This window comes from Eubalaena glacialis, chromosome 1 (assembly GCF_028564815.1).
Source record: "Eubalaena glacialis isolate mEubGla1 chromosome 1, mEubGla1.1.hap2.+ XY, whole genome shotgun sequence".
NCBI lineage: Eukaryota > Metazoa > Chordata > Mammalia > Artiodactyla > Balaenidae > Eubalaena > Eubalaena glacialis.
This window is the reverse complement of record NC_083716.1, coordinates 114376777-114448865: the sequence shown is the minus strand read 5'-3', so window position 1 is coordinate 114448865 and position 72089 is coordinate 114376777.

Genomic DNA, 72089 nt, shown 5'->3' with positions numbered 1-72089 from the left:
ATATATATAAAACATTACATAAGTTATAAATCTGCAAAACGGTTTCCCAAAGTTAGTGATTGTACCATTTTACTAACCACTAGGAATATACGAGAGTTCCAGTTGCTCTATAGAGTTGCCAACATCTACTATTACAAAACTTTTCAGTTTTAGCTATTCTAGAATGTGTGTAGTGGTATCCTATCATGGTTTTAATTTACATCTCCCTGATGACTAATCATGGTGGCAAAACTTTTATGTGCATATTAGCCACTCATACATCAAGTCTTCTGATGACTTTTATTTCAGTTGGTTTGTGTCATTATTTAATTGTAAAGGGCTTTATGTATTCTGTATACAAATCTTTTTTCAGATATATGCATTGAGAATATTTCCTCCCATTCTGGGCCATGTCTTATTATTTTCTTAATTTTATCTTTAGAAGAGGATTTTTTTTTTATTTACTGACTTTATGTTTCATTGATCTCTGTGTTTATCCCTCTCCCAATACCACACTTTGTCGAATGCTATAAACCACAATATTGGGGAGAGTAATTGCTCCCACTTTAATTTTCTTCGTCATATTGTTTTATCTGTTCTAAAGCCTGTGCATTTCCATATAAATATTAGAATAAACACGTCTGTGTCTATTAACAATAACTTGTTAGGATTTTGATAGAACTAGTCTTAAACATATAGCTCAATCTAGAGAGAATTGATAGCTTTACTAGATTGAGTATTCCAACCCATGAATGTGGTATATTCTTTATGTACATATGTCTCCTTTCATTTCTTTTATCACTATTTTGTAGTTTTCAAAATAAAGATCCCATACATTTTTCTTAATGAATACCTAAGTATTTTCTTTTCTTTGGAGGAAATATAAATGGTATTCTGTTGATGATTTCAGTTTCCACATTTTTGTATTAGAAATATGATTGATTTGTACATGTTGACCTTGTATCCTGTGACCTTGCTGAATTCAATTATTACTACTATTGTTGGTTTGGTTTTTAATTTTTTTTTTAATTTCTTAGGATTTTTTTTTTTTTACAAAGACAGTGATATCTGCAAATAGAAATCTTTTTTTTTTCTGTTTAATTTGTACCTTTTATTCCTGTTTCTTGCCTTTTTGCAGTGAGGAGAACTTCTGATACCATGTTGAAATAGTGTGTGAGAGTAGACATCCTCAGTGTATCTCTGATCTGAAGGAGAAAGCATTGAGTCTTTTGCCATTAAGTATGATTTTAATTTTTTTGTAGATTCTCTTTATTGTTGAAAATTCTATTCTTCCACCTCTATGGCTTTCCTGTTTTCAATGTTATTGATTTCTGCTCTTTTTGTTATTATTTCCTTCCTTCTGCTTGCTTTGGATTTATTTTTCTCTATGCTTTCTAGCACCAGGAGGCAGGAAATTAAGTTATTTATTAAATAATTTCCTATATTCTAATATAAGCATTTAGTGCAATAAATTTTCCCTCAGTGCTTGTTTATCTACACCCCACAAAATTTGATAAATTTTGTTTCCATTTTCATTCAGTACTATTTTTTTATTCCTTTGAGACTTCTTCTTTGACTCATAGATTATTTAGAAGTTTTAATTAATAATGGTTGTTTTATGATATGATCTATCTTGGTGAATGTTCCATGGAAACTTGAGAAAACCGTACATTCTGGTGTGATGGGTGCAGTGTTACATATATGTAAATTAGGTCCTGCGAGTTGATTGTGTTGTTGAGTTCTTTTATATTCTTGCTGATTGTCTGTCTTGTACTTATATTAGTTGTTGGTGCAAGGGGCAGGGGCAATAGGGAGGGAAGGTAGAGGGTTGAAGTTCCCAACTGTAATTGTGGATTTGCCTGTCTTCTTTCAGCTCGACCAGTTTTTGTTTCACGTATTTTGAGACCCTGTTGCTTCGTGTGTACATAGTTAGAATTGTTATATCTTTCCGGGAGATTAATCCTTTCATCATTATATAATGTCCCTCTTTATCTTGAGTAATTTTCTTTGCTCTGAAGTACACATTATCAATATTAATATAGCCACTTGTGCTTTTTTTGATTAATGTTTGCATGATATATCTTTGTCCACTCTTTTACACTCAACTTACCTTTGTCCACTATTTTACACTCAACCTATTGAATTTGAAGTTAGATTATTGCAAACAACATATAATTGGGTTATATTGAAAAGCAGATGGTTTTTATTTTGATGAAGTCCAATTTATTGATTATTTTATAAACCATAAATTTAGTGCCCCTTTCTAAAGAAATATTTGACTTGTCCAAGTTTTCAAAGACTTTCTTGTATGATTTCTTTAGAGTGTTTACAGTTTTAGCTTTTACATCTAGATCTATAACCCACTTTGAGTTAATTATTACAGATTTTATGAGAAAAAGGTCAAACTTCATTTTTCTTTAGTTTTTTGCATATGGATATTAATTGTTCTACCACCATTTTTTAAAAAGTCTATTATCTCTTATTGAATTATGTTGGCAATTTTTTATAAGAACTATTGACCCTATATATGTGTGGATATATATCTCTGTACTGTCAATATTTGTTCCATTTATCCATGCTTATTCTTATGCCAATCCCACACCACTGTCTTAATTATTATAGATTTATAATAAATCTTGAAATCTGACAAGATTATATTCTAAAGTTCTTCTTTCAAAATTGTTTGGCTACTGTAGGTCTTTTGAATTTTCATGTGTATTTTAGAATCAATTTATTAATTATTGCAAAACAGTCTAGCTGAATTTTGATTAGGATTGTGTTGAAACTATAGATCAATTTGGGAAAAAAACTGACAACAGTGAATCTTTCAAACCATGAACATGATGTAGCTATCCATGTACTTAGGTTTTCTGTAATTTTTCTTGGAATTTTCTTCAGTGTTTGACTTTATTTTTCATATTTGTCCTTCATATTTTACATGTCTTATGGTCTTATAAATTATTTTGATTTTGCTAACTGCATTTCTAATTTTTTGCTGCTAGTATACAGAAATACTACTAGTTTTAGTAGCTTTTTATAGATTTAATAAGATTTTTACATTAACAATATGTTGTTTTCTAATAAAAATCATTTAACTTCCTTAATATGTATGGCTTTGTTTCTTTTTCATCCCTAATTTCTCTTTCTAGGGCCTCCAGAAAATGTGGAATGGCAGTGATTAGAGTTGGTATTGTTTCTTTGTTCTTGATCTTAGGGAGGAAAAATTTAGTCTTTTACAGTCAGGTATATTAATACTGTAGTTGGATTTGGGAGGGGGGGTACATTCCCTTTATCAGATTGAAGACGTTTCCTAAGCTTATTTTCAGAGAGGTTTCTTTTAAAAAACAAAACAAAACAAACAAACAAACATTGAGTAGTTAATTGTGTCAGATGATTCTGATACAGCTATTAAGAAGATAACACTGATTTTTGCCATTATTCTGCTAATGAAGTGGATTGTAATGATTAACTTTTTAATATTAAACCAACCTTGAATCATTAGTTTAAACACTTACATATGATTATGATCCATTGTGCTTTTTATGTTTTCAAGTTCTGTTTGCTAATAATGTGTGCTATAGGTTGAATTGTGTCTCTGAAAAAGACGTGCTGAAGTCCTAGCCTCCAGTGTCTATAAATTTGAACTTATTTGGAAATAGGTTCTTTACAGATGATCAAGCTAATCTGAGGTCATTTGGGTAGGTCTTAAGCCAATATAATTGGCATCCTTATAAAATGGGAAAATTGGGACACAAACACTGACATGCACAGAGGGAAGGTGATGTGAAAATGACTATGTGACAATGGAGGCAGAGACTGGCTTGCAGCTGCAAGCCAAGGACCACTAAGGTTTGCCGGCCACCATGAGATGCTAGAAAGAAGCAAGACAGGATTCTACACAGATTATCAGAGAAAACATGGACCTCCCAACACCTTGATCTCAGACTTCCAGCCTTCAGAACTGTGTAAGAATTAATTTGTGCTGTTTTAAGCAACACAATCTGTGATCCTTTGTTATGACAACCCTAAGGAACTAATAAAATGTGTAAGAATTTTTGTGTCTTTTTAGAAATCACTTGTCAATTTTCACCAAAAAAAAAAATGAGCCTACTTAGATTTTGACTTGTATTCTGTTGAATATATAGTTCAATTTGACAAGAACTGATATCTTAACAGTATATACCTTCCCAGTCTAAGAATATGACATATTTTTCTACACAGTAACTCTTCCATAACTTATCTTCTACTGTCTTTGAATGTCTTTGTCTGGTTTCAGCATCAAAATAATATTGGCCTATGTAATGCCTTTGTGAGTTTTCTTCTCATCTCTGTAGTATTCATGTCATTTCTTTTTGACATGTCTAACAAACTTGACCAGTGAAACCAGATGAGCATAAATACTCTTTGTGTAAAGACATTCATTTATAATTCAATTTCTTTAGCAGAAATTGTGTTGTTTCTATTTCTTCTTGAGTTGGTTTTGGTAATTTTGTCTTTCAAGAAATTTTTCCATTAAATTAAGTCATAGTATTTGATTGCATTAAATTGCTCATAAATTCCCTTATTTGCATCATTAAAAGTGATGATTCCTCTTTTATTCCTGATGTCAATAAAAACGTGTCTCTCTTTTTTCCTCATTAGTCTCGCTTACAGTTTATCATTTTCATTGATTTTGTTTTTTTCAAAACGGACTTTTGGTGTTGAAATCCTTTATACTTTGCCATTTTCTATTGCACTGATTTCCTCTTTTATCTTTAGTATCTCATTACTTCTATTCACTTTTGGCTTAATTTTCTTTTAAAATTTATTTTGGAGTAAAGTTTTACTCACTGATTTCAAATTTACCATTTTTAAATACAATCATTTAAAGCTATACATTTCTAAGTACTACTTTACCAGCATCCTACAAATTTGTACATGCTTTGTTTTTATTTTCATTCAGTTCATAATATTTTTGAATTCCCTATGTGATTTCTTCTTTCACCCTTGAATTATTTAAGATTGTATTGTTTAATGTCCACTTATTTGGGAATTTTCTAGATGTATTTCCATTTTTCATTTCTCAATTTTTCTGTAATCATAAAATATTTTGTATAATATCAATCATTTTAAATTTGTTTACACTTCTTTTGTTCAACAGTATACTACCTATCTCGGTGAATTTCCCAATATTCACTTGAAAAGTCTTTTCTGTGGTCTTGTGTTGTAGTGTTCTATAAATGTCAGTTAGATCAGGTTGGTCAATAGTGTTATTGAAGTCTTCTAATTTCTTATAATATTTTTGTCATTTGTTCTATCAGTTTCTGAGAAAGAGATGATGAAGCATCCAAATATAATTGTGGAGTTGCCCATTACTTTTTAATTTTGAAACATTTTGCTTGATGTATTTTGAAGCTTTGTAGTTAGCAGCATAGTATCTAGAATTTTTGTTCCTTTCTGTGAATTGACCCTTTTGTGATGATGAATTATTTCTTTTAACTCTGATACTTCTTTTTTTCTCAAGTCTTATACTAATATAACCCTTCCAGTCTTCTTATGCTTATAATTTTTATATTACCTCTTCTCAATCATGTACTTTTACTTATCTCTGTCTTTATATTTAAAATGCTATTGTGTAGACAGCATAGAACTGGGCCTATTTTATCCAGTCTGACAATCTCTGCCTTTTAGTTGGACTGAACAAATCATTTACATTTAATATAAGTATCATTTTGGATGAGTATAATCTGTCTTGCTGCTATTTATTTTTCTTTTTTACATCTTTTTTTTTTAACAATTTTGCTCATTTTTATATTCTTTTGATTTTTTTAGTATTTTTTTCTGATTCTATTTAACTCTACTTTGGCTTATTAGCTATAATTTCTTTCTTTTTCCCTGTGTTTAATTGTAACTTTCTTCTTTTCTCCCTTCTTTTCTTCCTTCCTTAAATATTTTCTTCCTTCTTAGTTCATAATTAAAATATACAAGTTGAACTTCTCAGAGTCTACCTTCAAACAATGTTATACAACTTCAGGTGTAGCATAAATCATTTGTTGTGCTTTTTCTGACATACAATTTATTACAACATTATAAACACTGAAAAAGCAGTGCTATTATTTTTACTTTAAACAACCAATTGTGTTTTTTTTTTTTAAAGTAAATATTCCACTTTCAGTGTTTTTCACTCCTGTGTAAATATTCAAGATTCCACCAGGTGTAATTTTTCTTCCACGCAAAGTGGTTCCTTTAACATTTCTTCCATTATAGTTTTGCTGGTGATGAGTTGTCTTACTTTGAAAACTTTAAAAACATTTTATATTTGCTTTCATTTTTGAACAATAATTTCACTTCAGTGAAATTCTAAGTGATAGGTGTTCTTTTTTTTCCAGAACTTTAAAGATATTCTTTCATTGTGCTCTGGCTTGTGAAATTTCTGAGAAATCTGTGGTTATGATTGCTTTGGTTCCTCTGAACTAATACGTTTTTTTCTGGATGAATGTAAGAGTTTCTCTTTATCATGGGTTTTGGGTAATTTGATTATGATGTGTCTTGATGTGATTTACTTTTGGTTGATGTTTATCAAACTTCATAGCTTTTTGAGTTTGTCATTTTCATCAAATTTAGACAATTTTTCAATCATTATGTCTTCATATTTTTTTTTCTTTTTCCCCATATCCTCTTCCCAGATTTCAGTTACACATGTAAAACAGGGCTTGATATTATCCAATGGTTGTAGAAGCTTTTTTTTTTTTAATTTCTCTACTTTATGCTATATTTTGTATAAAATGCATTGTTACATCTTAAAATTCACAAATATTTGTATTTTCAACATATAATGTACTCTTTATCTAATCATTTATACTTTGAATTTCAGCAAAACTTTTTTCTAGCTATCTTCTATTTCTCTACACATTATGTTCATGTTTGTTTTAAACTTGTAAGTAGCCAGTTCGGCATGTAAGAAACTTGGAAGTTGCCACATCACCATAGCAAGAAAAAGCTGAACTAACTGAAAGATCAACAATTCTTGTTGGATCTGTAGATGAGGGGAGTACACAGGGCAAAAGTGCTGTCCGCAAGATTGGAGAGACAAACAGTTGAATATGAGTTACAGTTTAGTGGAGCAGAGACTCAGGAGTGGAATCTGCCATGGACACCAGTGCTGGGATAGGAAAACAACTACAATCGACAAATTGCTGGAGGCTCAGTGTGGACAAGACTGATAGTTAAAAACTCCAGGGGGACCCACAGAAATTGTGAGATTTACCTCCAGGAGCTCTACCAGGTACCCACATAAAATATTGGAGAAAAATCACTTTGTGCTTCTAAGCAAGGGCAGGGGAAAAGGAAAGCCAGAGAACTCTGTTCTTCTTAATAAGTCTGGCACTCAGGGGAAACTAATTAACCAGAGCCTGAGGTATTATCAGAGCCTAACTGACCTGGGAAAGGAAAATACCCAACTCCAGCCCACTCTTGCCATCCTGTACCACCTAAAGAAGGAAAAAAAATAAACAACTCCTATGAAGCTCACAGTCCAGAAGCTATCTTTAAGCTCACTAAAAGACTGAGACCTAATCAGGGACTTACCTGGTGGTCTAGTGGATAAGACTCCACACTCCCAAGGCAGGGGCCCCTGGGTTCCACCCCTGGTCCGGGAGCTAGATCCTGCATGCATGCCATAACTAAGAGTTCACATGCTGCAACTAAGAAGTCCACATGCCACAACTAAAAGATCCCATGTGCCACAATGAAAATCCTGTGTACCACAACTAAGACCCAGTGAAGCCAAAATAAATAAATAAATAAAGACTGAGACCTAATCAAAGAACACTTCCCTCCCCTGACACCTCACCACTACATTACTAAAGGCCTATTTATAGCAGTTTCTTTTACCTAGTACATCATGCCTAGCTATCAAGAAAACAAAAATTGCAAGCCCTACCAAAATGCAAAACATACAATTTGAAGAGACAGAACAAATATCAGAAAAGGACATGTCAAGGATGTTGAAATTATCAGACCAGGCATTTAAAACAATTATGATTAATATGCTAAATGTTCTAATGGATGAAGCAGAGAGCATGCCAAAATACATGGGCAGTGTAAGCAGAGACGTGGACAGCCTAAGAAAGAACCAAAGAGAAATGCTAGAGATCAAAAACACTGTAACAGAAATGAAGAATGCCTTCAATGAGTTTATTAGTAGACTGAGTACAGCTGAGTACAGAATATCTGAGCTTAAGGATATATCAATAGGAATCAAAAAGCAAAGAGAACAGAAAAAAAAACAAAAAACAAAAAACAGAACAGAATATCCAAGGACTGTGGGATGACTACAAAAAGTATAACATACTTTTGTGAATACCAAAACGCATAATGGGAATACCAGAAAGAGAATAAAGAGAGAAAGCAACAGAAGAAATGTTTAAAACAATAATGACTGATAATTTACCCAAATTTATGTCAGACACCAAACTACAAGTCAAGGAAATTCAGAGAACACCAAGTAGGATAAATGTTCAAAAACTACACCTAGGCATACCACTTTCATTCTAGAAAATCAAAGATTTTTTTTTAATCCTGAGAGAAACCAGATTAAAAAAACAAAACAAAACAAAACAAACAAAAACAAAAAAAACTTACCTATGGAGGAATAAAGATAAGAATTACATCTGATTTCTCCTTAGAAACCATGCAAGAAGAGAATGGGATGAAATAATTAAAGTATTGAAAAAAAAAAAAAAAAACCCCACCAACCTAGAATTCTGTATGACACCAAATTATCCTTCAAAAGTGAAGGAGAGGGGCTTCCCTGGTGGCGCAGTGGTTGAGAATCTGCCTGCCAATGCGGGGGACACGGGTTCAAGCCCTGGTCTGGGAAGATCCCACATGCCACGGAGCAACTAAGCCCGTGAGCCACAACTACTGAGCCTGCGCATCTGGAGCCTGTGCTCCGCAACAAGAGAGGCCGCGATAGTGAGAGGCCCGCGCACCGCGATGAAGAGTGGCCCCCACTCGCCGCAGCTAGAGAAAGCCCTCGCACAGAAACGAAGACCCAACACAGCCAAAATTAAATTAATTAATTAATTAATTTTTTTAAAAAAAAGTGAAGGAGAGAGTAAAGTCACTAAGATGACAGAGTAGGAGACCCCAGCCTCTATTACCCACAAGGAACAATAATTAAGCAACTATCAGTGAATGAAAATAGCTCAGGGAGTGCTCAGAAGTCCATTTAAGAAGCTTCAGCAACACAGTGGAGCAAAACACCTCAGAATAACAGTAGATAAAGGGTAAGAAGAATAGCTCCATTTTGCCTGCATCATCCCATCTTCCAGGCTAGCTCTGCTTAGAGCCAAGAGGGAACTTCCTGGCCTGAGAGAGTTCCCCTCACTGGGAATAGGAGAGCAGGATGAGTGACCAGCTTCTCCAGCTTTGGGGCGGGGGACACTGCATGAAGGACCTGCTTTGCTTTCACCCCACCCAGAGCCTGGCATCTGAGACGTCTAGGGACAGATAAGAACAAGGAAGAAGGGCAGGGACTATCAGAATCAGCCTTCTGGTGGGAACAACCATGGTTCTCAGCAGCCGGTTCTGTAGAAGATCCCAGCAGTCTTCACTGAGAACCTCGACAGCTTTTTCAGATGTTGCAGAGCCCTGCATCACTGAGGACCCCACCACAGACCCCAGTAGATTGCTCTGCAGAGAACCCCAGCAGCTTTTGCCACTGAGGGAACCAACAACCAGCACTGCTGCCACAAACTCTCTGCAGATTTCATCACTGAGGGCCCCACAAATTGTCTCAATCTCAGACTCCTGCTGCCTGAGTAGCTCCTGGTCCCTGGCCCCCACCCTGAATTCACCCCAGCCACTAGCACTTCTGCAGATTCCTTGAGCCCCAGGATCCACACTGGCAGCCTGTCCTTACCTCTATAACTGTACATGTGCATAATGACAGCACAGGACCCTGTGGCTGACGCTCCCCCCACAACTACCATGGTCCTGAAGCCACACAAGTGTACACCAACAGCCCAGGCACCCACATCTGCTCAGGCCTCAGAGCAGCCTCAACTGCCATCACTATCCAGTGTTCTGGAAATTCACAGTTAACCCTTGCTATGATGCACCTACATATCAGCAGCCCTGACTCCTGTCACTGGCCTGTAATACTGTGTGCATGCTTACAGCTACACCCTGCAGCCACACAAGTGCACACCAACGACCAAAGCCCCACAGCTCCTTGTGGGCCCAGATCCAGGCCAACTCCTGCCACTGACCTACACCCATGTACGCACACATAGCTAGCCACTGCAACCATGCACATGCATGCTGCCTGCCTTGACTTCTATCACTGGCTTCCACTGGCACACATTCACAGTTAGCTTCTACAGCCACATGCGTGCACACTGATGGCTAGGGCCACCACGACTGCTCATACCTTGGGGGTCGGTCCTGGCCCTTGCCACATTCCTACACTGCTGTGCACACTTAGAGCTAACCTCTGAAGCGGCACACTGCTAGCCCCATTTCTTATCACAGGCCCCCAATGCCACACTTGCGCCTGCAGGCAGATCATGCAGCTGCACAAGTGCATGCTGACAGCACAGGCCCCCGTAGCTGCTGGAGTTCCAGTTTGGCCCTGACTCCCATCACCACACCCCACTGCCATGCATATGCCTGTGGCCAGTTCCTACAGCCACATAAGGGAATGTTGACAGCCCAGGTTCACACAGCTGCTCATGCACCCACAGCCCCAAGCCCTGCCACTAACCCAGGCCCTTGTCACTCTTGGTAGGCCTGCAGCCAGCTCCTGCCAACATGCAGGCATCTGCAACCATAACCACAGGTAAGCATATGTACACTACGGTCTCCAGACACCATTACCACCTACCCTGCTCCCACTCTGCTGGACCTGGAGGTGCAAATGAGGACCCCAACAGCCCTTGAAACTACTGCAGACCCTCTACAGCTATTGCCATCAAAGATTATGCATTTGTTCAAGTCATGGACCCTAACTGCCTAAGTCAACAAGACACCACACCCCCACTGGACCAGAAGATACCACACCCTACACTTGTTACCCAATACCTCTGGACCTAGGGTCAAAACACTCTCCCCCATGTCTCCACTGAAGGTAAAGATCTTTTCTAACTAAAGAAAGTGCAAAAAATCTGGAAAAGGTGACTGTATCTTCAAATGTGCAGTCACCTAGACAAGGCAACAGAGATCTTGAAGAATCAGAAAAACATAACAGGGGCTTCCCTGGTGGCGCAGTGGTTGAGAGTCTGCCTGCCAATGCAGGGGGCGCGAGTTCGAGCCCTGGTCTGGGAAGATCCCACATCCCACAAGCCGCAGAGCAAATGGGCCCGTGAGCCACAATTGCTGAGCCTGCGCATCTGGAGCCTGTGCTCTGCAACAGGAGAGGCCGTGATAGTAAGAGGCCCGCGCACCGCGATGAAGAGTGGCCCCCACTCGCCGCAACTGGAGAAAGCCCTTGTACAGAAAGGAAAGACCCAACACAGCCAAAAATTAATTAATTAATTAATTAATTTTTTAAAAAAAGAAAGTACTCTTCTAAAAAAAAAATAAATAAATAACACTCCCAAATAAACACAATACACTTCTAAAAACTGACTCCAAAGTAGTGAAGATCCATGAATTTCCTGATAAAAAATTCAAAATATTTGTTCTAAAGAAGCTCAGAGAGCTACAGGAAAACAGAGTTATCAGTTTAATGAAATCATGAAAACAATACAAGAACAAAATGAGAAGTTCCATGAAGAGTCAGAAAAAAAGAATAGAAATTGTGGAGCTAAGAATACAGGGACTGAACTAAAAAATGCAATAGGGAGTTTCAACAGCAGACTCAATCAAGCAGAAAAATAATCAGTGAACTCATAAACAAGTCACTTGAAATTATCCAACCAAAGGAGAAAAAAAGAAAATTAAAAGGAATGAAGCTTTCTTTCCTACAAGACTTTTGGGACACCATCAAACAAAACAATACACATTTTATAGGAATCCCAGAAGAGAGAAAAAGAACAGAAAGTTTATTTTGAGAAATAATGGCTGAAAACTTCCTAAATATTAGGAAAGAGATGAACATTCAGGTACACGAAGTCCAAAGTCCCCAATCAAGATCATCCTAAAGCAAACTCCATCAAGACACATTATAATAAAGCTGTCAAAAGTCAAAAACAAAGAGGTAATCTTTAAACCAGCAAGAGAAAAGAACCTCATCACATACAAGACTATAAGCACATTTCTCAGCAGAAAACTTGCAGGCCAGGAGAAAGTGGAATGATACACTCAAAATGCTGAAAGAAGAAAACCTACCAACAAAAAACACTTTACTTGGCAAAACTATCCTTCAGAATTGAAGGAGAGAAAAAGACATTCCCAGACAAACAAAAGCTGAAGGAGTTCAACACAAATAGAATCGCCTTATAAGAAACGCTAAAGGGAATAATTTAAGCCCAAAAGAAAGAATGTTAACTAGTAACAAGAAATCTTATGAAAAGTATAAAGCTCACTGGTAAAGGTAAATACATAGTCAAAATCAGAATATTCTAATATTGTAATGGTGGTGTGTAAATCACTTATAGCACTAGTATAAAGATTAAAAGACAAAAGATTAAAAATAGCTAGAGGTACATTAATTTGTTAATGAATATACAATATAAAATATGCAAAGTGCCACATCAGAAACATAAAGTTTATGTAGGGGAGAGTAAAACAGTTGCGCTTTTGTATGCAAACAAAGGTAAGGTGTTATCAGCTTAAAACAGACTGTTATAGATACAAGAAATTTTATTTAGCATGCATATGTCACAGTAACCACAAAGCAAAAATCCATAGTAGATACACAAAAGATAAATAGAAAAAACTGAAAGCATATCAATATAGAAAATCATCAAATCACAAAGGAAGACAGGAAAAGAGGAAGAAAGGAACAAAAGATCTGTGAAATACTCAGAAAATAGTAAGCAAAGTGACTACCGTTAAGTCGTTACCTATCAATAATTACTTTAAATGTAAATGGATTAAATTACCCAATCAAAAGACATTTAGGGGCTCAATGAAAAAAATAGGCCCAACTATATACTGCCTATAAAACATTCACTTCAGCTTTCAGACAGACATAGACCAAAAGTTAAGAGATGGAAAAAGATATCTCATACAAATGGAAAATGAAGGAGAACAAGAGTAGTTACACTTATATAAGACAAGATAGACTTTAAATCAGCTGAAATAAGACACAATGAAGCTTACTATAGAATGATAAAGAGACAAATTTAGCAAGAGGAAATAACAATAGTAAATGTATATGCACCCAACATTGGAGCACCTAAATATATTAATATAGGCAGATCTGAAGAGGAAAAATGATAGCAATACAAAAACAGTAGAGGATTTCAATACCCCACTTTCAACAATGGATATATAATCCAGACAGAAAGTCAATAAGGAAACATTAGACCTGAACTACATTTTAGAACAAATGGACCTAACACATATACAGAAAGTCCATCCAATAGCAACAAAATACAAAATTTGTCAATCACACACAGAAGGCTCTCTGAGAGATTATATATTAGGCCACAAGATAAGTCAACAAATTTTAAAATAATGAAATTATATCAAATATCTCTTCCAAATATTGAAATAGAAATCAATAACAGGAGAAAACCTGGAATATTCACAGATAAGTGGAGATAACTAAGGTTTTTTTCTTTTTTTTTTTTAAGATAGACAAAATTGACAAAACTAGACTAACAAGGAGAAAATGAGAGAAGACTCAAATAAATAAAATCAGAAATGTAAGAGGAGATATTACAGTTGATACCACATAAATACAAAGGACCAGAAGAGAGAATTATAAATAAATATATGCCAACAAATTCAATAACCTAGAAGAAATGGATAAATTCCTATAAACATACAACATGCTATTACTGTTTGATCAAGCAATCAGTCTCCATGGTATTTACCCAAAGGAGGTGAACACTTATGTCCACACAAAACAATGCACATGAATGTTTAGAGCAGCTTTGTTCATAATCGCTAAAACTTAAAAATAAGAAGTCCTTCAGTAGGTAAATAGGTAAACAAATAATGGTACATCCAGATAATGGAATATTATTCAGTTGTAAAAAGAAATGAGCTATCAAACCATGGAAAGACATGGAGGAATCTTAACTGCATATTGCTAAGTGAAAGCAGCCAATGTGAAAAGGCTGAATACTGTATAGTCTCAACCATAGGACATTCTGCAAAAGGCAAAACTGTAGAGTCAGTAAAAAGATCAGTGGTTTGGGGGGAGGAGAATCATGAGTAAGTGGTGCACAGAGGATTTTCAGGGCAGTGAAATACACTGTATGATACCATAATGATGAATACATTATAAATTTGTGCAAACCCATAGAATGTACAACAGCACAACTTGACCATCATGTAAACCTCAGACTGAGTGATTATGATGTGTCAGTGTAGGTTTATCAATTGTAAAAATTGTACCACTCTGTGGGGGATATTGATAATGGAGAAAGCTGTACATGTGTGGGGGCAGGAAGTATAAAATCTCTGTACCTTCCTTTCACCTTTGTTATGAGCCTTAAACTTTAAAAAAAAAAAAAAAAAAAAAAAGTCTTACAAAATCTATAAACATATTAAAATACTTATAATAAATTTTTTAAGTTCTTCATCTGCTAATTCCACCCCCGCCCTCATTTATGGATATTTTTCTTGTGGCTGAATTTTACCTAGTTGTGAGTCACCATTTGCTGCATCTTTTTTGGAGTGGGTGCTGAACGTCGTGCTGTTATACTGTTGAGTATTTGGAATTAATCACATCAAAGTTAATGAGTGCTGAAGTTTGCTTAATTGGGAGTTAAATTATTTGTGGATTAGGTTGATCCATTCTAGAGTTGTTCTTAATCTCTGTTAGGGTAGATCTAGTGTAGCCTTTACTGTTTATGTTATTTTAGCCATACTGTTAATAAGTGACTTGTTTTTTAGTACTATTGATTATTCAGTATCTTTAGTGTGGTTTATCTTGTCTAGACAGAAAGAATTCAAACATCTCCCAACTCTATGTGAACTCCAGGCACTGTTCACTTTGTAACTCCTCATAAAGCATTCTTTCTTTGACTTCCTGGAAGTTCTACATATGCATGTGCATACTAGTATTCCGCCAAATATTTAAGACTACCGCCTATGAAAATATCTGAAGACTTTCTTGCTTATATCTCTTTTCTTTGGTATTCTTCTCCACGAATGTCATCCAACTCAGATTTCCTGGACTTTGCTCTCTGTCCACTCAACTCAGCAAGTCTCTTCTGTTCTGCTTAGGTTTCTCTCCCTGGGTTGTGGTCCAGAAGAAATGCCTTCGATATAAAGCTGGGGCATTCTGAGGGCTGGCTGGCCTCACTGGTTTCCTTTCTTTCTGGGATCACAGTTATGGACCACTTACCAGTTTTCTGTTTTTTTATGGCTGGAGAGTAAGTCTGATCATGGTTACTGCTTCATGGCTCAAAGCAGAAAATTATATTGATACTGAATATTTCTGGATTTAATTAACCTATAAATAAATTTATGACAATTTTGTGGTTAGTTTATTGAATGTGAAAGTTTGTGGGATATTCATTTGAAAATAATCATCAGGCAATTGAATATTTGACAACTCATGGTAGTGATTTGGACAGGATGTATATTGGGGAGTTATTTTCATGGAGAGAATTTAGGGCAGAGGAGTAGACGTGGGGACAGTCATAGTCAAGTGATGGGTACATTTAAAAAGTTGCTGGGTGTTAATGAGTGGTTAGAAGTGAGAAAATAGTAACTACATTTTATGAATTAAATTTTGTAAATTTTTTCCAGAAGAATATGCATTTGATGTTGCAGGAGATAGCAGTTTGGAGGAAAATATGAACTTCCCCATTATAAATAATTTAAATTACAAATCTTCCTTGACTTATGATAAGATTATGTCCCAATAACCCCATTGTAAATTGAAAATGTCTTAAGTCAGAAATGCATTTAATACACCTAACCTACTAAACATCATAACTTAGCCTATTCTACCTTTAACATGCTCAAAACACATTAGTCTACAGTTGGGAAAAATCATCTAACACAAAGCCTATTCATGTTGACTATCTCATGTAACTTATTAAACAATGTGCTGAAAGTGAAAAACAATGCTAGTTTGGGTGCAGAATGATTGTAACTATATTGATAGTTTACCCTCGTGATCTCGTGGCTGACTGGAAGCTACAGCTCACTGCTGTTGCCCAGCACCATGAGAGGGTATCATATTATCTCCATCCCATTAAAAGATCAAAATCCAAAATTTGAAGTACACTTTCTACTGAATGCATATCACTTTTGCACCATCACCAAGTCAAAAAAATCACAAGTCAAACCATTATAAGTTAGGAAAAATCTGTAGTAGTTACTTGTGTTCCCCATCTCAGATTACAGAATCTTCACATTCTGAAGCATAGTCCCAGTTTTTATACATATGTTGCTCAGGAACTTAACCAAGATGAAAAAGAAACAGATGAATAGATTGAAATAAGCTAAAATCGCATTTAGACTCTACAGAACTCAAAGATACAGAAAAAATGCCCAAAACATACAGGGGGGTTTGAAATGCTTTGGGTAGGTACAATGTATCAACCAGGATCAATTTTAAGATATAGGACATAAATATAGTAACCAACAACAACTAAAAATAAATGGTCTCTTTCTATTTATAAATCTTCCTTTCTTTTTTTATTATTAATACAAACTTATAATCTGTTAGCACTAGAAGCTTTCTTTAGTGACCAGACATCGTAGTTTACTGTTGATATGAAATCCAATGTCTGGGGAGGTTAACTAAATGAAGAGATTATGTATTAAATTAGTGGCAGAGCCAGACTAGATGGGACTCAGTCCTTCTGCCTTTCAGTCCAGATCTCTTTTTCTTGAGCAGGCATGTGCCAACAGCTAGCTAGCTGCTCACTAAATGGTTTCGCATTCTTCCGACTCTTCCCAAGCACACAATTCAACTAAATCTCTAGCTTCACTTGAAATTAGGTAACTTCATCTGTCCTTTGGTTCTGCATATTAAACCCTCCTACAGCGTGCTCTATTCTTTCTCGTCTCCTCTCTGCTGGCATCTATGAAAGACCAGATGATCCTAGAAATCACATGTTGATATTGCAGATCTTCTGTTAGTCTGGACCCTGCATAATTGTAAGGATCTTCCTCTTCCTCTACCCCCTCCACTTGAACTTTGTGTGAATGAGAAATAAACAGTTGTGTTGTCACTGAGATTTAAAGATTCATCTTTCACAGCAGTGAGCGCTGCCTTAATTAATAAAGGTCTATAACTTTTGTAAAACAATAATCTCGGACATGTTTTAATAGGTTAAGAACAGAAGCCTCTGGGAAAATGGGTGTAGACAAAGGTACAATCAAAAGGTACTGTCTTCTACATGTTCCCTTTGTGCCTTGTCTAAATCTGTCTCAGTCACAAAAAGGGCAACTGGCTCTGGCAGGAATGGTTTCTTTACAACTTGAGATAGAACTTGTCATCGGTATTCAATGCATAGAAGATGCTAAAGCTGAAATAGAGAGCTAAGTCAAAAGCTATGCAGAAGGGCTTCCCTGGTGGCGCAGTGGTTGAGAATCTGCCTGCTAATGCAGGGGACACGGGTTCGAGCCCTGGTCTGGGAAGATCCCACATGCCGCGGAGCAACTAGTCCCGTGAGCCACAGCTACTGAGCCTGCGCGTCTGGAGCCTGTGCTCCGCAACAAGAGAGGCCGCGATAGTGAGAGGCTCGCGCACCGCGATGAAGAGTGGCCCCCGCTTGCCACAACTAGAGAAAGCCCTTGCACAGAAACGAAGACCCAACACAGCCAAAAATAAAATAAATAAATTTTTTAAAAAAGCTATGCAGAATAGCATAATTTTGTACTGGGGGGAAGAAGCTCTAGGAACACAGACAAGAACAAGTAAGTGTGAATGTGGTAGTGGGGTGAACTAAACAGTTTCCTTGAAAAAAACAAACAAAAAAAGGCATCAGGCTCTTAAATTTTTCTCCATGAGCCATCTGGAACATGTTACACAGGTGGGTTTGTTTTCTTCACCCCATTTTAGATAGAAGATGCCCACAACATATTTCTTGGTGTTCATGACCATAACTCTATCTCCTTTCTTCTGAAAATAACCTCTGAGATCCAGTATTCACCATCCTTCCCTATAAGAAAATTGGTCATCCATTCCCATTAGCAACTAGTCCTAGTCATTCAACATCACCCAAGGAAGCCACTTAAAACAAACCGCAGAACTGGTTGCTGTGGGCTGTACCACCACATCAATTTTTCCTTGTAGTGGAATTTGCTCACCTCATTTAATTGTCTCCTTTAACACAGTCATCTATCTGAGTCCATTGACTGGTCTGAATTTACACAGGTTATTTGAAAAATAAAGGTCAGATACACACCAGACTGCTAGAACCACATTTATTAACCACGGTCCTCCCCTCCCCCTCCCCCACCTGCCTCACTGACTTTCAGCATCATCAGTGTCACCCAGAGCGAGAGAGCAGTAAATTAAATGTGGCAGAACATGAAACAGGAGCCAAAAATGAAGCCACAGATTAGTGATAAATGATGCCAAGTTCAACCTTATTAGCCTTTGAAAAACCATGCAGCTCTGCCAAGCCAGTATCTAACCTTGTTATATAAAGAGCCCCTATATGGTGCAATTGCTGCTGGTTTTAATCTGAGGATGCCAAAGAGGCAATTAGATACGGCTTCAAGATGAAGATGAAGTTCTTTCTCAAGGGGATTTTCTACTCGGTGAGAGCTCAGCCTACAAAGTTTTGAAAATTCTTTCTTCACTCTCTTCCTTGGAGCCTTGATAATTTTACACCATCAGCCTTAGTTACAGTGCAAAGAAGTAGTTCCAGTGCAAAGAAGAGATCCACGTTCTTTGCTAGTTTCATCAAACTGTAACTTCGATGCTGCCCTTTGGGGACAGGATCTTTCTTGGAGGCCAGCAACAGATAGAACTGGGACATATCACAGGATGTAGATTCTGTGCAGTATGGCTGGTACTCAGCGATTACTATTAGGATGACTGGCTATATTTGATTACCTTTCTCTCAATTAATATTGTGGGAAGTGGCAAGTTATTCAAGGGGCCAAGGTGAGGATGTTGGGAGTGCCAGAGAACTGACTCAATATCACAAAACCCTGAAGGCTAGGGCAGAACCAATACAGTTAACCCAAGATGTCAAACGGCAACTTAATTAAGGTAGATCAATAGAATAATTCTTGAGAAGACAAGAGCATGCCTTGCAGCATGCCTTAGCTAGCAAGGCAATAGTGTCTATCAAACCCATAAAGTAAGAAGAGCATTGAAATGCAATTTTTATATAGAAGTCAGAATTAATTGTATCTAGCATATGCATCTCTTTCATGTCCTATAAAGCGTATGCGTTTAAAACTAGTTTAAAAACATTACTGGGAAACAGGAAAGTTTTGTTCACTCAGTATATTGGAAATGGATAGGAACAGTTGATAAGAGAATGGAAAAGTCATTGGGTTGACAAGAATAGAGGAGACCCAAGCTCAGCGCACACACAGAGGGAAAACTTCTCGGCTATTAAGAGCAGATCTGGAGGAGCTAGAAGCTAAAAATGAATAAATTCAAAGCACAGGAAGAGGCCCTGGTACAGTGTTCAGAGCACCGAATAAACGCCTTGCCTGAAAGTGGGGTCCATGGACTCCCAGGTGACCCAGGAGCATCTGCATCACCGGGGAGCTTGTTGAAGATGCAGAAACATGGACCCCACCCTACTTCCTAAATCAGACTCTACATTTTAACCAGATGATTTGAAAATCTGTAAGGTTTGGAAGCATTGCACTGAAGATCTTCATCAGAAAGAGCAGAACAAGTCAGACCTCACAGCAGCCCTCACAAATACTTGAGCAAGGGGAGAGAGCAACCTCTGCCTCTAGCCTAAAAGTCTACACTTTCTACAAGGGGAGTGAGCTGCCTGGCTGGATAGGGTTTGAACCTGAGAGAGAAACAGGACAGTGTCATGATATTTGTGGCCTTCCATGATGGACAGAGAGGGGAAACCAAGAAAGAATGTCCTGCCCAGGAGGAAATACACTCACGACCACATTCCTTTCTCACCCAATCCCACTCTGCCTGCTCCTGGTCCACACCCTGAAGTGAATCCTGTTTGTCCACTTGTCCCAATCCCTGATAAACAGCCCACGGTTGGCTGTTGGGGAAAACAGACCTACACCACTCCTAAGATGACTAGGCTCAGCTGCCTTCGTGAATTCACCCAGCTCTTCATTTATAATTATGAAAAGACAACTAAAATCACCAACCATGTTAGAAAAATAAACATTGTAAATAGAATTGAAAATGAAAATATTTAACAGCTAAAGTGGCATTGACTCCAACAAGGAAAACATGCAGAAACATCAGGATTTGCTACTTTGAGGCCAAATAGCAGAATGTCACAGAACAGCCAAAATAAGTGGTTCTCAACCACTGATCAGAATCTCCCAGAGGAATTGTGAAAACACTACCTGCTGCGCCCCACCCCAGAGTTTCAGTTTCAGTGGGTGTGGACAGGGCTGGGAAATTTGCATTTCTGACAAGGTCCCAGGTGATGCTGATATTGCTGGTCTAGTAACCACACACTGAGAACCACTGATCACCATGATGCGGCCAAGCAGTCAAGCTGGGGATAAAAACAGACATTATTCAGGAAATAGATGAACAATTTCAGGTATGAGAATCAAAATGTCCAGACATTGTCAGATGTCCCTGGGGAGTCAGGGGAGTTTATCACCCCCAGTTGAAAACCACTGATTTGATCCAATTACTTGTGAGAACAACGGGGCCAACATCATCCATTTAGATCAGTGGTTCTCAAACCATGCATGTATCGGAATCACCTAAAGAGACTGTTAAAACATGGATTGTAGGCTCTGCCCCAAATTTTCTGGATCCCCTGTAGTGATAATGCAGCTGACCTATGCACCACAGTTTGAAAAACACAGATATAGTCCATCCAGAGCTTAAACAATCATTTTTTACTCCCTGGAGCTGGAAACAGGGCTCTCCTCCTTGGTAGCATGTGGATTTAAGGTGGAGGATAAGTCTCTGTGTATAGCCTGTGTCCTGTTTGAAAATGAAAATGGGAAGTGAATGTAAAGGTAAGCAATCAACAGGTCCTGCTACTGTTCACATTCTTACTAGTCTGGCCAATGGATCTTAGTGGCTAGTGGTAGGCTGGAGTGTGAGAGGACGGTGTCAGAGGCCAGAGCAATCATTTTGGTTGGGTGAGGTAGGACACTACCAGAAAACCCTGCTGCAGATATCTGTGAGGGTGGGATTGGAGAACAGAGTTTAAGGCTAAGACCTCTACTGCCCCGTCTCTCTGCCTCTGGCCTGGGCCCCAATCCTGCACATCAACACTGTTAAATCTTAAGTTTGTCCTACATTTTATCCAGCCACAAGTAAGAAAGAAGTTGGGGCCGGAGAGATCTGTGAGCCTGCTAAGGGTGACCACAAGTCCACTATCCCATGCAGTTGTGTAGAGCAGAGGAAGTGGAAGGGAGAAGGGTGAAGAATGAGGGACCAGAATACCTCTACCTTTTAAGACACAGTTAGCTTTGCCAGATACAAAAAGTTGTCCAATACAGTCTGGAGCTCTCTCAATCAAATACCTCACATCCTTTTGTGTGCAGGAGGGAAGCAGGTGGATCAGAGTGATGGTTAGAAGTATGCAGGGCAGAGAAGAGCATCCCCTTCCCCTAAAGATAAGTTTTCCACCTTGTTTATGGAACGGCTCTGCCTCCAGATTCACCTCCTTATTTTTCCAAGCTAGGCCTCACTTTCCTTTATGGCCAAATTTACGTTCTGCTTGCTTTGTGTCCAGTCCCACCAACTCCATTCAAATCTCATTTTACTCTTTCCTAACTCCTTTGTGTATTTAATCCTGTGCTGTTCCATCATTTTTTTAAGGTGGGAAGTCTGATTTCTCCAACAAAACTATATGCAAATCCCTCCAGGAGTACAATGGGGCCATTTTTCTATTTGTTTCCTTCATGCCAGGCCAATGTACTATCTTTCAGTAGCCACATCAATTTCTGCAGCGAAAAAGAGGCACCACATAAAATTCATGGAAATCAAGGGCAAAGTCATGAAGCAACTGTGCCTTGAATCCTTCATTCCTTCAGTTACCTGTGTGATCTTGAGAAATCTAATCTGACTCTCTGCAATTTAGCATCCTCTTCTGTTGGAAGGAGGATAATGATTGTTTTCAGAATCAGACATGATGTACACAAAAGACCCGGTACCAAGCTCTCTAAATAGTAAGACAAAATAAATGTAACAATTATTATCCTTATTAAAAGGTCAACATATGGATGCGCCCTTTGTTTACAAGTTGGCTCCTCACAGGCACAGTCCAGCGTATATTTCACATTTTATCCTAACTCTCCTGTTCTCCCAGACATCCACCTCACAGCTCATTATTTTCATTATACACCTGCCTGATCCTACATATACCTCTGTCTTTTTCTTGACTATTTCTCATGCGGTTTTCCTCTTTATTCTGGAAATGGATCCTTAGGTGGGCCATCTCTGATGTCTTGCCTCCCAGTTGGGTTCAGTCCACCCCCCACCACCACTAGGAGGACCCTTCTACTTGAACATCCCTGAGGGTATCGCTCACAATGAAGTCAGCCCACACTGCAAGTCCCTAAGTACCCTTAAGTTACATCTGACATCACAATAAACTTCTTCCAATTCTTACCTTAGTTAAGGAAATTGAAGCTCAGGCAGCAGGTGGAAATATGTGAGCTGAGACTTCAGGTTTGCATTCTATAAGGTTAACTCCCTTTCAAATACATGCCTCTTTTAATTTTTCCATCTCCCATTTCTCTCCTATTCTCTACTGGAAACTGTTGTTAGAATGTCTTTGGACTCAGCAGGTAGGCTATTATTTTTGTCCATGGCTCATTTTTATCGTTATGCTTGGGCTTCTGTTGGTAGGCTCTTAATGAGGTCCTACACCACATGTGGCAGATCAATCCAGGTGGTTTCACAGGAAGTAAGAAATCTGCAGCATTGCTAGAACAGAAAGTTAGCAAGCCTGCTCCTGCTCTGGGCATCCCAGCCCATGCCCACTTAGAAATATCAAATTGGAGAAGATAGTAACCTTCTTAGAGGTATGCCCTCTAAAAACAAGAGAAGGCAGCTAACAGGAAAGTAAGAAGACAGAATAACTGTAAAAATAAGATACTAGAAAGCCAAATTCATAGTAGCAACAGTGATTCTGTTCAGAAGCTTTTTCAACCCTAATGCCATTCCTTCTGCCCTCATTATTCTCTTTGATGATTACAACAACTTCTTTCTTTTATAATTTTTATAGAAGTAGAGTTGATTTACAATGTTGTGCCCATCTCTGCTGTACAGCAAAGTGACTCAGTTATACACATACAGACATTCTTTTTTTTAAATTCTTTTCCATATGGTTCATCACAGGATATTGAGTAAGGTTCCCTGTGCTATACATTAGGACCTTTTTATTTATCCGTTCTAAATGTAATAGTTTGCATCTGCTAATCCCAAACTCCCAGTCCATCCCTCCCCCTCCCCCTCCCCCTTGGCAACCACAAGTCTGTTCTCTATGTCTATGAGCCTGTTTCTGTTTTGTAGACAAGTTCATTTGTGTCATATTTTAGATTCCACATATAACTCATATCATATGGTATCTGTCTTTCTCTTTCTGACTTACTTCACTTAGTATGATAATCTCTTGTTGCATCCATATTGCTGCAAATGACCTTGTTTCTATTACAACAACTTCTTACTGGTAACCTGCCGGAATCTTCCTTCACTCCAACTGATTCTCAGAACTGGTATTAGTTATCTTCCTATGACAGAAATCATAAGCTATGTTAACTTTAATGCTTCTGTTGCACTACTTTTACCTTCAAGACACTGTTTTTAAATGTACCCGGAAATTTGTTTTTATTTCACGTATGCTGAGGGTGACAGATCAGGAAATGACTGCCATTGAAAAAACTCATTTGTTACTTACAGTTCCTAAGAAGAGGGTCACGTCCCGCCAATGCAAGGCCACATGGGGAAGCACCAGGGTTGGTCAGAAAGCAGAAGGAATGAGAGGAAAACATGAGCAAAAAGCTTTATTGTGGTTTTCATAGGAGAAACAGGTGAGGTACATCAGCAGCTGAGCAGGTTTAGAACTGGATAGTTTGAATATTTGCAGGGAGCTCTGGGCTATGTGGGCAGTTCCTACTTGTCTGGTCTAATAGCTGACCCTGGAGTGATAGAGGGAAGGGGTATACTGTTCTGGGCTGCAGGAGCCTGATAAAAGGAAGCAGGTGGGAGTTTGAACTTGAGATGAGTTGACTGCATATCAAAGGCATGTCCACAGGCAAGCAGTTTACTATCTCTAGGAATTAGCTACCCCTGGGAAGGGTGGTCTCTGCCATGTCAGCAAGGTCCCACGATGCCAAAGCATTATAAAATACAGAAAATAAAAAACATGATTAAGACAGAAAAAATCCTTCTTCGTTCGGCTCTGAGGTCATTCACACTCTGCCTCTGCACAACTTTCCCAGCCTCCTCTCCAGCTACTCCAGAGCACAGGCCGGGTTCCCATCACACAGCTCTCCTCCATCTGCAGCCAGCCACCCATGCCCTTCCCACTCCTGTGGCTTTTCACATATTGTTCCATGTGCTGGGAATTCTTTTCCTCACATTCTTCACCTAGCAGACTCATCTGGAGGTTTTCAGAAAACCTGCTCGAATTTCCTCTCTCTTTGGTACACACACATGTTCTTTTCTGTCACATTCTATTTAATTTGGATTATATCCCAGTGGTATGTATCACTTAATAAGCTGTATGTCACTTATCTGTTAACAGGTGTGTCACCACCACCAAAATGGGAGTCCTATAAGTAGATACCGTCTTATCCATCCTTGCTCCTCATTGACTCACATATGTGTTAGACTTCATAGGCACACACCTAACATCAGTTGAATGCGTGGCAGACTTGAGCCCTTTCATATAGAAGCAAGCAGCCACATGAATTTAAGTAGCTTCCCAGGGTATTATCATGTTAAGGTAAAGCTGCTTGGCTTTACATTAGGACTTAAACTCGAAGGCAAGTCGTCTGATAAAAATAGGATTTATTAGTAAAGCCAAAAATCATCCTTAATCTCAGAAGTTTGATTGGTTTGGATTTTGGAAAGCTGATTTTTTAAACTGAAGCCCTAGTTCCTCTACCATTGCATAGCTCAACAAAAATGTATGTGCCTGGCTTAAAGGGAAGAAGCAGAGAGGTTTACTTTAATTATATGTTGAATCTTTTGGAACCAACACTGCTTCCTTCAGGTTGTGAGGTGAGAGAAATTTAGCTTTTTGTTAGATAAAAACTTCTAGAGATAACCCTACAGAGGAGAGAGGGAGATTTGGGAAGACAGCAGGCTTTTTCCCAGTCACCACTGAAATCATTCCATGTGGAGAGAGTCTAATTTTGCCTTTGAATTATTGAGCATAAAGTAACCAACTGTTAGTTTAATCCTCCTTAGCTACCCATGAGATTTGTTGATGGAGTGTGAGTGACACAAGATATCATCAGAAAGATATAATAAAATTCTTGTGTTTGCTCAAATGAGGGGTCCTTTGTTCACCCCAGTTCACCCCAGTTATTATGAGATTCTCTGCAAGGTAGTTTACAAACCCCTCTTCACCTAAGGTGTAAATACTGACCCTGCAGAACCAGAGGGCTCATTTCTGTAAAAGTATCAAGGAACTTTACATATACATATATGCACACATGTATGTATGTAACCATGCATGCAAGTACAGTGTATGTATTATATAAATATGTATACACACATAGAGAAAGGGAAAGAGAGAGTGAAATTCTTGTAAGTCAAGAGAGGATAGTCATGTGGGCATGAAGAATATTCTATTGGCAAGAATGACCTTGACTGCAAGAAGAAGCCCCCAACTTTGTGTTGTGAAGCTCATTCTGGGAATCATGGCATTTGATACCTCACCTCCAGCTTCCTCCAAGGCCACACTCTCCCCAGCTGATGAGAGTCCTATTTAGTCAGACACTACACTTATGTCAAGAGCAAACAGCCAATTGTTTTATGGTCGTTCTTCCCCTAAAGTATTTCTGAGCCTAGGGATTTGTGGGAACAAAAGGATACAAGTAAGTGCTGGAGTAGATTTGATTTATTAAGTGTGGGATTATTTCTGACATTTATAGTGTGACTCAGAGTGCAGAACTGGAAAATATGGACTCATCACTTTGCACGATGTTTATATAAGAAAGGGAGATGTGACCTGGGGCAGATGTGACAAACTGGAAATTTGTCTGTAGTCCCCTCCCTCGGAGGTTCCTGTCAGCTCTACTCCACTTCCTCATGAACCCTGCACAAGAGCCAAGATCCACATTAGCTTTCTCCACACAACCACATCAAAAACATTATTTTACTTTTATTTGACAAGAATTTTGAATATAAAGAAACATTGCAAAAATAAAAACAGTATGAAAACTACCCATGTAGAATTTACCCAGAATGAGGTTAACATTTTACTTCATTTGCTTTATCATCCGTTTATCTGTTTTTGTATCTACCATTTATCTAATCTATCTATCTATCTATCTACCTAATTTGATGGTAAGTTAAATACACCAATCCTTTTCCCCTAAGTACCTCAGTGTGCATTTTCTAATAATAGGGATATGCTTTTATGCAACCACCATACAATGATAAACTTCAGTAAATTTACTGGCACTGCACTTTGATTTAACCTACTCTTCGGTCCTAATTTTATCAGTTGACCCAATAATGTCCTCTATAGCATTGTTTCCCTCTAGTTCAGGATCCAGTTCTCCATTTAGTATTCCATGTAGTTGTTATTATCTTTGCCTTCCTTTAATCCCAAACATTCCCATAGCCTTTCTTTGACTTTTATGACTTTGTCATTTTTGAGGAACACAAACTCCCTTTTTTGATTAAATACAATGATTCTCGTTCTGTATTTGTCTGATGTTTCTTCATGATTAGATTAAGGTTATGCATTCTTGAAACACCGCATAGTTGACCTTGTGTTCCTTTCAGAGTACTGCACCTGTGTGTCCATCTGTCCTTCAAAGGTGATGTTAATGTTGATCACCCAGACAAGGAGATTCCCAATTTCTCCACCACAGAATTACTGTTTTTCCCCTCTTTGCAACTAATAAGCAGACTGTAGGGAGACATTTTTAAACCATGCAAATATCCAGCTCTTCATCAGAATTTCTCTACATTTGGCATCCATTGATGATTCTTGCCTAATGCAATCCTTACCATCTTGGTTGCAAAATCATTTTTTTCAACCCTAGCACTACTTCCACATTTAGTAGATGGCCTTCAGCACCCTACTGTAATTCCTCTCTACCATTAATCTATCTCTGTCAGCCTATCATAAATATTGACTGATAAATTACTATTTGAAATGGTTTATAATTCATTACTGCATTGAAATATTTGATTCTCACACTGTCCCATAGTTGGCCTCTGAAAATCCCTTCTATGTTTTTGTAACGAGCCTCTATCATTTTTTTCACAGTTCTTACTCCCTGGCATGCAAGATGTTCCAAGCTCATGTTTTGGTTCCAAGCTCCTTTTTTAAAAATGTTATTAAAATATAGTTGATTTACAATGTTGTGTTAGTTTCCAGTGTACAGTAAGGTGATTCATATATATATATATATATATATATATATATATATATTATATATATATATATATATATAATATATATTTACATTCTCTTCCATTATAAGTTATTACAAGATATTGAATATAGTTCCCTGTGCTATACAGTAGGTCCTTGTTGGTTACTTATTTTATATATAGTAGTGTGTATATGTCAGTCCCGAACTCCTAACTTATCCCTCTTCCCTCCTTCACTTTGGTAACCATGAGTTTGCTTTCTATGTCTGTGACTCTATTTCTGTTTTGTAAATAAGTTCATTTGTATCCTTTTTTTTTTAGATTCCACATATAAGCAATATAAGTGATATCATATGATATTTGTCTTTCTCTGTCTGGCTTACTTCACTTAGTATGATAATTATGCCTTGAAATCAGCCATTTCTCTGTCTGGCACTGGTGTATTTTAATGGAAATGGTATTAGAGTCCAAGATCTGAACATTAGGTGTGCTCATTGCTACCAGGATGGCATTGTTTCTTGGCTCTTTTGGCAGACAGAGGTAGGAAATAGCTACACATTTTTCACATTAAAATGCACATAAAATACAAATATGCATATGCACATGTATATGCATACATATGCACATGTGTATATATATGCACATGCATATACATATTTTAGAAGTCCTGAGTTCACACCAATACCTCAGTTCTAATCCACCTCCCATTCCATATTAGTTTATCCTATAGGGAGTATCTTGGCTCTTAACAGCCTCAACACATTTACTTATTTGCTCAATCCTATATCACATCTAAAATAGCTCCAAAATTATGCTTATAAAACTAAAACCAACCTACTCAAAAGTTCATAATGATTGTATATTTTCCCCTCCCCCCATGCACACACCAAAACACATCCCATCCTGCCCCAGATTATGGACGTAGAGTCAAATGCTGTCACAATTAGTGATTAGAATAAGTTCTTTTCTTGCTTTCTTTCTGTTCACCTTCAAGTGTGTTTAACATATTCATTTGAAACATAATTAAATTCTTTTGTTTCAATTTTCTTTCTGTTTTAGTCTTCCTTCCATTCTTATTGATTTGATTTTAGTTTTTGAATATGTAAACCATTGAAAGGCTTTAGAAAGTCAAAACATGACAAAGTTATACCCAGAAAATTGTTCCTTTCTCATGTACCCTTTCAGCCCAGACCTCTCCCCACTGTCTTCTTATAGGTAACAAACTTGATTTTTAAAAATTTATTCTCCCTACGTTTCTTCTAAATAAATCTCTTTAACTAAGCTTTCCTTCAACTTGCATGGCAGAAGTGAAAGAAGAACTCCTACATTCATCAGATGCCTGCACCATTTAACCCCCACAGCATCCCTAGAAGGAAGGTGCCATCTCAGTCTGAGATAATGGGATCTTCACCTGGAAAAATGCCATTTATGTTGGAACGGGAAAGAAGAATGGATTTGGCACCCTTTCAACATTTGGGGCTAGGTGGTCAGGAGTTAGAAATGGTTCAGGGCTCTGTGTGTCCCTGTGACTAGAAACCCTCCAGACCCAGCCATCCTGAGACTGTGGCCATGCCTTAAGAAGATGATTGTATAGGAGAGCAAAAATCAGGAAAAGTGGGCCACTAAAGAGCTGTAACTTTTGGAGCCAAGATCCATGGTGGAACACCACTGGGTGAATACCCTAACACTGTGGAAGAGAGATGCTTCCTTCAGATCCAAGCTCCAACAGCAGCCGTAGACTCCCCAGGTCTCATCTGTAGGAGATGGAGATGGTACCTGGCCATCAGGCATCAGAGTTGATTCAGGGACAAACAAGATGGTGAGGGCAACCAGACTCAATGGGTTAGACACTGTGTGGTCATTAAAATAGGCAAAAGGACTGTACATGGCCTGCCAACTACATTCCCTCCTTGGGAGGTGATGATAACCAGAAGTGGCGTCTTGGACTGAGTAAATTCACCCTGATGCCCCAAAGTTATGCCAGCAGGAAGGATGATAAGGACAGAGAACAACATTCTCCTAATCATCTGGGTAGGGAACGCTGAATCGCCTGAGTGTTCCGAAGAGCACAATCGTATTTTGTGCTCAAGCCGGTGACGGTTATGCCAGGTTTACAGATGAGAAAACAGGCTGAAGAATACACGCAGCTTGATGACCATCACACACTTAGTAAACGTCAGAACTAGGTTTAGGAACTTGGACTTTCTGAATACAAAGTCCATACTCTGAGGACAATACAGAGAAAGTCAGGGACCTGAGTTTTTTATATGCAAACCCTTTAGCAACTCACATCCCCTCCCTATGCCTCATTTTCCCCATCTGTCTAGGCAGGTGGATAGAATTACCTCTAAACTCTCTTCCAGTTCCGAAATGAACATCTAACCTTGTGTGTGTGTGTGTGTGTGTGTGTGTGTGTGTGTGTGTGTTGGGGGCAGAGGGGTTCATTTTCCAGTGACAAGGGCCTTAACCAAAAGAAATGAATCAACACAGGTCATGAAACTTCAGGGAAAATGTGGAGAAAACATGGATTGTCTGGGATGTATGGATATTGGGGTTTCCTGGTGGCTAATGTCATGACAGGTAGTGGTAGGGAGCAGTAGATAGGAGCTTGGAGAGGAGCCTTGGGATCAGCAGTGGGCTCCAGGGCGAAACAAGCATGGCAGGATGGGAACAAGAAATGATGGTTGAAAATCTCTTGGGATCTCCCTTTGGCTAAGAGCTTTTTATATGTCTCCATACTTAATTCCTACAGGAATTTTATGAAATAGATGCTAATACTCATATATGCTACCTATGGGCAGATCGAGCCTCAAAGAGGTGAGGGCATGCCGATGGTATGTGGCTAGTTAAGGAGAGAGTGAGAGTATCTCACCAGCCTTCCTGCTGGACTTGAAAGATCATCTTCCCCTCTCCCTGCTTCATCCCCGAGGAGAGAGCGCAGTGAGAGTCAGCAGCAGGGAAGAAGCCGCCTAGTCTGCCCATTCTCTCTGGACTTTGAGATGTCACTGAGTGGACAGGGCACCTGGCTCTTGCATTAGTTTACCTCCCTTTCTCTACCTAGTTTTGTAAAAGAAGACATTTGGTAATTAATTTTTCAGATCTACAAGGCCTGTGTAGGAAAGGCTGTAAATTAAACAATTCACATTTCCATAACATTGCAGTCCAAAGGGCATCGCTTTACGATGCATCCCTGGAGCAATGATGCATAGCTTTTACTAACCAAAGACCCAGGATCCAAAAGCCCCTTGCCCCTGCTTTGTGACGAAGTTAAGCACGTAAAACAGAAAAATAATTGGACTTGTTTATCTCTTGATTTTCTTAAAATCTGAGTCTAACTGAACAGGGCTGTCAGGCACTGTTCCCTAAGAGAGGTTTACTGTATGAAAAAAGGTGAAAGAAAAAAAAGGCATTTACTATGTAATTTCCACCTCATGCCAAAAAGATTAGAAGCGGATACCACAATACATGCGGTAGAACATGATGGAAAGAGATGAAGAGGTCCAGGAGAAGCGAGACCCAGTAGACTCTAGCAAAGACTGGGAAGACAGCAAATTAAAGGCAAGAGACTGACGGTGACCAGGTGGAGAGAGGTCTAAAACTGGTTTGTTGACAGTTCAAAGGATGACAGGACAAAGTGAAAGTTACAGACACAGGGAACGGAGTTAGGACTAGAGAATCCATGAAGGGGATTAACTTCCAGGTAGTTACTTGTGTTGGGCAAGTCACAGCAGGCAGGGGGTTAGTGGGGGGAAGAGGAGACAGTCCCAGGAAAGGTGTGTCCTGAGGGCAGAGGAGCACAGATCAGCCACAGTTGGGTTCTCAGGCATGTGGGCTGTGAGGTCAGCCCTTTGACTCTTGACAAAGGTCAAAGCAAGCCATGGAGTCGGTGCCTTAACCATTCTTAATCAGGGCCAGCCCTGCAAGTGGAGGCCAAAACTGAGGAAGTCCAGGGTATATCAGGAGGCTCATTAGGAGGACCTGAAGTTAGGCAAGGAGGTGAGGGAGGAGACCTCAGCTGTACCCTCCCAGGGCCTGGAATGGGCACTGGAAGGGCAGGAAGCAAGGTGATTTCTGATATTAAAAAGGAACCTAGGGGCTTCCCTGGCGGTCCAGTGGTTAAGACTCCGTGCTCCCAATGCAGGGGACACGGGTTCGATCCCCGGTCGGGGAATTAAGATCCCACATGCCACACGGCACAGCCGAAAAAAACAAAAAAACCTAAATCTAAAAAAGCCAAATTCATGGAAATAGCAGAATAGTGGTTGCCAGGGGCTGGGGCTGGGAGAGCTGGTGTAATGTTGGTAAAAGAGTACAAATTCCCAGATAAATAAGATCTGGGGATCTAATGCATAGCATGGTGACTCTAATGAACAATACAGTATTATATACTTGAAAGTTTTTAAGAAAGTAGATCTTAAATGCTATCATCACACACACACACACACACACAATCATAATTATCTGAAAACATGGAGACATTAACTAACCTCACTGTGGTAATCATTTTGCAATATACACATGTATCTAATCATCACACTGTCCACTTTGAACTTACATATGTTATATATCAATAATATCTCAATAAAACTGGGGGAGGGGGAATTCTAGCTGAGCATTCCTCATTAATGGCATGCATGTCGTGAGTGGGGCAAAATATAACAAATTTAGAGAACACCTAGTATTTGCCTAGAACTGTGCCAGGTTCTGGGGATATAGAGACAAACACGATTGGCCCCCTGCCCTGTGTTAAGGAGGTTAAACTGTACACAGCTGATTATAGCAACTGCTTTGAGTACACAGGGAACTTTATTTCTGGCATGTGGAGTCAGGGAAAGCATTGGAGGAAATGTGGTATTTGGACTGGATCTTGAAAAATAGCAGGGACTTTTTCTAGGAGCAGAGGGGAAAGAGAATGACATTTCAGACAGAAAAAAAAAAAAAAAAAAACCTGTTCTATGCATAGACTCCTGGAAGAAAAAATGTGTGTTCACTAGACATCCCAGTGGCAGGAAAATCAAACTAGACATTTTAGGGAAAAAAGGTTGGTCAGGGTTGAAATAGAACCGTCAGTTAACCAACATAATTGTATTAAATAGAGTTCATATTCTCTAAGCAGGCTTTTCCCACAGTGTTTCTCATCATTATTTATAATTATTAAAAAAGTATGTAGAGGAGTTTCATTGTCAGTAACTGTGAGGTAATTGGGGGTTACACATACTGAAGACGTCTCAGAGCTTTTAATATATTCATGTGTGTTTTGAATTCCAAAGAGGGGGTGTAGCATGAAACATTTCTTGTGTTCATTAGAAGATGGAAGAGTTCATTTTTTTCCAACCCAGATATAAATGGAACAATATAGGAAACTGCGGCTTAAACATTCTGTATAATCTAAGAGTTTAAGGCCTATGTCTCCATTTATTTCACCTTGCAAAATCTTTGTCATAAGAGTTTACATAGTATATGGTAATTATTTGCACCCCCGTCTCCCTGTAGACCTTTGCTGTCCAAGTTGGTGGCCACTAGCCACATGTGACTCTTAACCACGTGAACTATGGCTGGTTTGAACTGAGATGTGCTGTGACTGAGGAATCAACAGAAAGTACACATGTGCCTTGCAATGTATTTCTATCAGACAGCACTGCCCAGGATGTTTGAGTGTGGGGATCTTACTCATCTATATATTTTTGATAATTAACACATTTCTTGTCATATAATAGGCATTTAATAAATATTTCTTGAATGGATAAAATAAGTAAATAAGTAAAACCCTATCCATAAATACTTGCTGCACTTAAAGTCTGATACCAAATTCATTTTCCCATTTTCTCACTTGAATCCTAAGAGGCTGTTTCTGCTTATACATAAATGACCTCTTTACTGATATAAATACCTCATTCGCATGTATGAAATGTATCTCCTAAATTGTTTTAACATATCCTGGAAGCTGGCCCTCTAAGCAATAACATTCTCTTTTAAAAGAATTCATAATGCTGGCTATGAAATCATTTGCCACAGTTGGGAAACTTGCTTATGAGCATCCAACAGCTCATGTAATTACACGGCTTCCTTCACCCCCTGCATTCTCATGTCTGGCCTCATCTCCTTTTTTTCCCCTTGCCCCCAAGGAAATTCCTTTATGAAAAAACAATCAAAAACTCCCTGATCTCCAAAGCCTTGTCTCATACTCACAGTTCTAGACTTTCCAAAGCGTTAAGTTCTCTCAGGCAAGCTTCCAATTGCTGTAATAGCCCACCCTCCAGATAATGCTCTGGTCTTCTGCTACACCTCCTCCTTCAAGGACATTTCTTCTCCTTCTTCTCCCTGCCCTGACACAGACTTTCTGGGGCCCTGGGCAAGTCTCAGCAATCTTTGAAATCGAGATAATAGCATGTGTCATTACTCCCAGGCACTTTGTAAGTGAAGTGAATTAATGAAAGGAAGGAAGGAGCTGTGTTAACTCCCAAGGGTGAATAAGGTGTGAAGTATATTCTTACTAAATTGGAATTGAATGAAGCAGGAAAACTCACTACATTTTTCTTGAACTTGTGAGCCTTCCTCATACTTTGAAGGAATTTAAACCTATCTCCATGTGCCTAGAGATGAACCATCTAGACTCTTTGTATTTTTACCCATCACACTGATACTTGCAATCACCATCCCAAGTTCCTTCTTTTTTTCTTGACATCTGATTTAGAGCGGAGTGTGGAAGAGTAGCCCTATAGTAATGAGAGGACTTTCTTCTCATGTTGTCCAAAATATCATTACACAATTATAATGACCTAACATAGAGAATTATATTTTACTTTTAATTGGATATGAATATTAGTAGATAAAATTTAATATATTCCTTTTTTTTTTCAGGAGATGCATTGGCTATGTGGATTTTAGTAAGATGTTTAACTTGAGACTACACCAAGCAGTGATTAAATGCTAGACTGTTAACTAATGTTTTGCTGTACAATGAAAAACTACCAAGTTTTTCCCATTCCATCAAGAGGCAAAGTCTATTTCTCCTTCATTTGAATATGGGTTGGCCACATAACTTGCTTTGGCCAATGGATCACCAGCTATTGTTATCTAAGTAGAGGCATGAACAATAAACTGCTAGTGAGGTTTGTCCTCTTGCTATTTGGGGATTGCTTCAGCTACCCCAAGAAGAAGCCTGGGGAAGCCTACAGAGGATGATGGACATGGTACCCTGTCACTCTCATTGTTTCAGCCAAATGTCAGACATATGAGGCCATCCTAGACCATCCGACTACTGACCAGCCTGCCATCTCACCAAAGACACATGAGAGAACCAGAAAACTGCCCAGGAAGCAACAGAATGTGTAAGCTAAGTAAATGGTTATTTTTTTAAGCCACGTATTCTGGGTTGGTTTGTAATGCAGCAAAAGGGAACTGACACAGAAGCACTTACCCAGAAGCGGTGTGCTACCATTAAAAACAAAGCCTCACGCCTCAGGCTGCTGCAACGTCACGCCGGCTTCTGCCGCCGCAGGCTCGCCCCGCCTCCTCCGTACCGCTCCCTCCCCCTGGCCTGACTGAGCCAGAGCCCCCGAAGCAGCTGCTCCTTTAACCCCGTTCTGTCTGGGCGGGGAACAGACACCCTCAGGCGACCTACATGCAGAGGCGGGTCCAAATCCAAAGCTGAACCCCGGGAGCTGTACGAACAAAGAAGAGAAAGGGAAATCTCTCCCAGCAGCCTCAGAAGCAGCGGATTAAAGCTCCACAAACAACTTGAAGTGCCTGCATCTGTTGAATACCTGAATAGACAACGAATCATCCCAAATTTAGGAGATGGACTTTGGGAGCAGGATATATTAACTTTTCCCCTTTTCCTTTTTTTTGTGAGTGTAGATGTGTATGCTTCTGGGTGAGATTTTGTATGTATAGCTTTGCTCTCACCGTTAGTCCTAGGGTTAGGTCCGTCCGTTTTTTTTTTTTTTTTTTTGGCTTAAAAATTTTTTTTTCCCTAATAAATGTTTTCTTAATAATTTTTTCCTTATTTTCTATTTTTAAAAAAAATTTTTAATAAGTTTTTTCATATTTTTTATTTTAAAAAATTAAAAAATTTTTTTTCTTAATAAATTTTTTCTAAATAATTTTTTTCTTATTTTTAGTATAAAAAATTAATAAATCTATTTTTAAAAATTAAAAACATTTTTTTTCTTAATAAATTTACTCTTAATAATTTTTTTTCTTATTTTTTATTATAATTGCTTTATTTTATTTTATTTTATCCTCTTTTTTTCTTTCTTTCCATTTTTTCTCCCTTTTATTCTGAGCCGTGTGGATGAAAGGCTCTTGGTGCTCCAGCCAGGCATCAGGGCTGTGCCTCTGAGGTGGGAGAGCCAACTTCAGGACACTGGTCCACAAGAGACCTCCCAGCTCCACGTAATACCAAACGGCGAAAATCTCTCACAGATCTCCATCTCAACATCAAGACCCAGCTTCACTCAACGACCAGCAAGCTACAGTGCTGGACACCCTATGCCAAACAACTAGCAAGAGAGGAACACAGCCCCATCCATTAACAGAGAGGCTGCCTAAAATCATAATAAGGCCACAGACACCCCAAAACACACCACCAGACGTGGACGAACCCACCAGAAAGACAACATCCAGCCTCATCCACCAGAACACAGGCACTAGTTCCCTCCACCAGGAAACCTACACAACCCACTGAACCAACCTTAGCCACTGGGGACAGATACCAAAAACAACGGGAACTACGAACCTGCAGCCTGTGAAAAGGAGACCCCAAACACAGTAAGATAAGCAAAATGAGAAGACAGAAAAACACACAGCAGATGAAGGAGCAGGGTCAAAACACACCAGACCTAACAAATGAAGAGGAAATAGGTAGTCTACCTGAAAAAGAATTCAGAATAATGATAGTAAGGATGATCCAAAGTCTTGGAAATAGAATAGACAAAATGCAAGAAACATTTAACAAGGACGTAGAAGAACTAAAGAGGAACCAAGAAACGATGACAAGCACAATAAATGAAATTAAAAATACTCTAGATGGGATCAATAGCAGAATAACTGAGGCAGAAGAACGGATAAGTGACCTGGAAGATAAAATGGTGGAAATAACTACTGCAGACCAGAATAAAGAAAAAAGAATGAAAAGAACTGAGGACAGTCTCAGAGACCTCTGGGACAACATTAAACGCACCAACATTTGAATTATAGGGGTCCCAGAAGAAGAAGAGAAAAAGAAAGGGACTGAGAAAATATTTGAAGAGATTATAGTTGAAAACTTCCCTAATATGGGAAAGGAAATAGTTAATCAAGTCCTGGAAGCACAGAGAGTCCCATACAGGATAAATCCAAGGAGAAACACACCAAGACACATATTAATCAAACTATCAAAAATTAAATATAAAGAAAACATATTAAAAGCAGCAAGGGAAAAACAACAGATAACACACAAGGGCATCCCCATAAGGTTAACAGCTGATCTTTCAGCAGAAACGCTGCAAGCCAGAAGGGAGTGGCAGGATATACTTAAAGTGATAAAGGAGAAAAACCTACAACCAAGATTACTCTACCCAGCAAGGATCTCATTCAGATTTGATGGAGAAATTAAAATCTTTACAGACAAGCAAAAGCTGAGAGAGTTCAGCACCACCAAACCAGCTTTACAACAAATGCTAAAGGAACTTCTCTAGGCAAGAAACACAAGAGAAGGAAAACACCTACAATAACAAACCCAAAACATTTAAGAAAATGGGAATAGGAACATACATATCGATAATTACCTTAAATGTAAATGGATTAAATGCTCCCACCAAAAGACACAGACTGGCTGAATGGATACAAAAACAAGACCCATATATATGCTGTCTACAAGAGACCCACTTCAGACCTAGAGACACATACAGACTGAAAGTGAGGGGATGGAAAAAGATATTCCATGCAAATGGAAATCAAAAGAAAGCTGGAGTAGCAATTCTCATATCAGACAAAATAGACTTTAAAATAAAGACAATTACAAGAGACAAAGACGGACACTATATAATGATCAAGGGATCGATCCAAGAGGAAGGTATAACAATTGTAAATATTTATGCACCCAACATAGGAGCACCTCAATACATAAGGCAAATACTAACAGCCATAAAAGCTGAAATCGACAGTAACACAATCATAGTAGGGGACTTTAACACCCCACTTTCACCAATGAACAGATCATCCAAAATGAAAATAAATAAGGAAACACAAGCTTTAAATGATACATTAAACAAGATGGACTTAATTGATATTTATAGGACATTCCACCCAAAAACAACAGAATACACATTTTTCTCAAGTGCTCATGGAACATTCTCCAGGATAGATCATATCTTGGGTCACAAATCAAGCCTTGGTAAATTTAAAAAATTGAAATCGTATCAAGTATCTTTTCCGACCACAACGCTATGAGACTAGATATCAATTACAGGAAAAGATCTGTAAAAAATACAAACACATGGAGGCTACACAATACACTACTTAATAACGAAGTGATCACTGAAGAAATCAAAGGGGAAATCAAAAAATACCTAGAAACAAATGACAATGGAGACACGACGATCCAAAACCTATGGGATGCAGCAAAAGCAGTTCTAAGAGGGAAGTTTATAGCAATACAAGCCTACATCAAGAAACAGGAAACATCTCGAATAAACAACCTAACCTTGCACCTAAAGCAATTAGAGAAAGAAGAACAAAAAAACCCCAAAGCTAGCAGAAGGAAAGAAATCATAAAGATCAGATCAGAAATAAATGAAAAAGAAATGAAGGAAACAATAGCAAAAATCAATGAAACTAAAAGCTGGTTCTTTGAGAAGATAAACAAAATTGATAAACCATTAGCCAGACTCATCAAGAGAAAAAAGGAGAAGACTCAAATTAATAGAATTAGAAATGAAAAAGGAGAAGTAACCACTGACACTGCAGAAATACAAACGATCATAAGAGATTACTACAAGCAACTCTATGCTAATAAAATGGACAACCTGGAAGAAATGGACAGATTCTTAGAAATGCACAACCTGCCGAGACTGAACCAGGAAGAAATAGAAAATATGAACAGACCAATCACAAGCACTGAAATTGAAACTGTGATTAAAAATCTTCCAACACACAAAAGCCCAGGACCAGATGGCTTCACAGGCGAATTCTATCAAACATTTAGAGAAGAGCTAACACCTATCCTTCTCAAACTCTTCCAAAATATTGCAGAGGGAGGAACACTCCCCAACTCATTCTACGAGGCCACCATCACCCTGATACCAAAACCAGGCAAAGATGTCACAAAGAAAGAAAACTACAGGCCAATATCACTGATGAACATAGATGCAAAAATCCTCAACAAAATACTAGCAAACAGAATCCAACAGCACATTAAAAGGATCATACACCATGATCAAGTGGGGTTTATTCCAGGAATGCAAGGATTCTTCAATATATGCAAATCAATCAACGTGATACATCATATTAACAAATTGAAGGAGAAAAACCATATGATCATCTCAATAGATGCAGAGAAAGCTTTCGACAAAATTCAACACCCATTTATGATAAAAGTCCTGCAGAAAGTAGGCATAGAGGGAACTTTCCTCAACATAATAAAGGCCGTATATGACAAACCCACAGCCAACATTGTCCTCAATGGTGAAAAACTGAAACCATTTCCACTAAGATCAGGAACAAGACAAGGTTGCCCACTCTCACCACTATTATTCAACATAGTTTTGGAAGTGTTAGCCACAGCAATCAGAGACGAAAAAGAAATAAAAGGAATCCAAATCGGAAAAGAAGAAGTAAAGCTGTCACTGTTTGCAGATGACATGATACTATACATAGAGAATCCAAAAGATGCTACCAGAAAACTACTAGAGCTAATCAATGAATTTGGTAAAGTAGCAGGATACAAAATTAATGCACAGAAATCTCTTGCATTCCTGTATACTAATGATGAAAAATCTGAAAGTGAAATTAAGAAAACACTCCCGTTTACCATTGCAACAAAAAGAATAAAATACCTAGGAATAAACCTACCTAAGGAGACAAAAGACCTGTATGCAGAAAATTATAGGACACTGATGAAAGAAATTAAAGATGATACAAATAGATGGAGAGATATACCATGTTCTTGGATTGGAAGAATCAACATTGTGAAAATGACTCTGCTACCCAAAGCAATCTACAGATTCAATGCAATCCCTATCAAACTACCACTGGCATTTTTCACAGAACTAGAACAAAAAATTTCACAATTTGTATGGAAACACAAAAGACCCCGAATAGCCAAAGCAATCTTGAGAACGAAAAATGGAGCTGGAGGAATCAGGCTCCCTGACTTCAGACTATATTACAAAGCTACAGTAATCAAGACAGTTTGGTACTGGCACAAAAACAGAAATATAGATCAATGGAACAGGATAGAAAGCCCAGAGATAAGCCCACGCACATATGGTCACCTTATCTTTGATAAAGGAGGCAAGCATATACAGTGGAGAAAAGACAGCCTCTTCAATAAGTGGTGCTGGGAAAATTGGACAGGTACATGTAAAAGTATGAAATTAGAACACTCCCTAACACCATACACAAAAATAAACTCAAAATGGATTAAAGACCTAAGTGTAAGGCCAGACACTATCAAACTCTTAGAGGAAAACATAGGCAGAACACTGTATGACATAAGTCACAGCAAGATCCTTTTTGACCCAGGTCCTAGAGAAATGGAAATAAAAACACAAATAAACAAATGGGACCTAATGAAACTTAAAAGCTTTTGCACAGCAAAGGAAACCATAAACAAGACCAAAAGACAACCCTCAGAATGGGAGAAAATATTTGCAAATGAAGCAACGGACAAAGGATTAATCTCCAAGATTTACAAGCAGCTCATGCAACTCAATAACAAAAAAACAAACAACCCAATCCAAAAATGGGCAGAAGACCTAAATAGACATTTCTCCAAAGAAGATATACAGATTGCCAACAAACACATGAAAGAATGCTCAACATCATTAATCATTAGAGAAATGCAAATCAAAACTACAATGAGGTATCATCTCACACCGGTCAGAATGGCCATCGTCAAAAAATCTAGAAACAATAAATGCTGGAGAGGGTGTGGAGAAAAGGGAACACTCTTGCACTGTTGGTGGGAATGTAAATTGATACAGCCACTATGGAGAACAGTATGGAGGTTCCTTAAAAAACTAAAAATAGAACTACCATATGACCCAGCAATCCCACTACTGGGCATATACCCTGAGAAAACCATAATTCAGAAAGAGTCATGTACCAAAATATTCATTGCAGCTCTGTTTACAATAGCCAGGACATGGAAGCAACCTAGGTGTCCATCATCGGATGAATGGATAAAGAAGATGTGGCACATATATACAATGGAATATTACTCAGCCATAAAAAGAAATGAAATGGAGGTGTTTGTAATGAGGTGGATGGAGTTAGAGTCTGTCATACAGAGTGAAGTAAGTCAGAAAGAGAAAAACAAATACAGTATGCTAACACATATATATGGAATCTAAGGGGAAAAAAAAAAAAAAAAAAAAAGAGGTCATGAAGAACCTAGTGGCAAGATGGGAATAAAGACACAGACCTACTAGAGAATGGACTTGAGGATATGGGGAGGGGGAGGGGTGAGATGTGACAGGGTGAGAGAGTGTCATGGACATATATACACTACCAAATGTAAAATAGATAACTAGTGGGAAGCAGCCGCATAGCACAGGGAGATCAGCTCGGTGCTTTGTGACCACCTAGAGGGGTGGGATAGGGAGGGTGGGAGGGAGGGAGATGCAAGAGGGAAGAGATATGGCAACATATGTATATGTGTAACTGATTCACTTTGTTGTAAAGCAGAAGCTAGCACACCATTGTAAAGCAATTATACTTCAATAAAGATGTTTAAAAAAAAAAAAAAAAAAAAAAACAAAGCCTCAAACACAGGCATTGACTTTGCAACTGGACAGTAGATGGAGACAGGAAAAGCAGTGGGGAAACCCTTAGCAAAGGCAGCAAATTTCCAGTGGAGGCTAGTAAATTGAGGAGGAAACTACTAGAGCAGCTAGAAAAATACTGATGCCTTTGGCATAATAGGCAGTTTGCAAAGCTGTTGCCTGGAGTAAATTGACAATGGAGCATACTCTTACAAGAGAGCAGCTAAAAAAGAACGGTTTAGATGGCACATGCAAGTTAGAGAACATATAGAGGAACTCACACTTGTTGGGTTGGAATATAAGATTGATATCATTCTTAGTCCCCAAGTGGAAAACAATTCTCAAGTGATCCAAGATCTTGGGGCAAAGATCAAAACAAAATGTGGCTGTAGATTCCTTAGTTAACTTCTGAAAGATTTATCAAGGTGCCCCTTTCAGCAAAACAAAAATGTTCCTTTGCATCTTAAGGGTATGTTCTTACAGAAAGCTAATCCCAAAATAATTAGCTGTAAGGCTACAAGAGGGAAGTGTGCCCTCAAACAATTCTGGGTATGGCTTTCACCCTATGGACTGGAGTATGATCTGATGAATAGAAGTCCAGGATATTTTTAAGTTGTAACAGCAAAAGGGCCACTAGCTTGAACCAAAAGGAACTGATGTTGCTGAAAATGCCAGAACACCTCTAATGCTCTATCGGCAGGACTTAGGCTGAGAAAGTTACTCAGTTGTCACATGGCATTTTTTACAGTAAAGGAAAACCTTCTGAGAAGGCAGACTACGAGTCCAGAGTAAGAATCTACTCAAGGAAGCAGAACCAAGCTCTAACCCAAATCCAAAGCTTTCCAGCTCATACACATAATTATTAGCTAAATTAATTTATTGTTTGAAGCCATTATGGGGTGGTTTGTCATACAGCAGAATCTAACTGATAGAGTTTTGAATTTTGGCACCGCAGTTTCCTGAAATAACTGCCACCACTGTGTCACTTTAGACAAAAATTAATTTGCTCTTTCTGATTTTTAATTTTCACAAATGTAAAATAAGACTAAATATATACCTCGTAAGCTTGTTTTGTGCTAATGGTATAGTATACGGTGTGGGCTCTGCTCAAAAGTTTGATTTCTCTAAAAATTGCAATGACTGTATTATTATTTTATGAGCTTCCATTTTCTCATCTGTACAAGATGATGATAATCCCCACCTCTTGACGTTGTTTTAAAAACCAAATGAGAATACCTGGCAGAAATAGAACTGATGCATCTGGTTAGAGATGGATAAGTCAAATTGTGATCAAGCATGAGGTTGTGATCTTAATTCCTGTTACCTTTTCTGTCATGAAAAGAAGTACATTTTTCAGATTAAAAAAAAATTTTAAAGGCTGTAAATATATCCTTTCTAAATTTCAAATATAGTTTCCTAATCTGAATAAATAATAACATGCTGTATTAGGAATGCCCTATGTCTTTGTAAATATAATTCCCATGGTCCCAGACACTGCTCTTTCCAGGATTCAGTTCTGTCCCCTGTGAACTCACCCCTTTCTCCAACATCCTACTCTTCCCTGGCATTATCTCAATTTTCCTTCTCCAGAGGTTTCCTCAGCTTCCATTTGCTCCTCTTGCAAACCAGAACCCCTCCTCCCTCCATCACCTGCATTGCCAACCACCTCATCAGGAAGCACCCTTAGGGGCTTTCCTGGTGGCTCAGAGGTTAAGAATCCGCCTGCCAATGCAGGGGACACGGGTTCAAGCCCTGGTCCGAGAAGATCCCACATGCCGCGGAGCACCTAAGCCCGTGCACCACAACTACTCTAGAGCCCACGAGCTACGACTAATGGGCCCACATGCCACGACTACTGGGCCCACATGCCACAACTACTGAAGCCTGCGTGCTTATAGCCCATGCTTTGCAACTGCAACAAGAGAAGCCACCACGATGAGAAGCCTGCACACCGCAACAAAGAGTAGCCCCTCTCGCCTCAAATAGAGAAAGCCTGCGCACAGCAATGAAGACCCAATGCAGCCAATTAATTAATTATTTTTTTAAAAAGAAGCACCTTTCAACAGACTCACAGAGAAAGAACTTACGGTTACCAGGGGAGAAGGGGGGAGGGAAGGGATAGTTAAGGAGTTTGGGACTGACATGTACACATTGCTATATTTAAAATGGATAACCAGCAAGGACCTACTGTATAGCACAGGGAACTCTGCTCAATATTCTGTAATAACCTAAATGGGAAAAGAATTTGAAAAAGAATAGATACACATATATGTAAAACTGAATCACTGCTGTACACCTGAAATGAACGCAACATTGTTAATCAATGATACTCCAATATAAAACAAAAATTTAAAAAAGAATGAATTACTTCTAACACAACATTGTAAATAACTAGACTTGAATAAAATAAATTTTTAAAAATTAATAAAATAAATAAATAGGAAGCACCCTTCAAGTGCATGAACATTCAAACCCAAGAGAAGCCACAAGGGGAGGAAACGCCTCAGGGGGAAGATGGCAGTCAGGAGACCACAATCGAAGAAGGAGACAAGGAAGCACAGAGGGAGACTTCCTAAGAGCTGCCTGGAAAAGAAACATGAAAGGACACGCAGTGATGCTAACAAAGCAATGCAGTGGCTGCAGATAGCACATGGGAAGCACCAAGGAAACGGTACATGTCTGTGGACTGCGGTGATCTGTGAGCACTTCCTGAAGGAGAGAAATTGGCAGGGCCTTGGACACACATATTATTGGAATGGACATTCATACTCATTTAATAAGTATTTAATGAGTATCTGTTATGGGCCAGGTATTATGCTACTTAATGAGGGAATAATAAGTAATGATATCAATAATAATGCCTTGTCTTTGTGTGGCATTTTTTAATTCCTAATCCACTCAGGAATGATAGTGTGAACATCAGGGAAGGAAAGAAGGGGGCTAAATGGAGGCTGGAGTGGATTGAACACCTACCTCTGTGGTCCTAGCCCTGTGCTGGCATTTGACATCAGTGATTTCATGGAAACCACTCTCGGAGGTCCGTTCAATCATTATCCCAATTTGGGGTTGAAGAAAAGTAAATCAAGAAAGATACTAGGTGACCTGACTAAGTTACAGAGCTCATGCTGGTAGAGCTGGAAACTGAAGCAAGATCTCAGTTTCTCCAAAGCTGAAGCTCGGGGTGGAAGAGTCAGAAGTTGTATTCAGGGTCTGTTTGAACAGAGTCCTGGGGAGGGTGGAAGGAGGAGGATGGGGAGTGGGGAAGGGGGTTAGGGTTAGGGAGAGATCAGGAAGAATAAGGGATCCAGACCTCTCCCTACAGAAGCCAAGTCCGTTCACTCAGAGATCATCTCCTTCCCAGGGGAGAGCTGTCATTACCACTAGTTAGCATCTGGAGCACTTTTTCCAGTCCAAAGCTATTCTTTCTTATAATCACCAATTAGCACCTGTCACAGTCGTTTTCTTGGGCAGTTGGTGAGGATTGAGATGCTGGCAGGTTGGAGATTTCACAAAAGCCCTGCAGTTAATAGCGGTGATATTCAGAGCAAAACTAATAGCTCACGCTTGGAATGAATCCCCTCTTTTATATGACCAGATTCTCCCAGGACCTGTACAGTTTGATTTTCCTGGACCCAAGCATGTTAACAAGCTATTGTTAGCCAGTAATAACTTGTGGGGCACCTCTGGCCAGAGAGCAGAGCACTTCATCACTGAATAATCCAGCTGATTTATTTTATTACGGGGGGAGCTTGTAAAAGGACAATTCACTTCCCCCTGCTCGGAGGTGATTCTCTAAGCCATCCTTCTCAATATTGTCTCCCTGACTCTCATTGCTGCAGAAGCTGTGCCGTGCAAAGACCCCTCCAGGACCCAGACTGGAGAGACAGTAGCCAGAGTGTGAGCTCTGCAGTGAAAGCAGTGCACTTAGCTTTCCATCCCTAAATTGGAACATCTTATTGCAGAGGGATGCCTCTGTCCCAGGTCACACAGAGCCTTCCCTTCTCCTGCACATGCACCACAGCACCTACAAGACTCAATGACACTGATGTGTTTTCATGCGAGTCTCCTCCATGCAGCTGTGCATGCTTCCATGTTCAATCCTTCCATGCGATTTAACTATTGGGCCAAAACCAAACCCAGAACCCAACCCTGGTAAGAATGACTGGAGCTAGCGTGTGTTCATTTGCTTTCCCAGCATCTGTTATCCGTTTTCCTGATAATAACACTTTGATATTATTTGAGGGAATCAGCCTTTCCCTGTCTCAGTTCCTGTTATTGGGTGAGGTTAACCTTTTCCCAGACAGCAACGTGGGCACGGGACACGGGAGGGGCCCCTCCAGTCCGCAGTGATTGGTCAAACCTGGGCACGTTATCCAATTCGTGCCAAGGAGAGTAAAGGCCAGGAAGTTTCTGCCGATATTGGGAAGGAAATTTTCTCTTTTCTTAAGGGACCCAAACTGGGCAGGATATAGACCTGAACAATGTGTGGAAACTTTTGTTGTTGTATACAGAGAATCTGACTAATGATGAAAAGAGATGGAGGAAAAAACTCTTGGAGATAGAGAGAAACATAACCCTAATGACATAGTCTGAGTCTCTAGATCCACCCCTTCCTTCCTGAACCCATTGCCCTCTACCTCTTAGAGGCACTAGTTATCTCTTCCTGTATAGCACTGGTTCACTGTACATTGCTACAGAGCAAGCCATCCCAAAATGCAGTAGCATTAAATGTCACCCTGCTTGATGTTCAGAATAACTCAGTGAGCTAGGTACTGTGGAAATAGGGGAAAAAGAGCCTTAAACGGGTTAAGGAACTTGCCCCAGTTAGTACATGGCATAGTAGGTGATCAATTAGTGTGTTAATAAGTTACTGATTTCTTTACTGAACAAAGAGAACTTACTCACACTCATCTCAGACTCCCAAGGAAAAGAGGTCCTGTGCATCAGGCCTTATGGTTTGCTTTCTGGTCCCTCCCTGCCTGATCCTCTTGTGCATAGGCAATGCCCAGTGTTTTTATTGCCCATCTACCCCACACTGAAATCTGTGCTCTGGAAAGCATCTAAAACCTATGGACCATCAGTCTTGCTCAGCACCAGACTTTGCTGAAATGCACGTTCATTCCTTACCCCGAATCCCCCTAAGTCAAAGACTCCAGGACCATGAGGCCAGCACCTAAAAGAGTCGCTCTCCCTTTTCCAGACTGGAATCCTTTTCTAGATCCACCTCTGGGTTCATTCACGTATCCCCTCACAATCTTTTTCTGCCATCCCCTGCATCAGGAGTCTGGGCAATCCCAACAGGGACCAGCCGAGCAGAGGGGCAGGGAAAATTTCTCTGGGGCTGGAGCTGGAGCATGGCTCATTCTATACAAGAAAGATGGGCTCAAAGAGGCTGAAGAGCAGGTATCCACAGGGAGAGTTGATCTTCAGTGGCCAGAGAGCTGACTCCATTAGAGGGGGCTGAGGTCCAGGTCAAAGCACCCCCCGATGCAAGTGAGGTTAGGGATGAGGAAAGGAGTAGGGCATGAGTCAGGGTGATGAGCAGAGGCACTGAAGCCAGGCTGCCTGGACTTGAAAACAGGCTCCATCCCCTGTTAACTAGCCTTGAGCTAATTAATCAAATTCTCTATGCCTCGTTTTCCTCATCTGTAAAATGCTATTGATGGTCTTATCCATTGTCCCTGTTGAAGTTGCTGGGAGATCTAAAAAGAGTCAATACATGTAAAGGGATTACCCACGGCAGTGCTCGGGGAGGGATGGCTGTGAGTGTCATTACTGCTGTGAGTGTTCCTCACAGCTCTGTGTCTGGTCTCTGGACCTGCCCAAGTGATGTAAGTAGAATCTGGCAAGTTCAAATGTCTCCCCATGTTTCCTAATTCCACACTTCTTCTTTCTTGCACTTTTTATTATTTTCCTTAGAACTCCTCTATTTTAAGCCACCTACTACTCCTAGAAAACAACCTGGGTGAGCATTCAGGTCCAAATCCTGGTGAAACTCTTCCTTGGTGACCCAAAGGAGGCACTTTGAGTTTGACAAATGTGTAACCTTGGTCTGAACCACTGAGAACTACACTAGTTCTATCGGTGTCTCTTAGGTATTGAAAGATTTCCAAATGCCACTACACTCTGGAACAGGAATTAAAATACCTCTGTACCAGTTTCCTGTTGCTGATGTAAAAAATTACCACAAACTTTGCTTAGTGACTTAAAACAACACAAATATATTGTATTACATTTCTGGAAGTCAGAAGTCTGGCAGGGTCTTACTTTGCCAAAATCTAGGAGTTGGCTGAGCTGCATTCTTTCTGGAGGTGGGAGGGGGGGGCTCTGGTTCCTTGCCTTTTCCTGCTTCTAGGGGCCACCTGCATTCCTGGGCTCATGGTTCTTTCCTCCACCTTCAAAGCCAGCCGTTTAACATCTTCACATCTCTCTGACTCTGACCTCTGTTTCTTTCATCACTTCTCCATCTTTTACTCTGAACCTCCTGCCTCCCTCTTATAAGGACCCATGTGATCACATTGGACCCACCCAACTAACGCAAGGTAATCTTCCCACCCCAATTGCATCCATGAGGTCCCTTTTACTGTGTAAGGTAACATAGTCACATGTTTATGAGATTAGGACACAGACAATTTGGGGGGGGGGGCATTATTCTACTTACCACAGCCCCACATCAATCAAGTGACTGGTTTATGCATCTCCAGACCGGGGTGTAGCCAACTAACCCAGAGTATCCCATATTCCAGAAACTGTGATCATCATAGAACATTTTCCACACAATGGATCTAATTTTCAGTTCTCACAAGAGCCATGTGAAGCTGGCATTATCAATCATTCTCTATGAAATATGAGTCCTGAGGTTCCAAAAAGTTGCCATTTCTCTACAGAGAATCCTTAGATTTGAACTAAAGTTGCTGTGACCCCCCCCCAAACCCCACCTTCTTTCTATGTCACTCATTCTGCTCAACACAACTCCAAAACAGTATTCCAAAAACAACGCCAGAAATGGAGTGCTTGCAAACTCAGCACCACACCCACTGTGTCCGTGCCTCTGTGCCCACCAAGAGGGGATGTTTGGGAAGCAGGAGCCCAGCATGGCCATTACTGCCTTTGTTTCTTACAGCTGGCACAGAGTTTGTTCACTGTAGGTGCTTTAGAATTACATGCTTTCTAAATAAACTCTTAAAGAAACCTCCTTCAAAGATTCAAGTCAGAGGGATGGACAAAACAGCGCCCTCCTGAATCGTTCCTCCTTAAATTGTCAGTCTAGTAATCATCCACAGTCCTCACTGAATCCCTGCTGCCTGTAACATTCTGCCCTTGGCAGGCAGGAGATGCCAAAGACATGTAAGCACTTAGAAGCTCACCATCAATTTGAAGAGCCACCGAGAGTCCAGGGATGCTGTGCAGAGCTCTCTGGGGCTGGTGAGGTGAGCGTGGAGAGCAGCCTGGATGTGACCGAGGGCTCCAAGCCCTGGATCATCACCTCTACCCAGAACACTGATAAGTCTAGATCAGTGGTTGGGAATGCTGAAGTGCCTACAAATCTCTACGGAGGTGTGTGTTTTACACACTCCTGGGCTCCACCCACAGAGATTCTGGTAAAGTAGGTCTTCAGTGAGGCATCTGCAAATTTAACAAGCACCCTGGCAAAGGTAGTTGTACAACTACGTCTTGAGAAACACTCTTCTGGATACTTAAACATGTCTTCCTGAATTAGGAAGTGGCACGGTGGCTCTTCTTGAAATATCCCTCTCATTCACCGTGGACCGGAGGGGCATCTCACAGTCTAGGAAAAAGCAGGAAACAAGCAAATGCTGCATTAATTAGCAGAAATATACTGAAGACTCATCAGCCACCAAGGCCTCCCTCTGCAGCCCCTATGAGAGGAACTCTGACTTACCTCGGTACCTGCAGCAGGTGGTACTGGGCATCCTTGGCTCAGGCACTAAGCAAGTGCAGGTTGAATAGAAGAAAAGAAGGAAAAGGAATAGCTGAGTGGATGTTCTAGCTAGCTCACTTCCTGGGCTAAAGTGCATTGTCTTCTTACACAAGAAAGAGACGCTGTATCCCAGTAAAGCTTTCCTCCCTGCCTCCCAAAGACACACACACACACACTCACACACACACACACTCCTTTAAACCTTCTGACCTTTTTCCTCAATTTCTTCCCAGGTAATTAGCTTTATGAAAAGCTTCACTCAAACTGTTATTCCCCAGCCACCACAAAGCACGTGGGTTATCCTTAATGTTCTCGCAAGACGTCCGTAACCTTCTGTAACAGACTGCCGGGGCATTCAGAAAAGAAAAAATTCACACATGCTGTAAAACGGGAGAGAGAGGAACCTACATTCTTCAAATTACAGGTTATGCTTCTTGCTAAGATATGCATCTTCTTAACGTTGAATCCAATGCTAAAAGCCTAGAAATGTCAGGTGACCTCAGAAGTATACAGTGTTGTGTTTTATTTTGTATATTTTATATTTTTCAGCCAACAACTCTTTATTCCTCTGCAGAAGTTTTTTTTAGTGTAATGTCTTTTTTTTCATTTTGCAGGACTCTCGAATTCTACCTTTTCCACCGATCTTGGTTTATTGTTAAAAATAAATGCCTTCCTTTAAAGAAACCTCCCACCTTTTGTGCTGTGCTTGGAGAAAAAAAGGGGAAAGTGAGCTGTAAAGAAAACAATGACTTTGGCTGCCATGAGGTGGGAATGATTTAAAAAGACTCCATCCAATTGAGCAGAAAACCCGTGGCCCTTTAAAGCTGAACTCCTGGAAGCTGCACTGCACATAATTGGAATCAGTGTGAATATCACGTGCAACAAAATGAGAAAATGTCACTAACTTGTCCTTCTTCAGTGAAGAAATGCTTATCTTTCTGTTCTAAGGGCTTGAAAGGACCAGTTCAGATGAGAGCAATATTTTCCCCATTCTCTTATGTGTGAGTTCCTATTGCCCTCTGGAAAGGAAGCTTCAAATCAGAAAAAGCTTTGGGACAGAATTGCCGCTCTGTTTTCTTTATAAGTGTCCATTCATGAAATACCAAAGGGTACCTCCCACATTAATGAGAGCGCTGCATACACCAAACCACACCATACATGCTAAGCAAGTGAGAACAAGGGATGCTGCGGCAGCACCAGAAGTGAGGTTGGTTTGGGCCAGGACAAAGCACTGTGACAGTTCCCTGAATGGGAGTTAAAAAATGTAAAATCCACAGCACCTCACAGTTCAGATGGGGCTATGAGAGGGGTGGCTTGGCAACCAGAATACCTGGGTTCAATTCTGCTTTTGTAAGGATTTCAGATAAAGTGCAAGATGTCAATTAAATGTGAATTTCAGATTAATAATGAATATACTTTATTTATTGTCTATAAACATGAGATATACTAAAAGTTGTATGTTGTTATAAAAGTTATATGGGAAAGAAAATTAAAAAATAAAAGTTATATGGGAGATTGAGGTACAAACTTCCAGTCTCAAAACAAATGTCCTAGGTATGAAATGCACAGTGTGGGGAATATAGTCAATAATAATGTAATATCTTTGTATGGTGACAGATGGTAACTAGACTTACAATGGTGATCATTTTGCAATGTATAGAAATATTGAATTACTGTGTTGTGCATCGGGAACTAACATAGTGTTGTAGGTCAATTATACTTCAAAACAAACAAACTCATAGAGAAAGAGATCAGATTTGTGGTTACCAGGGAGAGGGAGATGAAGGTGGTCAAAAGGTACAAACTTACAGTTATAGGATAAATAAGTATGAGGGACGTGACGTATAGCATGATAAATATAATTAATGCTGTTGTGTGCTATATACGAAAGCAGTTAAGGGAGCAAGTCCTAAGAGTTCTCATCACAGGAAAAAATATTTTTTCTTTCATTCTGTATCTACATGAGATGATGGATGCTCACTAAACTTATTGTGATAATCATTTCATGATGTATGTAAGTCAAATCATTATGCTGATCACCTTAAACTTACACAGTGCTGTATGTCAATTGTATCTCAATACAACTGGAAGGGAAAAATCGTATGGCAAAATCTGACAACTCTTAATTGTACCATTTATTTGCTGTATGACTCTAATCTCACCATGCTTTTATTGTCTCATGGGGATAATAATATCCCCAAATAGTGGTAGTAATATCCCCAAATAGTAGCCCTCCTTATAAGATTGTTATGAGGATTAAATGAGTTAATATATTTGTGAAATAGTAGAACAGCCCCTGACACATCATAAGTACTATGTAGATGTTTGTTTAAGAAAAATAAAAAATGTATTTGTGAAAAAAAATCTGGGGCAGGATGAGTCAAGACATAAGCTTCATAAATGAATGCACCTGTTACCTTTATCTTAGAGTCCTAAAGACTAAAAATGGATGAGCTGAATGGGGTGGTCAAGGAAAAACCTAGCTTCAAACCCACAAGCACTAGTAGAGGTGAACCCGTCTAGCTGGAGTCATAAGGGCTATAAACATCGTTGGTGAGCCAACCAGATCCACTCAAGGGAGTGTCAAAGGGTTTACACTGGATGTAACAAAGTGGCATCCACTTTGGCTCTTAAGGAAGGAAAGGCAGAAAGTTGGTCTAGAAAGTTGCTTGCATCTGTCTGAGGTTTTCTCTTTCCAGGGGTGAAGGTGGAAATAAAGGAGAAACAACAGAGATATTCTTGGTTTACAGTGGTGTCTCTGCTGGTTTTGTCTGGTTCTTCCCAAGGGGTGCACAGAGCACGGGAGTGACTGCAGGACCTACAGCTTTGGGACCACAGTGAGTGAGGAAGAGGGAACCATCATCCGTGACCCACTAACTCACTGTGCCCGGCCACTGTTGCATGATTAATACATTGCTTTTCCTGAGCTGTGCTTTCAAATTATTAACACGGCTTGGTCCTCTCCTCAGGAGGGAGCAGGGGACAAGCACACAGCTGAGTGTAGGTGCACAGCCATTGCTGAGGGATGCTTGTAGGATCACAGCCAAGAAGGACATACTATGTGTCACAAGACAAAGGGGATAACAGGACAGAAATGGAAGAGTGGGCCACCTGCTCACTATCTGGGAGGCCAAAGGCAAGGCCAGGTGAAGGAAGTCACTGATAATATGAGTGAGTATTAACCCCTGCAGTCCTGCTGGTGACCCCGGAGCAGCACCCCAGCTCCTGCAAGAAGCCCAGCAAGCTCAGCATCTCACTGGTCTTTCCTAAACAAATATATCTCTCTGATATTTGCATTCATTATTTTGCATTTGTTTATCCGTCGCTCTCTGCTGTGGACTGTGCCTTTCTTGGCCCTTTCCACATTTTTCCCTTGTGAGCTTCTATCAGTTCTGGGAGGAAGGGATGTCTGCAGACCCGCCCTCACCCTGATGTCCATGCTGTTCTCACGTTCAGTCCAGTGACCCACTGTGCTCCGTCGCTGGGTGCGGAATGAGTGAAAGGACAGTCCCCAGTGATCAAGCCGGACCTCCTAGGCCCTGGCCAAGGAATAAAGGGTCTTGCATTTTGCAACTCTCTCTGGGCCTCACTGGGTCCATTGGTGGTGGTTCTCTCTCTGGTCTGTGCAGTTTTGCTGAGCTCAACAACATTTAATGACCATCAACCACAGCCCGGCCCCATGTCCAGCACTGCAGACTAGGTCATATGTCACCTGATACTTATTGAAGGCTGGCTACATGCCACACCTTACAAGATATTTTACACACTTCACTTCATTTTTTATAACAAATTTCTGAGAGAAGTATAACTATTAATCCTATCTTACTGAGTCCCACCTTATAGGAACTCATAAATGAGGAGGAGACATCAGACTACGATATAGTGTGAATATTATAGTATGTAGTCAAAAGGGTGTCTTTGTTCCACTTAGCTGACAGGCACTTGGCCAGGTCCTGGAGAACAACAGTAGGCAAGACGGATGTGGTCTCTGCCCCTGTGGCACATGCAGGTCAGCAGGAGGACAACAGATAAGCAGGGACAGGAAAGACAGCGGGGGTAGACCCTCTCACATTTTGTAGGAGGACTTCTCAGGGCAGGGGTCTCCCACCAAGCCTGGGGAGAGTTTTTGCAGAAGGTAAGTGTTCCAGCTTTCTCTTACAGACTCCAAAACTTAGCAGCTTAAAACAGCAAAGGGTCATTATCTCCCACCACTGTGTGGACTCACTGGGCCCAGGGAGGCAGCTCTCACTTCAGATTTCTCCAGTCGTTGCTGTCAGAGGCTGGACAGAGCTGGAGACAGCTGAGGTCTCGACCAGGCTGGATGTTGAGATGGCTTCCTTGCTCACATCTGGTACTGTGGGACAGCTGGGGCTGACCGAGCATCTCCACCTTGGTGGGATCTCTCCATATGGCTAGGCTGGCCTTCTGTACGGCATGCTCAAGCATCTTACATGGTGTCCGACTGTCTCCAGAACCAGTGTTCCAAGATATCATTGTAGAGAGCACAGGGGGCACAGCTCCCACCTTGGGAGCCGCCTAAAAATATTTCTCTCACATTCTGTTGGTTATAAGTGAATCCCAAGTCAGCTCAAATTTAAGAGGAGCAGCCCTATATCCAAAAGGCATGAATCTGGGAGGTTGGTTCATTGGGGAACCATGGAAACTAGCTACCACAGTAAGGAGTAAGGGCAGTGAGGCTGCAATAATAGAAAAACATATGAGGTCCTCAAGTGATTAAAGTAAAACTTGTCGCTGACTGAGGATCAACTCATTAGGAACAGATGTTGACATATTCATATATTGTATATATAATTAAAATATGATACATTTCTTTTTTTTTAATTTTTATTGGAGTATAGTTACTTTACAATGTTGTGTTAGTTTTTGCTGTACAGCAAAGTTAATCAGCCATATGTATACCTGTATCCCCTCTTTTTTGGATTTCCTTCCCATTTAGGTCACCACAGAGCACTGAGTCGAGTTCCCTGTGCTATACAGTCAGCTCTCATTAGTTATCTATTTTATACATAGTAGTGTATATATGTCACTCCCAATCTCTCTGTTCATCCCCCCCACCTCCCCCCTTGGTTTCCATACATTTGTGCTTTGCAAATAAGTTCATCCGTATCATTTTTCTAGATTCCACATATAAACGATATTACACGATATTTGTTTTCCTCTTTCTGACTTACTTCACTCTGTATGACAGTCTCTAGGTCCATCCACGTCTCTGCAAATGGCACAATTTCATTCCTTTTATGGCTGAGTAACTTTCCATTATATATATATGCACCACTTCTAATTATAACCATCTTACAAAGTGGGTATCATCACTTTTGTTTTAAAAAGTGGGATCTCAGGTTCAGAGAAATTAAGTAACTGCTCAAAGCCACATGTCCTTGCAGTGGTCACACTGGGATTTGAAACAAGGTAAGGTTGTATGTTGAGTCATACTCAAAGGTCACCTGTGTTTAGACAGCAGAGATTTCATAAAGGAGGTGATGCTTTCACAGTGTTTTAAAAAATAAATAGGAGCCTCCCAGGCATATAAAAAGAAGAGAAATTACAGATAGGAAAAATGTATACAAAGGATTTCTAGGTTTAAATCCTGTGCCCTGTTCATTATTGCAAAAGTGTGAAGTGCAGGGTTCAGGGGTAGAAGATGCACAGGAAGGAAAGGGGTTGTCGTGGAGTGCCATGTCTACCAAGACAAGTCACTTTATCCTGTAGCAATGGGGAGCTGCAAAATTATTTTAAGTAGGTGAGTAGCATATGTCCTCTTGGCCTTCCAAGAGAGGTGTGAGGAGCTAGGTCTCAGAGGGGCCCGCGTCCTTTTCTTGGCAGGCAGAGGGACAGACCTCTTCAGCTGGTTGCACAGACTGGGCTCTAGATGACATGAAATGGGTTTAGTCGTAGCCACTCCTCTGATTCTTAGCACTGAGTTTGCCACCTCTTGGGCAACCAGTGAATGGCATGGGCAGATGGATGGACGGACAGATGATGGATGCTTTAAATAAGCAAAATGTACCACAACTTATAATTCTTAAAAAGGTAACATGCAGACAAAAGTAGGCATTGTCCTTTCCTATGAAACTGACCAGAGCAATCAACTACCTCTGCTCAAAATGCTGTCTGAGCTCTGGACCCACAACTTTATGAATCTCTAGCTGACTTTCCCTTGCATTGACCCATCTGGCTTGGCTGTAACTGCTGCCCATGCCAGCAGCCTGCCTTGATGTTCTCCCCTTCCCTCTCTTCTTAGGAGGCACAGCCCAGTGGACAGTCATGTTCACCACCTTATTTAGCGAGCTCTGTGGTCTACAAGGGAACCATTCTCAAGTCGATGTCCTCAACCCTGAACATTGTCTTCACCGCTATCTTGTGGAGATCTCAAACTTGAACACTCAAATCTGAACTCATTATCTCCTTCAACTCCCTGCCTTCTGCCCCCCAACGAGCTCTTCAGAGCTGAGTTAATTGTACCACTGTCTAGTAAGTCAGAACCCTGAGAGCTAGCTGGAGCTCTTCCTATTTCATTCACCATCACATAACTTTGGTCACTGAGTCATGGCAATCTCTCCTCCTAAATAGCTCTTAAGTATGCCTTCTCCTTGCCAACGACGCTGCCAAGCCCCGCCTCAGACTCTCAGCATCTTTCAGCAGCCTCTCAACTGGTTTCTCTGCCTCCCGGCTCAACTCCCCTGGTTTATCTCTAAACCATACCCCCCAAAATTCTCCTAATAGGCAGACTCTATATGAGATTCAGTGGTTTAATATTGAGAAGAAGTTCAAACCCCATAACATAATTTTGTGATATGCTTTTTTGCTTCTTTCTTGTGTCCCAACACCCACTGTCCTTCCTGTGTGCATACATGTTTGCTTGAGCCACCTGCACATCCTCAGACACACCTTCACCTCAGCTCCAGTCTATCTTGCCTTTGAGCCTCTGTACACACTGTTCTCTTATCCTTTATACCTGGAATAGTCCTACCTCTCTCAGCTTCTGGGTGAACATCTGCTCCTTCAAGAGTCAACCTACTCTGTGGAAATCACTATTGTCCCAACTCCACTGTCCTGCTCCATAATATCATAATACCTTCCAATCAATTGAAAGCAACTTCTACTATCCATTTCCCTTTCAGAGCTATCCTGAGGAATAAAGAAAAACATGTTCAGAAAGAAATATTTTCCCTACCTGTTTCTGAATTCCTAAAATACCTTTCTCACTTGCCTTTACAGAAGGATGTCTGTGACTTACACTTATGTCTATGGGTGCAAAATAACCTTTCCTATAAGCAAGTTTAGTGGATACAGGAAGAGGGACAATGAAAATGTTGGTAATATCACGGATTTGCTCAAGGCCATACCTGGTGCTTTTGTACCTTCTAAATCCCTCAAATCTCAGGCCTGAAATGAGCCTGTTTTGAATGCCCAGCTGCTCTATATAAAATTAAAACTGCTAAACTTTCTGTACCCAAGGTAGAATGCTCCAATCATTGGAAGTTTGTCTGTAAAGAGACCTTTTGTTGACCTTTTATCAGTGCCCAGGTTGCCTCATTTCTTGCCCATATGTCCAAGGTCTTTACTGTTCCAAATACTCCAACAATGGAGAGGGATCCTGGGGAACTGGAATTTGGAAAAAGTCGATTCCATTTCTCTGGCAGTCTACTTGGCACAATGCTGAGTACCATCTTATTTAAACCTCTCTCAATTTGACATACTTTTCTGCCGTTATGCAGGTGACCCCAAGGCTCAGAAAAATTGTGACTTGCTTGAGGTCACATAACTGGTGACTGAGGCAGACACCCCAGACCAGGTGACTCAGACTCAGATGTCCCGCTCATTCAGCTTCACCAGTTTGCTACCTAAATTCACAAAATATTCCTATCAACTTCCCGTGTTCTTTTATACATATCATTTCTTTTATCTTCAGCAATGATGTTATTACTGGTTTCTATTATTTGCAGATACTCACAATGAGCAATTTCCTTAGAGCACCCTTTTGTGTGTACAGGGTGTACCCAAAGCTTGCTATTTGCTTTTTCACCTTTCTTTGTCTCTTTTTTTTTTAACATCGTTATTGGATGTTAAATATTGGAGTATAGTTGCTTTACAATGTTGTGTTAGTTTCTACTGTATAACAAAATGAATCAGCTATATGTATACATATATCCCCATATACCCTCCCTGTTGCGTCTCCCTCCCACCCTTCCTATCCCACCCCTCTAGGTGGTCACAAAGCACTAAGCTGATCTCCCTGTGCTATGCAGCTGCTTCCCACTAGCTATCGATTTTACATTTGGTAGTGTATATGTGTCAATGCTACTCTCTCACTTCACCCCAGCTTACCCTTCCACCTCCCCGTGTCCTCAGGTCCATTCTCTACATCTGCATCTTTATTCCTGTCCTGACCCTAGGTTCACCATAAGCATTTTTTTTGATTCCATAGATATGTGCTAACATACAGTATTTGTATTACTTTTTCTGACTTACTTCACTCTGAATGACAGACGCTAGGTCCATCCACAACACTACAAATAACTCAATTTCATTTCTTTTTATGGCTGAGTAATATTCCATTGTATATATGTGCTACATCTTCTTTATCCCCATTCATCTGTCGATGACACTTAGGTTGCTTCCATGTCCTGGCTATTGTAAATAGTGCTGCAATGAACAATGTAGTACATGACTCTTTTTGAATTATGGTTTTCTCAGGATATATGCCCAGTAGTGGGATTGCTGGGTCATATGGTAGTTCTATTTTTAGTTTTTTAAGGAACCTTCATATTGTCCTCCAAGTGGCTGTATCAATTTATGTTCCACCAACAGTGCAAGAGTATTCCCTTTTCTCCTCACCCTCTCCAACATTTATTGTTTGTAGATATTTTGATGATGGTGATTCTGACCGGTGTGAGGTGATACCTCACTGTAGTCTTGGTTTGCATTTCTCTAATGATTAGTGATGTTGAGCATCCTTTCATGTGTTTGTTGGCAATCTGTATATCTTGTTTGGAGAAATGTCTGTTTAAGTCTTCTGCCCATTTTTAGATTGGGTTGTTTGTTTTTTTGATATTGAGCTGCATGTGCTGCCTGTATATTTTGGAGATTAATACTTTGTCAGTTGCATTGTTTGCAAATATTTTCTCCCATTCTGAGGGTTGTCTTTTCATCTTGTTTATGGTTTCCTTTGCTATGTAAAAGTTTTTAAGCTTCATTAGGTCCCGTTTGCTTATTTTTGTTTTTATTTCCATTTCTTTAGGAGGTGGGTCAAAAAGGGTCTTGCTGTGATTTATGTCATAGAGTGTTCTGCCTATGTTTTCCTCTAAGAGTTTTATAGTATCTGACCTTACATTTAAGTCTTTAATCCATTTTGAGTTTATTTTTGTGTATGGTATTAGGGAGTGTTTTAATTGCATTCTTTTACATGTAGCTGTCCAGTTTTCCCAGCACCACTTATTGAAGAGGCTGTCTTTTCACCATTGTATATTCTTGCCTCCTTTATCAAAGATAAGGTGACCATATGTGCATGGGTTTATCTCTGGGCTTTCTATCCTGTGCCATTGGTCTATATTTCCGTTTTTGTGCCAGTACAATACTGTCTTGATTACTGTAGATTTGTAGTATAGTCTGAAGTGAGGGAGCCTGATTCCTCCAGCTCCGTTTTTCTTTCTCAAGATTGCTTTGGCTATTCAGGGTCTTCTGTGTTTCCATACAAATTGTGTGATTTTTTTTGTTCTAGTTCTGTGAAAAATGCCATAGGTAGTTTGATAAGGATTGCACTGAATCTGTACATTGCTTTGGGTAATATAGTCATCTTCACAATGTTGATTCTTCCCATCCAAGAACATGGTATATCTCTCCATCTGTTTGTATCATCTTTAATTGCTTTCATCAGTAGCTTATAGTGTTCTGTATACAGGTCTTTTGTCTCCTTAGGTAGGATTATCCCTAGGTATTTTATTCTTTTTGTTGCAATGGTAAATGGGAGTGTTTCCTTAATTTCTTTTTCAGAATTTTCATCGTTAATGTATAGGAATGCAAGAGATTTCTGTGCATTAATTTTGTATCCTGTTACTTTACCAAATTCATTGATTAGCTCTAGTAATTTTCTGGGAGCATATTTAGGGTTCTCTATATATAGTATCTTGTCATCTGCAAACGTGTTATCATTGTCATTTGTTTCTAGGTATTTTTTGATTTTCTGCTTGATTTCTTCAGTGATCTCTTGGTTATTTGGTAGTGTATGGTTTAACCTCCATGTGTTTGTATTTTTTACAGTTTTTTTTCCTGTAATTGATATCTAGTCTCATAGCATTGTGGTAGGAAAAGATACTTGATATGATTTCAATTTTCTTAAATTTACCAAGGCTTGATTTGTGACCCAAGATATGATCTATCCTGGTGAATGTTCCATGAGCACTTGAGAAGAAAGTGTATTCTGTTGTTTTTGGATGGAATGTCCTATAAATATGAATTAAGTCCATCTTGTTTAATGTGTCATTTAAAGTTTGTGTTTCCTTATTTATTTTCACTTTGCATGATCTGTCCATTGGTGAAAGTGGGGTGTTAAAGTCCCCTACTATGATTGTGTTACTGTTGATTTCCCCTTTTATGGCTGTTAGCATTTGGCTTATGTATTGAAGTGCTCCTATATTGGGTGCATAAATATTTACAATTGTTACATCTTCTTCTTGGATTGATCCCTTGATCATTATGTAGTGTCCTTCTTTGTCTCTTGTAATAGTCTTTATTTTAAAGTCTATTTTGTCTGATATGAGAATTACTACTCCAGCTTTCTTTTGATTTCCATTTGCAGGGAATATCTTTTTCCATCCCTTAACTTTCAGTCTGAATGTGTCCCTAGGTCTGAAGTGGGTCCCTTGTAGACAGCATATATACAGGTTTGTTTTTGTATCCATTCAGCCAGTCTATGTCTTTTGGTTGCAGCATTTAATCCATTTACATTTAAGGTAATTATCGATATGTATGTTCCTATTACCATTTTCTTAATTGTTTTGGGTTTGTTATTGTAAGTCTCTTCCTTCTCTTGTGTTTCCTGCCTAGAAAAGTTCCTTTAGTATTTGTTGTAAAGCTGGTTTGCTGTTGCTGAATTCCCTTAGCTCTTGCTTGCCTGTAAAGGTTTTAATTTCTCCGCTGAATCTGAATGAGATCCTTGCTGGGTAGAGTAATCTTGGTTGTAGGTTTTTCCCTTTCATCACTTTAAATATGTCCTGTCACTCCCTTCTGGCTTTCAGAGTTTCTGCTGAAAGATCAGCTGTTAACCTTATGGGGATTCTCTTGTATGTTATTCATTGTTTTTCCCTTGCTGCTTTTAATATTTTTTCTTTGTATTTAATTTTTGATAGTTTGATTAATATGTGTCTTGGTGTATTTCTCCTGGATTTAACCTATATGGGACTCTCTGTGTTTCCTGGAATTGATTGAGTATTTCCTTTCCGTTGTTAGGGAAATTTTCACCTATCATCTCTTCAAATATTTTCTCAGACCCTTTCTTTTCTTTTCTTCTTCTGGGACCCCTATAATTTGAATGTCGGTGCATTTAATGTTGTCCCAAGGTCTCTGAGACTGTCCTCAATTCTTTTCATTCTTTTTTCTTTATTTTGCTTTGCAGTAGTTATTTCCACTATTTTATCTTCCAGGTCACTTACCCATTCTTCTGCCTCAGTTATTCTGCTATTGATTCCTTCTAGAGAATTTTTAATTTCATTTATTGTGTTGTTCATCATTGTTTGTTTGCTCTTTAGTTCTTCTTGGTCCTTGTTAAACATTTCTTGCATTTTCTCCAGTCTATTTCCAAGATTTTGGATCACCTTTACTATCATTACTCTGAATTCTTTTTCAGGTAGACTGCCTCTTTCCTCTTCATTTGATTGTTCCAGTCAGTTTTTACCTTGCTCCTTCATCTGCTGCCTATTACTCTGTCTTCTCATTTTGTTTAACTTTCTGTGTTTGGGGTCTCCTTTTTGCAGGCTTCAGGCTCATAGTTCCCATTGTTTTTGGTGTCTGCCCCCAATGGGTGAGGTTGGTTCAGTGGCTTGTGTAGGCTTCTTGGTGGAGGGGACTGGTGCCTGTGTTCTGCTGGATGAGGCTGAATCTTGCCTTTCTGGTGGGCAGGGCCACATCCGGTAGTGTGTTTTGGGGTGTCTGTGAACTTAGTATGACTTTAGGTAGTCTCTCTGCTAATGGGTGGGTTCGTGTTTCTGTCTTACTAGTTTTTTGGCATGGGTCATACAACACTGGAGCTTGCTGGCCGTTGGGTGGAGCTGGGTCTTAGCGTTGAGATGGATATCTCTGGGAGAGCTCTCACCAATTGATATTATGTGAGGCTGGGAAGTCTCTGGTGGTCCAGTGCCCTGAACTCTGCTCTCCCACCTCAGAAGCTCAGGCCTGACACCAGGCGGGAGCACCAAGACCCTGTCAGCCATTTAATTATTTAATTATTAAATTAAATTTAATTTATTTTAATTTAATTATTAAATTAAATTATTAACATAATTAATAAATATGAGCAAATTTAATTATTAACATAAAAAATAATAATAATTTTTTAAAAAGGAATAGAGCAACCAAACCAATAAACAAATCCACCAATGATAACAACAGCTAAAAACTAAACTAAGATAAACAAATATCAGAAACAAATCAGTCGCAGACAGCAAACCCCAAGTCTACTGTTGCTTCTAAAGTCCACCACCTCAATTTTGGGATGATTTGTTGTCTATACAGTATTCCACAGATGCAGGGTACATGGAGTTGATTGTGGGGATTTAATCCACTGCACCTGAGGCTGCACAGAGAAATTTCCCTTTCTCTTCTTTGTTCACACAGCTCCTGGGTTTCAGCTTTGGTTTTGGCCTTGCTTCTCCATGTAGGAGTCTATTCTCCACCTTGACAGGAGGGGGTTAAAGCAGCAGCTGATTAGGGGACTCTGGCTCACTCAGGCCGGGGGGACGGAGGGGAATTGTAGTCATAATTAATTGTAGTCATAATTAGAATGTGGGGTGAGCCTGTGGCGGCAGAGGCCAGCATGACAGTGCAACAGCCTGAGGCATGCCGTGTGTTCTCCAGGGGAAGTTGTTCCTGGATCATGGGACCCTGGTAGTGGTGGGCTGCACAGCCTCCCGGGGGGGAGGGGTGGTGTGGATAGTGACCTGTGCTTGCACACAGGATTCTTGGTGGCAGTGGCAGCAGCCTTAGCATTTCATGACTGTCTCTGGTGTCCGCGCTGATAGCCATGGCTCGCACCTGTCTCTGGAGCTCGTTTAAGCAGTGCTCTGAATCCCCTCCCCAAAACAATGGTCTCTTGACTCTTAGGCAGGTCCAGACTTTTTCCTGGACTCCCTCCCGGCTAGCTGTGGTGCACTAGCCCCCTTCAGGCTGTGTTCACGCAGCCAACCCCAGTCCTCTCCCTGGGATCTGACCTCCGAAGCCAAAGTCTCAGTTCCCAGTCCCCACCCGTCCCGACGGGTGAGCAGACAAGCCTTTAGGGCTGGTGAGTGCTGGTCGGTACCGATTCTCTGTGCGCATCTCTCCGCTTTGCCCTCTGCACCCCTGTGGCTTAGCTCTCCTCCGTGGCTCCGAATCTTCCCACCTGCCGCCCCCTGTCTCTGCCAGTGAAGGGGCTTCCTAGTGTGTGGAAACCTTTCCTCCTTCACAGCTCCTTCCCAGAGGTGCAGGTCCCATCCCTATTCTTTTGTCTCTGTTTTTTTTTTTTCTTTTGCCCTACCCAAGTATGTGGGGATTTTCTTGCCTTTTGGGAAGTCTGGGGTCTTCTGCCAGCGTTCAGTAGGTGTTCTGTAAGAGTTGTTTCACATGTAGCTGTATTTTTGATGTATTTGTGGGGAGGAAGGTGATCTCCACGTCTTATTCCTCCACCATCTTGAAGGTCCCCCCTCTTTGTCTTTTGAAAGTGGATATTTTTCTAAACCCCACTTTACTGCTGGTATTAACACCATCCTATTTTTAGGAAATTACTTCTTCAGGTTCCTCTGATGCACCAGAAACTGCTCCTCTCACAATGCACTTTCCGTTTTACAATATTTCCAGCAGATGTCAGAGGGCAGGAGATAAGTAGTAGTTTGAAGTGTCAGTGAGCAACAAAAGAGGTGGGGAGGATGCACTCCTCAAATACAGGGTCCAGAAAACAAGAAGCTGTAGTATTTGCAAAGAAAATAATGCCCAATTAGTCATTTTCAGGCAGCCCCTGAGGAGGAAGTCTCAGTTTTACAGAGGTGTGAGGAGTAGGAATGTATCCTAGGAAAATGCTAGAAAAAGTTTCTGGGGACCCAGATAAGCTGGCTTTTCCAGTCCTTCAAATAAGTAAATAAAAAGCATCAATTCACAGAACTGTTTTAATTAAGAGGTGAGGTGATAGAAACATCAGTAGGCATTTAATTTAGCTATTTTCCTTCTGTATATCTCACTCTCAAAAATTGGACATGGCTTATGAGGATACAAACTGTAAAATCATACAATATAAATTTTTGAAAAGGACTGAGCATTATTTGTGTCACACATAGATGCTTGATAAATATTAATTTGAGTGAGTCAATGAATGAATGAATGAGTGTTGACTGGAGTAGGAGGTTAGACGGTGTGAATGAGAAAGGAATAAATCTCAGAGGAGAAGGGCATTAGATATCACACATTGGTGTTGTCCGGTGACCAGTTTGCCTTTAACTCTTTGGAAGGCCAATGTGGAATGAGAAACAGCACTCTGGATGCTAGCCCAGCACTTCCACTGACCAATCTGGACTCTTAAGCACGTACTCTCTGAGTCTGCATTTCTTCACAAGCACCAGCTTCTGTGAGCTCCGGGCAGGCAAAACCTGCCTTCCATCCTTACCCCCACCCCCAATTAGGACCCAGATAAGCTTACTAAACGTTCTTGGAATAAATAATCTCCACCTGTTTTATGAACAAACCTTCTGACCGACCCCATGCTTTACGTTTCCCTTCCCCCTCACGATACTGCACACCAAGAGTCCGTCCTGATCTCCACTACAGGCAGCGCAAGGAAACGACCCACATGGTTCTCACCAGGGCTTGCACATAAGAGACGATCCCTGGTGTCATGTGTGTTACAGATCTTCTATATGAGCTGACATTTCCAAGGGGATGTGGTAAAAGGACACTAGGACAAGACTCTAAAGTCACAAAGTGCTTTTCTGGGATGCTGGAAAGAAAACCCCTGGGAACAACTAACCTTTCATTGAGGGCACCTGAGTTCCAGATTCCTTTAAGAGTATTCTCTGTGACCACCAGTCAAATAACTTGCTGGGATACAGGCTGGATGGAATTACAGGGACATCTAATGCCCACTAATATTAATGCCATCCTTGTTTTGAGAAGCACACCCTTAATTCAGTGAGATTTCATGCTACATTGTGGGTAGGAGCAAATCCTAGAGAAGTACCTCAGTCTATAGAAGAGATGAATGCATACGAAAACCATCTAAATATGGAAGTCTTTTTCCCCTGTAAATTCTATGACTTCAAATTCTAAACTCAAACTCAGAGATACATTCTTCTGGGAAAACGTTTGGTCTGGAGACCACATTTATGCACACAAACAACTTCTTGATATATGCACATCTGAGAGGAGAAAACATTTTCTAATAAATGATTAGCAAAATTCAAAAGCTAACTGTTCAATGTGAATGCAAAAAGAGCTAGGCTTCTTTTTTTAATACTTGCCAGAAATGCTTACCAATACAAAAAAAGGAGTAAAAACAAAGTTGTTAATCTAAACTAAGAAAGATATTTTGCTGATATATTCCCCTAGGTTCTTAATTCCCTTTCTTAGTCTCTTAAGTGAAAACATGGTTCTCTAGTTGGTGGCAGACTAGAATTCCATCAGGAACCAACTAAGATGGGATGTTCCAGGAAATGGGTGCTTACTCATAGCTGGGGCAACACACACACACACACGTTCTAACACACACTCTCTTACATGCATACACATATTCTCAACTTGAGATATTATGAGGAGAATCTAAGCATCATGTTCAGTAAGATATATAACAGAAGGGATTCAGAGAATATAAAACAAATCAATTACTTATAAATGTTGCAGGAAACTTTCCTGCAGGCATCCTCTGTGTGTGCTAAATGTGTGAAGAAAGGTAAGCCAGTGGTGGCAAAACTGTTAAACTATGACAGAGCAAACAGGAAGTGTATAGAAACGGGCAGGACAGAAGGGGAAAGAAACTGTGTATTTAGATGGGAACAAACGGAAAGGACTGCACCCCATAAGGGTCTTCTGCCTGATGCCAGGCAGATGGCAGTCCAGGAAGGTGGAGAGCTGTGACTTACAGTGAGTATGGGCTGCAAATAGGTTGGAACTTCAAGGACAACATGTGACATTCTAGAGGCTATGTGCACTTGAAGTTATTTAATAGGTCATACAAGACTAACATTTTTTTGGTACTCACTACAATCCTACATACACATACACACAGATATATAAATACATGTATATAGGTATATAATATTATAATCAGGGCATGTTGCTTGTAGAAAGTTTTTAAATACCAAACAATAAAATAATGAAAAATTAAAATTCCCTGTCATGCCACCATTGCAAGCTGTCTCTCAGTAACATTTTGGTGTATTTTGGGGAGGCTTCTTTCCCTATGTAGTTAGATAATATGAAAATAGATAATTTATATCTACTTATCATACAATAATAGAGCCTGACAGGTAGAGAGCCTAACAGAAAAAATATAGATATGTACATATGTATATATTAAGATATAATTTAGAAATCATGCAGTATCCATAATTTTATATTTTGCTTTTTCCATTTATTATATTATGTATTTTTCTATGCTACTAAATATCCTTAGAAATACAATTATTTTTTTATGTTTTATTTTATTTTGAATTTTTGAATTTTATTTTATTTATTTTTTTATAAGCAGGTTCTTATTAGTTATCCATTTTATACATATTAGTGTATTTATGTCAATCCCAATCTCCCAATTCATCACACCACCTCAGTTTAGGCTGAGGGCACCTAAACTGCTAAAGATGAGTATCTGGTAAATAGAACAGGCTTCTGATTAGGTGTTGTAAGAGTTACACCTTTGGAGTAAGAAAGAACTGGAAATAGACAAGCCTTCACAGAAAATGGATCCCAACTTTTAATCATCTTAATGCCCAGTTATAAGGCATGTTGTCCCTACTCTAGCTACTTGCCAAGGCAAATCTAGATCATTGATGAGCAAAAATAACTTTATTAAGAGCCTCAAATTATCTCTAAACATTTTCGAATACATGGTCCAGCCTTTAACAAAAATTAGACATACAAAAATACAGACTTGACTTAAAAATATATAGAGATGGAAACCTTCAGGATGGTGGAGGAGTAAGACATGGAGATCACCTTCATCCCCACGAATACATCAGAAATACATCTACATGTGAAATAACTCCTACAGAGCACCTGCTGAATGCTGGCAAAAGACCTCAGACTTCCCAAAAGGCAAGAAACTCCCCATGTACCTGGGTAGGGCAAAAGAAAAAAGAAAAAACAGAGAAAAAAGAATAGGGACAGACCTGCACCACTGGGAGGGAGCTGTGAATGAGGAAAAGTTTCCACACACTAGGAAGCCCCTTCACTGGTGGAGACAGGGGGTGGCAGGGGGGAAGATTTGGAGCCACGGAGGAGAGCGCAGCCACAGGGGTGCGGAGGGCAAAGCGGAGAGATTCCCGCACAGAGGAGCGGTGCCAACCAGCACTCACCAGCCCGAGAGGCTCGTCTGCTCACCCGCCGGGGCGGGCGGGGGCTGGGAGCTGAGGCTCTGGCTTCGGAGGTCAGATCCCAGGGAGAGGACTGTGGTTGGCTGCGTGAACACAGCCTGAAGGGGCTAGTGCGCCACAGCTAGCCAGGAGGGAGTCCAGGAAAAAGTCTGGACCTGCCTAAGACGCAAACGACCATTGTATCAGGATGCGCTAGGAGAGGGGATTCAGAGCACTGTCTAAACGAGCTCCAGAGATGGGCGCGAGCTGCAGCTATCAGCGTGGACACCAGAGACGGGCATGAAATGCTAAGGCTGCTGCTGCTGCCACCAAGAAGCCTGTGTGCAAGCACAGGTCACTATCCACACCTTCCCTCCCGAGAACCTGTGCAGCCAATCACTGCCAGGGTCCCATGATCCAAGGACAACTTCCCCGGAAGAACACACTGCATGCCTCAGGCTGTTGCAAGGTCATGCAGGCCTCTGCCGCCGCAGGCTCGCCCCGCATTCCGTACCCCTCCCTCCCCCTGGCCTGAGTGAGCCAGATCCCCCGAATCAGCTGCTGCTTTAACCCCGTCCTGTCTGAGCGAAGAAAAGACGCCCTCAGGCGACCTACATATAGAGGCGGGGCCAAATCCAAAGCTGAAGCCCAGGAGCTGTGTGAACAAAGAAGAGAAAGGGAAATGTCTCCCAGCAGCTTCAGGAGCAGCGCATTTAATCTCCACCAACAACTTGATGTACCCTGCATCTGTGGAATACCTGAATAGACAATTAATCATCCCCAAATTTAGGTGATGCACTTTGGGAGCAACAATATGTATATTTTTTTCCTTTTTCTCTTTTTGTGAGTGTGTATGTGTATGCTTCTTTGTGTGATTTTGTCTGCAGAGCTTTGTTTTTACAATTTGTCCTAGGGTTCTGTCTGTCCGTTTTTTTAGTTTGTTTGTTGGTGTTTTTTAATATAGTTTTTAGCGCTTGTTATCATTGGTGGAATTGGTTTTTTTTTGCTTTGGTTGCTCTCTTCTTTCTTTCTTTTTTTTATTCTTCTTTTTATTACTTTAAATTTTTTCTTGATTTTTAATAATTTTCTTATTTTTTATTTTAATAACTTTTATTTTACTTTATTTTATTTAATTATTTCCTTCTTTTTTTTTTCTCCCTTTTCTTTTGAGCCATGTAGCTGACAGGGTCTGGATGCCCGGCTGGGTGTCAGACCTGTGCCTCTGAGGTGGGAGAACCGAGTCCAGGACATTGATCCACCAGAGAACTCCCAGCTCCACAAAATATCAAATGGCGAAAGCTCTCCAAGAGGTCTCCATCTCAATGCTAAGGCCCAGCTCCACTCAACAACCAGCAAGCTACAGTGCTGGACACCCTATGCCAAACAACGAGCAAGACAGGAACACAGCCCCACTCATTAGCAGAGAGGCTGCCTAAGATCATAATAAGGTCACAGACAGCCCAAAACACACCACCAGACGTGGTCCTGCCCACCAGAAAGACGAGATCCAGCCTCATCCACCAGAACACAGGCACCAGTCTCCTCCATCAGGAAGCCTACACAACCCACTGAACCAACCTTAGCCAATGGGGGGCAAACACCAAAAACAATGAGAATTACGAACCTGCAGCCTGCAAAAAGGAGACGTCAATCACAGTAAGTTAAGCAAAATGAGAAGACACAGAAACATGCAGCAGATGAAGGAGCAAGGCAAAAAAACAGCAAATGAAACAAATGAAGAGGAAATAGGCAGTCTACCTGAAAAAGAATTCAGACTAATGATAGTAAAGATGATCCAAAATCTTGGAAATAGAAGGGATAAAATAAAAGAAACGTTTAACAAGGACCTAGAAGAACTAAAAAACAAACAAACAATGATGAACAACAAAATAAATGAAATTTAAAATTCTCTACAAGGAATCAATAGCAGAATAACTGAGGCAGAAGAACGGGTAAGTGACCTGGAAGATAAAATAGTGGAAATAACTACCACAGAGCAAAATAAAGAAAAAAGAATGAAAAGAATTGAGGACAGTCTCAGAGACCTTGGGACAACATTAAACGCACTGACATTCAAATTAAAGGGGTCCCAGAAGAAGAAAAGAAAAAGAAAGGGTCTGAGAAAATATTTGAAGAGATGATAGGTGAAAATTTCCCTAACAACAGAAAGGAAATAGTCAATCAATTCCAGGAAGCACGGAGAGTCCCATACAGGATAAATCCAAGGAGAAACATAACAAGACACATAGTAATCAAACTATCAAAAATTAAATACAAAGAAAAGATATTAAAAGCAGCAAGGAAAAAAACAACAGATAATATACAAGGGAATCCCCATAAGGTTAATAGCTGATCTTTCAGCAGAAACTCTGAAAGCCAGAAGGGAGTGGCAGGACATATTTAAAGTGATGAAAGGGAAAAACCTACAACCAAGATTACTTTACCCAGCAAGGATCTCATTCAGATTCGACGGAAAAATTAAAACCTTTACAAACAAGCAAAAGCTAAGAGAATTCAGCACAACAAAACCAGCTTTACAACAACAGCTAAAGGAACTTCTCTAGGCAGGAAACACAAGAGAAGGAAAAGCCCTACAATAACAAACCCAAAACAATTAAGAAAACGGTAATAGGAACATACATATAGATAATTACCTTAAATGTAAATGGATTAAGTGCTCCAATCGAAAGACACAGACTGGCTGAATGGATACAAAAACAGGACTCATATATATGCTATCTACAAGTGACCCACTTCAGACCTAGGGACACATACAGACTGAAAGGGAGGGGATTGAAAAAGATATTCCATGCAAATGGAAATCAAAAGAAAGCTGGAGTAGCAATTCTCATATCATAAAAAATAGACTTGAAAATAAAGACTCTTACAAGAGACAAAGAAGGACACTATAACAATCAAGGGACCAATCCAAGACGAAGATATAACAATTGTAAATATTTATGCACCCAACACAAGAGCATCTCAATACATAAGCCAAATGCCAACAGCCATAAAAGGGGAAATCAACAGTAACACAATCATAGTACGGGACTTTAACACCCCACTGTCACCAATGGACAGATCATCCAAAATGAAAATAAATAAGCAAACACAAGCTTTAAATGGTACATTAAAAAAGATGGACTTAATTGATATTTATAGGACATTCCATCCAAAAACAACAGAATAAAATTTCTTCTCAAGTCCTCATGGAACATTATCCAGGATGGAACATATCATGAATCACAAATCAACCCTTGGTAAATTTAAGAAATTTGAAATCGTATCAAGTATCTTTTCCGACCACAATGCTATGAGACTAGATATCAAATACAGGAAAAAAATTTTTAAAAATACAAGCACATGGAGGGTAAACAATGCACTACTTAATAACCAAGAGATCAATGAAGAAAACAAAGAGGAAATCAAAAAATACCTGGAAACAAATGACAGTGAAAACACGACGAGCCAAAACCTATGAGATGCGTCAAAAGCAGTTCTAAGAGGGAAGTATATAGCAATAAAATCCTACCTCAAGTAACAAAAAAAATCTCAAATAAACAACTTAACATTACACCTAAGCAATTAGAGAAAGAAGAACAAAAAAACACCAAAGTTAACAGAAGGAAAGAAATCATATAGATCAGATCAGAAATAAATGAAAAAGAAATGAATGGAACAATAACAAAGATCAATAAAACTAAAAGCTGGTTGTTTGAGAAGATAAGCAAAATTAATAAACCATTAGCCGGACTCATCAAGAAAGAAAGAAAGAAGATGCAAATCAATAGAATTAGAAATGAAAAAGGAGAAGTAACAACTGACACTGCAGAAATACAAAGGATCATGAGAGATTACTACAAGCAACTCTATGCTATTATAATGGACAACCTGGAAGAAATGGACAAATTCTTAGAAAAGCACAAACTTCTGGGACTGAACCAGGAAGAAATAGAAAATATAAATAGACCAATGACAAGCAATGAAATTGAGACTGTGATTAAAAATCTTCCAACAAACAAAAGCCCAGGACCAGATGGCTTCACAAGTGAATTCTATCAAACATTTAGAGAATAGCTAACACCTATCTTTTTCAAACTGTTCCAAAATATAGCAGAGGGAGGAACACTCCAAAACTCATTCTACGAGGGCAACATCACCCTGATACAAACACCAAACAAAGATGTCACAAGGAAAGAAAACTACAGGCCAATATCACTGATGAACATAGAGGCAAAAATCCTCAACAAATTACTACCAAACAGAATCCAACAACACATTAAAAGGATCATGCACCATGATCAAGTGGGGTTTACCCCAGGAATGCAGGGATTCTTCAATATACACAAATCAATTAATGTAATACACCATATTAAAAAATTGAAGAAGAAAAACCATATGATCATCTCAATAGATGAAGATAAAGCTTTTGACAAAATTCAACACCCATTTATGATAAAAACCCTCCAGAAAGTAGGCATAGAGGGAACTTACCTCAGCATAATAAAAGCCATATATGACAAACCCACAGCAAACATCATTCTCAATGGTGAAAAACTGAAACCATTTCCTTTAAGACCAGGAACAAGACAAGGTTGCCCACTCTCACCACTAGTATTCAACATAGTTTTGGAAGTTCTAGCCACAGCCATCAGAGAAGAAAAAGA